This window comes from Pinus tabuliformis, chromosome J, assembly GCF_031772625.1.
Source record: "Pinus tabuliformis cultivar Carrire ecotype Pingquan chromosome J, CPIR1, whole genome shotgun sequence".
NCBI classification, from domain to species: Eukaryota; Viridiplantae; Streptophyta; class Pinopsida; order Pinales; family Pinaceae; genus Pinus; species Pinus tabuliformis.
Window position 1 is genome coordinate 1,276,556,345 of NC_142295.1, and position 72,089 is coordinate 1,276,628,433.

The following is a 72,089-nucleotide window of genomic DNA, read 5'->3' on the forward strand; positions in this document are numbered from 1 at the left end:
CGTTGCAGTGCAGGTAGCCAGTGTTGGCTTTGACATTCAACGCAGACAGCTAGTGGAGCCACTGAATTGATCCTGAATTGACTTGTTTTTGAGCAGTTTTTGGTGGAGAACTTCTGTGAATTGCTGTGGTTTGTTAGCCTTGTTCCTCTAGGGGTAGGAACAACATGTTTAGGGACTTTGGATCCCTTAGATTATGGACATTTCATGCTCAATGTTGTAAGGCACAAAAATGTCTATAACAATTGCCCCCTAAAGTATGAGGCCGTTTATCGGGTGAAATGCTTTATCAGGAGGATCCGAAGTTCATCCAATGCTGGGAGGAGACCTGTAGTAAGATACAATACAATACATTATTTTTCATATTGCTTTCATGATCTAGCTAAGGCGGGCATTCCCATGCTCAGCTTTATAAATTCATTTTTCTGTACATAGAACAGACAATCGTCTAGTGGTAGACTGATAATTTTGATGAAATTATCATCCTTTGGGTAGGATTATTATCTGCTGCAATGATGTACATGTCAATGTATTTACCTTTCCTGAATATATATCGCAGCCCAAATAGATGAAACTAGATCCGGAGTCTTCAAACTCGTTCGATCTTCACTCTAAGTACAAGTCGATCCATGTGAGAAATGTTCTGAAGTCGAACATGGAAAGACATCGCTTGATTACCGGTCAATGAGGTAAACCGTTAACAAGCGCGAGAGGAATCACCGATAATGATAATGACCCTCAAGGTACTGCAGTACAATTCACGTGGTGTGAATAAAGAACTTGGCGTCAAACACCACGCAAAATCTTTTGGTCGAAGGTCATTGATGTATACCTGTCGCCGGAAGTGAGAAACTTGCCATTGAGGCATGCAAGCTTCAAAGTACTGAAGGGGTTGTTCCTAGATCAACTTCTTGGATAATGAGCTGATGTCGACAAGAAGCGATCCGTCAAAGGAGGGCCTTAATGAATCCCACATCAATGACACGGAACGGAGCTAATGATTTTGATGGAGTCGAAAACGATCTGTGACATATGATTCAGGGTTGCGGTCATGAAAGGATGAAGGATAATGTGCGGCAGTGGATGGGACACGGTTGACTTTTCTGAACGACATCTCTTGAACATATGGCGATACTGATGCGATGGATCGGTAGCATTACCCCAAATATGGATGGTATGGCGAGACCATGGTGATGTGACCGGTGAATGAAACAACCCAACCCGATTGTGGTACGGAGGAAAAGTGTCATGTTCAAGAGCGACTTGCTACCATCAAAGTTTTCTTGAGTTTCTCCAAATTTTTCCCCAGTCATTGCTGACCAGTACCTCTTTATTTTTGTCAAGCTTGAGGAGGATAACATATGCTTTTTCTATAACTTGCCCTTCGAGCAAGCCCATCGCTATGTTTTAACGAGCCTAGCGATAGTGAAACTCGTTCTCGTCTAAAGACAAGTTTGTCGGTATTTAATGATTTTAACGAGTCTAACGACAAAGATAACTCAGTTCTTTTCATTTTTAGAGAGTCTGAAAAGATACATAAAGTTAACTCCAAAAGTCCTTTTTCGTCATCTAATCCCTTAGGTCTGAAAAAGTATAAAACAATACAGAAGGGATGAGTTTTCGATAGTTTTAACGAGCCAAATAAAACAAGCGCTCGATCTTTTTGTGCAATAATCCCTCAGGTCCAAAAATATTAAAATCTAGAGGAGGGATAACACTTCCTGTCCCTTTAACGAGCTGGAAGGCCAAGGACTCGGCAATCTTTTCATATTTTACGAGTCAGACGAAAAGAGATTAAAGAAGACTCGTCTTTTGAGGAACAAGAGATGAAACAGGTTAGCAGCTGATTCCAGGTACAGGTTGGAATTTTCCAATCCCGGCAGTGTCACAAGGATGGCTAGTGAAATCACTCTTCGCAGCTGTTCCTCAAAATGGGTAAACAATCATATGGAGGTGAACGATCGGCCAATGGAAAAGTGGAGGTGACGGTGCAAACACGACCAAGGCTTTAATGGCTGATGATATTACATTCACTGTGGTTATTTACCGGGATAGTTCATTTTTTAACGAGCTTAAACGCAGGTGGAAACATTTGCTCAATCTTATGTTTATTTTCTAACGAGCATGAACTATGTGCTAAAACTGCTCGGATCTTGCGTTTATTTTTTAACGAGCATGAACTATGTGCTAAAACTGCTCGATTCTATATGGTCAAATTTTTTATTTTTTACCACAACTAGCTTTGCCCTTTTCAAAGATAGTACTGTATCCTCAATTGCTGCATCAAACTAGTTAGAAATGAATAACATTTGAAAATGATATTAAAACCCAAATATTTCGCTTTGAACTACGTAAAAAACAATTAAAAAGTGTTTTTACCTCTCATTTTACCATTTCATTTGAACTTGGTTTGTTGGAGCTTTGGAGGTGCCTCTTCCCCCTTGATTTTCATCAGCTGATTCCGGGAGATTCTGCGGACGATTTTTGGCGCCGTCTGGACCAAGTAGGAGCTAAACCCTAGCTCTTTCTTTTCATGGTTTCCTTTTTCCATTCTGTGCCTGTTTTCCTGCTTCTATGAGCCCCTGGGGTTTTGCTAGGGTGCTCTTCCATCAGCGCAGTTGGTTCACTTGCAACTTGCGCTGAATGTCAAGCTGCATGAAGGCAGTTTGACCTTCAACATAGGTGGAACACTGGCTAGTTGCGTTGGGCACAGAAAAATAGTTTTGTTGCACAGTTTTTGATGAAAATTTTGCCAGTTTCTCATCAAATCCAGGATCTAACTCCTCTCATGTTTGTTTTTTAGAGATTATTGGAGCAAAATGACCCTTACATGGTGAGAACGAGAACATGAAGAAGAGGACATGATTGCCCTCCATGATCATGTCACAGTGAACGTGCTGCGGAACTGTGGTCTGCTGAAGTTCTTCCGTGTCTCTAGTATCAGAGCACAGATCTTCCTACTGCAGTATATGCTTGATACTTGCGATCCTATCAACCAAGTATTTCAGATTAGGGGCAAATATATCCCCTTGACCGTGGTAGACATTTACTTCTTGACTGGCTTGTCGAGGTGGGGTGCCCCCATTTCTTTGTCAGGTTCGGCCTGAATGAATGACTCTGTGAGAGATTATGTCCGCCAGTATTGCAGGGAAGGATCTCAGCCGAGTAGAGACGGCAAGTTCGTCATCCGTGAGATTGCTGACAGGTCTCTCAGGTCCATTCTGTATACTATTGGTAGGATGGCCGGTAGTGCATCTCTTCATGTTGCCAACAGATCCTATGTGAAGCACGCCTTGGAGTGCCTCCAACCGAAAATATTCAACTGGTGTGATGCAGTACTTCTTCAGATGAAAAGTCAGTTGCCCAAGGTAAAGGACGGGAAGCTGAAGAACCTTGGATTTGGTTCTATTTTGACTGCCTTTGCCTTGGAGAAGATACCACTGATGCAGCCTCAGTATATCGCACTCGACTTTCCTTCTCCTACCGAGCCACGCATGCAGAGATGGGTTGATCACATGTCTAGGCATGCTAGTCAATCTCAGATTTCTTTCACTGATACCTTCTTCAGGTGGTTCAAGCGTCAGGAGATGGTCTATTCCGAGTACCCATATGTCGGCATGGATTTCCGAGGTGATCCAGACTTGGTACTGCCGGATGGCAAACAGTGGGGCGCTATTGGTAAAATCTGCGACCATATCACTATTTACTGTTTTTATTTATAATGTCCTTGTGCTTTATTCTATCAAGACTTTAATCAAACTCATGTGTGCATGCAGATGTTGGTCCTATTCGTCCAGCAGTTCGCCCAAGAGCGCTAGTTGTTGCCCCAGCAGGAGAGACTGTTGGGAGGGTTATTCTTCGTGACCTTGATGTGGCTGAGACCCTTATAGCTGTGCAGGAGTAGGTTGAGAGCCTTACTCTCGGCATTCCCGATGTGAGGATCGATGAGTTACCTTTACAGTTGCAGCGGCATACTACTGGTGTGCCTAGACGATGGACTCGTCTCTTACGCATGATTGCACAGGCCGTGACGTGCTATCATGAGCATCACTAGGCTAGGGTGCCCCCTAGCATTTTGAGTTTTTGGGTCATGCGACCGATTTTTTTCTTGGTTACAGAACATTACGTATAAACGATAAATGACTTATATATATATATATATATATATATATATATATATATATATATATATATATATTTGATTTTCGGGGTTTATTCTGGTTGAGTTATATGATCCATATGTACAACATTGATGATGTGTCTCTTTTTATAAATGTCGCAAATGTCTATCTAACACATAGTTTGCTAATGAGTCGGTTAATTTGTTTAAGCTTCTGGAAATATGTTGGTATTGAATTAAATCAAATTGTCTTTCCAAAATCTTAACCCTTAGGAACATGCGATAAATAGCTGGGTTGCGGACAGACTATATACCATTGAGTTGTAGTATTACGAGTTGTGAGTCTAGCCTGACGATTAGTCGGCGTATACCATGGGTGATGGCATCAAAGAGTAGTTCTATCAACGCGCTATACTCAGCGATGTTATTCGTTGATTGCCTGATACATACACCTCTGAAACGTACTAACTCGCCGCTTGGATAAAAAATGGCCCAGGCTGCGGAGGACAGGTTCCGCGAATTACGACTCGCTCCGTCGGCATATCCAACACATGTCTCCAGAAGGTTTGACATCTGCAATAAATGTAAAAAGGTGGATTACTCGACCAAAACAATCACTTTAGCGGAAACAAAATACAACAAAAGCACACAGGTTACTATTTAAGCATAGTAACGCTTGAGGTACAACCCATTACGGGGTTGTGCCAGTGGAATTTTGTCATAATCCATTAACTAGTAGGCTCCTTTTCCTAACACTCGTTTAACAATATAGGGGCCCATCCATAAAGAATTAAATTTACCTGCTCCCAATTTATCGGATTTTTGATCATAAAGCAAGACCAAGTCACCTTCTGAGAAGACACGGGGTTTGACATTTTTGTCGAACTGTGCCTTGACTCGTTTCTTATGGGCATCATTAGCCAAAGCAGCATCACGACGGGTTTCATCCAATTGGATTAATTCCAAGAAACGGGCTTCTTCTTCTGAAGTTCCGGGGAGGAGATCAATTGCGAGTTTAAGAGACGAGATTTCACACTGGATTGGCAAGACTGCTTCCAGGCCATACACTAGTTGGAAAGGTGTGAACCCGGTCACATTCCTTACCGATGTTCGGTAAGCCCACAAGGCTGAGTACAGGATTAGGTTTCACCTTCTTTTGTGAAATCCGATCATCCTTTGCTACATACGCTTCAGGACCTTGTTTATCGCTTCAACTTGTCCGTTGGCTTGTGGATAATACGAGGTAGAGCTATCGTGAGATAGCCCTAGCTTGGCAGCTAATTCAACCATCATGTGATTGCGAAAATGCGATCCATGATCTGTAACTATAGCCTGTGGTACGCCGAACCTGGCGACTACATGATTGAAAAAGAAAAGGGTAGCTGTTTCACCAGTGTTATCTAATGTAGGCATCACCTCGGCCCATTTGGTAAAATAGTCAACGGCGACTATAATATACCCATGCCCCCCGGTCGAGGCGGGTTTACATGTCATGAAATCAATGCCCCATTTGGCGAAAGGCCCAACAACAACTACTGGCTGTAAAGGTGCAGGTGGTCTTCTGGTTTTGCTATCAACAATTTGACAAGCATGGCAACTTCTGACTGCGGTTATGCAATCTTTGAACATGGTTGGCTAGAAGTATCCTGCTCGTAAGATTTTATGTGTTGTAGCATATCCAGATTGTTGCCCTTCACACGCACCTGAATGACACTCATTCAGGGCTTTTTCGGCCTCCTCATGGGTGAGGCACCTCCTCAGAACTGTATTGATACGACGACGGTAAAGCGTATCACTGACGATCATGTAGTCTTTTGCTTGGTATCATATACGTTTCTGTTCTGAGTGAGAGGTGTTAGGCCTGAATTTTTGGGTTTGGACATAAATTATTATATCTCCATACCACTCATTGCTTGTAGATATCAGAAACAAACTTTCGTCCACGATTGATTCTTTGGATGTTTCATCGTTGGACGACGATGGGATATTGCACAATAATTCTGCAAAAACTAAAGCTTTCTTTGATTTGGATTTTACAAATACCAGATCAAACTCTTGAAGGATCGCTATCCATTTTGAATATTTTCCCCCCAGCAACTGTCGCGACAATATATAAGTCATGGGGTTGCAATCTGATAGAATGGTAGTTTTCCGAAAGAGGACATAATGTCGAAATCTTTGTATCGCTTGAACAACAGCGAGTGCTAGCTTTTCAACGTAAGAATATTTGATTTCTGTATCATTCAAGTTTTTACTTAAATAATATATAGGATGTTCAATTCCATCGACTTCTTGAACTAGAACCATCGCAATGGTCGTATCCGCTGCAGCCAGATACAAGTTAAAATCTCTTTGATAGTCCGGGGCATACATTAATGATGCTTTTACTAGAGAATCTTTCAGAGCGTTAAAGGAAGCTTGCGCCACCTGATCTTAGACAAAAGGTACATCCTTTTTTAAAAGACGGGTATAACCTTTAGCAAGTTTTGCGTAATTTGGAATGAACCTCCTCAGAAAGTTTGCTTTCTCTTGGAGTTTCTGAATCTGAAGCAAATTTGAAGGTGGAGGCAAATTAATGATTGCCTGAACCTTGCAAGGGTCGAAACGAATCCCATCCTTAGAGACTACAAAGCCAAGTAAACGACCAGAACTGACGCAAAATACACATTTGTGCAGATTGGGTCTTATCTTGTAGTGTCGGCAATGTAGACATATCGTTCTTAAATGCTGCGGATGATCAGTCCGCTTTCGCAAATGAGCCAGAAGGTCATCGAGGTATGGTTGAACGATGTTCTTGATGTCATGGAAGGCATAATTCATTGCCCTCTGAAACGTCGCCCCTGCGTTCTTTAAACCAAAGGGTAATTTTCGATAACTGAATGTGCCCCACGGACAAATGAATGCAGTCTTTGACTGGTCCTGTGGGCAGATATTTAGTTGATTATACCTGGAAAATCCATCCATAAATGAAAAGATTTCACATCTGGAGCATTCGTCAATTATCTGGTCGATGAAGGGTGTAGGGCAATTGTCTTTCGGACAAGCTTGGTTTACATCCCTATAATCGACACACACTCTAATTGTCCCTTATTTCTTCATAACAGGGACAATATTCGATACCCAATTAGTTAGAGGAACCGGGTAGATGAAACCAGCATGGAGAAGCTTTTCAACTTCTGCCTTAATGGCAACGGATTTCTTGGGGTGCACCTGCGGAAGCCGTTGTCTTCCTGGTTTGACATCAGGATACATCTTAATTTCGTGTTCAACGATACTTGAGTCAATGCCTGGCATTTCATCATATGACCAAGCAAAGACGTCTCTGAACTCGCGAAAAAGAGCGTTATATATTTCCAGTTCTGAATGAGAACAACCTTTGCCGACATAAATATTCTCTACAACATTTGTTTTAGTCGAGATATTTATGGCTATAGTCTCTTCAATATTGGATAAGTTTCGCTCGGAATCCAGCGTATTTAAGTTTTGCTCGGAATTCCAACATATTTCCAGAAACTTAAACACATTAACCGACTCATTAGCAAACTATGTGTTAGATAAACATTTGCGACATTTATAAAAAGAGACACATCATCAATGTTGTACATATGGATCATATAACTCAACCAGAATAAACCCCGAAAATCAAAATATATATATAAGCTGTTTATCGTTTATACGTAATGTTCTGTAACCAAGACAAAAATCGGTCGCATGACCCGAAAACTCAAAATGCTAGGGGGCACCCTATCCTAGTGATGCTCATGATAGCACGTCACGGCCTGTGCAATCATGCGTAAGAGACGAGTCCATCGTCTAGGCACACCAGTAGTATGCCGCTGCAACTGTAAAGGTAACTCGTCAATCCTCACATCGGTAATGCCGAGAGTAAGGGTCTCCGCCACATCAAGGTCATGAAGAATAACCCTCCCAGCAGTCTCTCCTGCTGGGGCAGCAACTGGCGCTCTTGGGCGAACTCCTAGACGAACAGGACCAATATCTGCATGCACACATGAGTTTGATTAAAGTCTTGATAGAATAAAGCACAAGGACATTATAAATAAAAACAGTAAACAGTGATATGGTCGAAGATTTTACCAATAGCGCCCCACTGTTCGCCATCCGGCAGTACCAAGTCCGGATCACCTCGGAAATCCATGCCGACATATGGGTACTCGGAATAGACCATCTCCTGATGCTCGAACCACCTGAAGAAGGTATCAGTGAAAGAAATCTGAGATTGACCGGCATGCCTAGACATGTGATCAACCCATCTCTGCATGCGTGGCTCGGTAGGAGAAGGAAAGTCGAGTGCGATATATTGAGGCTGCATCAGTGGTATCTTCTCCAAGGCAAAGGCAGTCAAAATAGAACCAAATACAAAGTTCTTCAGCTTCCCGTCCTTTACCTTGGTCAACTGAATTTTCATCTGAAGAAGTACTGCATCACACCAGTTGAATATTTTCGGTTGGAGGCACTCCAAGGCGTGTTGCACATAGGATCTGTTGGCAACATGAAGATATTCACTACCGGCCATCCTACCAATGGTATACAGAATGGACCTGAGAGACCTGTCAGCAATCTCACGGATGACGACCTTGCCGTCTCTACTCAGCTGAGATCCTTCCCTGCAATACTAGCGGACATAATCTCTCACAGAGTCATTCCCTCGGGCCGAACCTGACAAAGAAATGGAGGCACCCCGCCTCGACAAGCCAATCAAGAAGTAAATGTCTACCACGGTCAAGGGGATAGATTTACCCCTAATCTGAAATACTTGGTTGATAGGATCCCAAGCATCAAGCATATACTGCAGTAGGGAGATCTGTGCTCTCATACTAGAGATACGGAAGAACTTCAGCAGACCACAGTTCCGCAGCACGTTCACCGTGACAGGATCATGGAGGGCAATCATGTCCTCTTCTTCATGTTCTCGTTCTCGCCATGTAAGGTCCATTTTGCTCCAATAATCTCTGAAAAACAAACATGAGAGGAGTTAGATCGTGGATTTGATGAGAAACTGGCAAAATTTTCATCAAAAACTATGCAACAAAACTATTTTTTTGTGCCCAACGCAACTAGCCAGTGTTCCACCTGTGTTGAAGGTCAAACTACCTTCATGCAGCTTGACATTCAGTGCAGGTTTCGAGTGAACCAGCTGCACTGATGCCAGAGCGCCCTAACAAAACCCCAGGGGCTCAGAGAAGCAGGAAAACAGGCACAGAATGGAAAAAGGAAACCATGAAAAGAAAGAGCGAGGGTTTAGCTCCTACCTAGTCCAGATGGTGCCGAAAATCGTCCGCGGAATATCCCGGAATCAGCTGATGAAAATCAAAGGGGAAGAGGCACCTCCAAAGCTCCAACAAACCAAGTTCAAATGAAATGGTAAAATGAGAGGTAAAAACACTTTTTAATTGCTTTTTACGTAGTTCAAAGCGAAATATTAGGGTTTTAATCTCGTTTTCAAATGTTATTCATTTCTAACTAGTTTGATGCAGCAATTGAGGATACAGTACTATCTTTGAAAAGGGAAAAGTTAGTTGTGGTAAAAAATAAAAAATTTGACCATATAGAATCAAGCAGTTTTAGCACACAGTTCATGCTCGTTAAAAAATAAACACAAGATCCGAGCAGTTTTAGCACATAGTTCATGCTCGTTAAAAAATAAACATAAGATTGAGCAAATGTTTCCACCCGCGTTTAAGCTCGTTAAAAAATGAACTATCCCGGTAAATAACCACAGTGAATGTAATATCATCAGCCGTTAAAGCCTTGGTCGTGTTTGCACCGTCACCTCCACTTTTCCATTGGCCGATCGTTCACCCCCGTATGATTGTTTACCCATTTTGAGGAACAGCTGCAAAGCGTGATTTCACTAGCCATCCTTGTGACACTGCCGTGATTGGAAAATTCCAACCTGTACCTGGAATTAGCTGCTAACCCGTTTGATCACTCGTTCCTCAAAAGACGAGTCTTCTTTAAGCTCTTTTCATCTGACTCGTAAAATATGAAAGGATGCTTTGAGGAAGGGCTAAGATCTATCACAAAGGATCATCAAATCATTTGTGAATCCATTGTTCAGATCATAGACAAATCCAGTGATTGGATGAAAGCAGCAGCTTTCTACTTTGCATCTGAGAATAGCAGATGCAGTTCGAGTGTTGTTGTTGAGTCTATGAAACAAACAATGATGGAAACACAAATAGAATGACTAAACAGATTTCCCTAGTGGAGTTGCCAATTTGTTGTGGGGAAAAATGCCTATGCAGGACGATCCTATCCACCTAAGGTGTGACAGTGCCTTAGCAACAAACAGAGACAGCTATTCTAGTATTCTTCCTTTATGAATTAAGAATGAAGAGAGATGGATGGACTAACCGGTGTCTTCCGTTTGTCCCTCGATCCAGTTTCTCTTCTCTTTGAGAGTTCCCAGCTACTTGCCTTCTCGCTCGCCCAGCTTCAAGAGGTTTCTGCAAGATGACAAGAAGAGAACACTACACAAGACATGGATTCATATTCATAACTAGTTCAGGATTAGAAATAAACTAAATACACTAATGCAATCATACATCAAAGATACATCAGCATATAGGAGAAACCAAGATAGCTTTATTGATGAATAACAAGGTTCAGGAAGAGATACAACCCAGAGGGCTCCAATCCAGCATCTCCTTCCCAGCAAATGGAATTCCTATCTTCACCCCCTTCAAAGCATTAAGCACCCAATGATTCCAATCTCAAACCAACAACAATTCTTTGCAATAACAAAATTCCAGCCTCTAGATCTCATGGAGGAGAGATCCATATATAGATGTTTGGAGAGAGGATGAGTCAGCTTGAGATCTGACTAGTGTCCTCTCCCTCTGTCAGTTCTTGATTCCACTTGGAGGTTCTTGCTTCCACTTGGAGATTGGGAACCTCTTACTCATCACTAGTCGAATTCACTGAGGCAAGTGTCATTGAGGAAGATTCTGGAAGCTTCCTAGGTCTTGACACCTCTTGGAATGAACTTTCCATTTGTCAACTCTCGCTCAGCGCACCCTGGTAATGCTTCTACCTGCGTTGCAGTGCAGGTAGCCAATGTTGGCTTTGACATTCAGCGCAGACAGCTAGTCGAGCCACTGAATTGACTTGTTTTTGAGCAGTTTCTGGTGGAGAACTTCTGTGAATTGCGGTGGTTTGTTAGCCTTGTTCCTCTAGGGGTAGGAACAACATGTTTAGGGACTTTGGATCCCTTAGATTATGGACATTTCATGCTCAATTCTGTAAGGCGCAAAAATGTCTATAACAATGATGCGCCTATTATTTGGGAAATCGCAACTACAGTTGGAAGATAAATACAATGGATAGGATGACCCATGCATGCACCTCGCGAAATGGACCAAGGTCTACAGGGAAAACCACAGCCTGAATGGGTACGCTTATTCTACCATGCCCTGGACGTCATACCCATGAACTGGTATATTGAGACAGAACTCCAACATGGTATGTGTGAATGAGATGTCTTACGCAAAGGATTTTTTTAACATTCACATTTGAAGTTCGGTGTTCGGATACTATTGATGATGTGCTACAAGCAATAAAGGCCGTCATCTTCAAGATACCATAGGAGCCACTGGAAATGCTTCAACCAGTATGGGCAACACAGTTAAGCAGTGACTTAGAATGTTATAACATGCATGTGGAGGAGGATGATGACGACCCTTGAAATATTAATATTCTAGAAACCAAAGGCTGTCGCGAGGTTCAAGGAGCATCAATTGAGGATCCCGACATCACCGCGCTGCTAAAAATAAAGCAGGTAAAAATTGACATAGAAGCAGAGCCGAAGTATGCAACACTTGGGGACTGTTGGGACGATGCTATGGTAGATAAGGTCGTTGAGTTACTCCGCGAATACCAAGACTTGTGCCCGACCAAAATCACGGACTTAAAAGGGATCATTGGCGACTTAGGGATGATGAAGATCGCTCTGAAACCATACACGAAGCCATTTAAGCAGTGGCCTTACCACTTGAACCCAAAGTATAAAGAAAAGGTCCACGACGAATTAGACAAAATGCTCACAGCTAGAATTATTGAACCAATGGAAGAATCCGATTGGGTGAGTTGCATGGTAGTATAAGAGAAAAAACAGAAAGGAAAAATAAGAATATGCGTGGACCTCAGGAAGCTCAACGATTCTTGTGTTCATGATCCATTCCCGTCACCATTCACAGATCAAGTATTGGAGATTGTTGGTGTGCAGGAAGCTTACTCATTTATGGATGGCTTCTTAGGGTACCATCAGATCAAGATCACATCGGAGGATAGGAGAAAAACAACCTTCACAACAGAATGGGGCTGCTTTTAGTACATTGTTATGCCCTTTGGATTGAAGAAAATGCTAGCAATATTTTCACGCATAGTGGTGGCGGCGTTCAAAGAATACATCCACAAGTTCTTAGAGGTTTATCTAGACGATTTGGCTATCTTTGGATTAGTTAAACACCATGTAGAGAGCTTACGTTTGATGTTGGATACTTGCCGCCAACACTAGATTGTATTGAACAATAAAAAGTGTACTTTCCTCATTTGCTTTGGAAACCTACTAGGCCATGTGGTCTGCAAACAAGGCCTGATGGTGGACCCTGTGAAGATCACTGTTATTTTGAATTTGGAAGCATCGTGCACTGTCAAACAATTACATGCTACTTTGAGGCACACTGGCTACTATAGGAAGTTTATCAAGAGTTATGCCCAAGTAACTGCACGAATAGAAAAGCTATTGAAAAAATATGTGACATATTACTGGAATGATGATTGCATGAAGAGTTTGGATGTCCTAAAGGGGAAACTAGCCTCCGCACCCATTTTGGTCTTCCCGAAATGGGATGTGGAATTTCATGTACATGTTGATGCGTCATGTATCGCACTGGGAGCCGTACTCACATAGGAGGGCACAAAGGGTGTGGATCACTAGATAGTGTTTGCGAGTCGAAGATTGTCTCAAGTAGAAAAGAACTACTCTACCACTGAATGCAAGGGGTTGGTAATGGTGTATGCGCTCCAGAAATATCGACACTATTTACTTGTTGGACATTTCAAAATGTATACCGACCATTCCACATTGAAATACTTGGTGAACAAGCCTGTTTTGGGGGGAACATATGCAGATGGCTTTTAGTATTTCAAAAATATGATTTTGAGGTCATAATCAACCCGAGAAACTTAAATGCAGGACCAGACCACTCGTGACGAATTGAGATGGGCGAGGAACCAACAAATTTGGAGGATGGACTACCTGATGCACAAATATTTGTAGTACGTGTTGCGGATGGACACTTCGAAGATATAATCCATTTTCTAACAACAGGGACTGCACTAAAGGAGTACTCAATCCAACAGAAAAAGGAATTGGTGGTGTGCATGGTAGAATTTTCTGGCATCGCGGGGCACCTCTACAAGATGGGAAACGACGAGATTTTGCAAAGATATGTACTTGAATTTGAACATGGTCAGATCCTTGTGGAAGCACATGGGAGTGTTGTGGGAGGACACTATGCAGGACGCGTGACTACACAAAAGATTCTTCGCACAAGGCTATGGTGGCTGACCCTGCACCAAGATTTGAAAGTGCATTATAAGGCCTGCAATATATGTCAAAGGACGGGAAAACCATCTCGAAGGGATGAGATCCCACTAAATCCCCAAATGACACTACAGCCATTTGAGAAATGAGAAATCAACTTTGTGGGCCTAATAAAACCCCAAGGAAAGATGGGTGCGTGCTACATCATCACCGCGACGGAGTACCTGACACGATGGGTGGAAGCACAACCGGTCAAGGACTGCACGACTGCCATGACTGCAAAATTTTTGTTCGAAAATGTGTTGACACGATTTTTCTGCCCAAAAATCTTAATGAGCGATCACAGAACACATTTCTTGAGTGAAACCATCAGTGCGCTCACAGAAGAGTTCTAGGTTTATCACCAGAAATGTACACCATACCATCGATAAACTAATGGTATAGTAGAATCATTCAATAAAATACTGGAGAATGCGCTGACCAAAGTATGTAACGCACAGCGGGATGACTGGGACCTACGTGTACCCACTGTGTTATGGGCATACAGGACAACGTGTAAGAAATTGATGGGATAGACACCATTCTGATTCGTCTATGGTATGGAAGCAGTCATGCCAATGGAATACATCGTACCTATTCTGCGAATAGCAGTGCTCACAGGCATGACGGACTGCGAAGCTCTAGAAGAAAGGGTTGCGTAATTAGAAGAACTCGAGGAAGAAAGATTTCTAGTTGGATTTCACCATCAAGTACAAAAGAAGCGTGAAAAATCCCGGCACGACCGCCATATCAAGTTGCACACCTTCAAGGTAAACGACTCAGTGTTATTGTATGATAGCAAGTTTGAAATTTTTTTGAGAAAGTGCAGAATGCACTGGTTGGGACCATATGTGGTAAAAGAGGTCACGAATGGAGGCGTAGTATAGTTAGTCAAACTTAATGGGTAACCCTTCCCAGGAAAAGTAAATAGCAGTCGCCTGAAGCCCTACATGGGTGGGCCTACTATCTGATTAACTGACCGAAGCATAGTCTTCGCGACCTGAGGAGACAGACAAGGGCGTGGGACTATTAACACAAGCACCAGAATCCAGTACCAAAGAAGAGACACGAGTCAAATGCAGATGAGTCAGAAGCAGGAATGGAGCAAATCCAGTAGATGGCAAAACAGTGTGCTTCGGACCTTCACGCAGCACAGGCACAGTTATAGGGGCTTTGTGCCATGATTTCCGCACCAGCAGACTGACTCGGGATGAGTCACGATGATTGTGTTGGGGGCCTGTTAGGCATGGGATCCCTCGCAGTAGGTTTTGGATTTTGGTCAAAGATGTTGTAAAACTCCGTGAATTGTGGGCGCGAAGCCTGAAGTCTAGCATGAGTCATACAATTGTCCACCCTAAAATATTGTAATTTAATGTAAAGTTGTGTCAGCCAACCCATGGTCCACGGACCATGGGATTGTATAAATAAAGCGAGGCTCTAAGTGTAAATATAGCTAAGGATAGAGAGAATAGTGAAGGGCATGGTTGAGGGTTAGAGTTGAATCTGAAGTGTACTGGGTCATAGTAGTAGGAAGAGGCTCTGCAGCTGAGTGCGTAGAGGCCTAGTAGAGTCCACAGCTGAGTGCGCAGACCCCTGCAGTTGAGTGCATAGGGCGGAGTCGGGTCTGTACTTGGGATTGAAAGTTAATAAACAAAAGTTTACTTTGTGCATCTGTTCTTAAATTTGTATTTTGATGTTATGCATTACTTTTACTCTGTTTATTTACTGCACACAATTGATGAATACTTGTATGAATGCTTGTATATGAAAGTAATTTAAGTAATCAGCTAACAAAGCCTAATTAAGGAGGACTTGGGTAAATAACATGGGTTGCGTTGCGGCTAAAACTACATGAAAACAGTATCGCAGGGCGCGGGATGCCCGTTGGTTGGACCATGTAAAAATCACCCCATATCAGACATCCCCAGGGTGTGGAAACTTGGTTCTAGCACCCTCCCATACTACTTCGGGTGAGACCTCACTCCGCGCTCCACGGAGTGTTGCTGAAAGGGCCAGCAGTACTAGGATTTGCTTGGCTAAATCACTTCTGAACCTGGTTCAGGCCCCACTAAGCCAACAGCTATCATCTACACTTTCGTATGGAACATGGAAAATGTCCTCTTCCTCTTCTTGTGTCTTGGGACACAGTTCAGCAGATAACTTTACACCTATAGGAATAGGAACCTTCACCAGTTTACTATCCTAGATATTAAACCTCTGCAATATTGTCTCAACATACTTCCTCTGGTTTAACCAGAGCTTCCTCTTTGTTTGATCTCTTTTAATTTCCATGCCCAAAATATAGTTTGCAGCACCAATATCTTTCATGTCAAATTTGGAGGACAAATGGGTCTTCAAATCATAGATAATTTCTTTCTCATTTCCAACTAGCAACATATCATCCACATACAAGACCAGATAAATAACATGGTCACCAACTAATTTAAAATACACCTAGTGATCTTCTTTGCTTCTGGTGAAGCCAAGTCCCCATATAAATGTATCAAATTTCTGATACCACATCCTTGGTGACTGTTTTAACCCATACAAAGACTTCTTTAACATGCATAATAGTTCTTTCTTACCCTTCACCATAAAACATTTAGGTTTCTTCATGTAGATCTCCTCTTCCAGATCATTGTGAAGAGATTTTGTCTTCACATCAATCTATTCTACCTCAAAATTCAAAGCAGCAGCAACAAATAAAAGTAATATAATAGAAGTTACCTTGGCAATAGGAGAAAAAATATCACCAAAATCAATTCTCGGCACCTTGGAATAACCTTTTGCTACCAACTGTGCTTTGTATTTCTCCACCTTTCCTTCTACATTTGTATTCTTCTTGAACACCCATTTGCTACCAATGGGTTTCCTTCTAGCCAACAACTCCACCAGATCCCAAGCCTAATTTTTGTGCAAAGATGCCATTTCATCAACCATGGCCTCTTTCCAGAGTTTGCCATCCTCTGAATCTACCACTTCCTTCACAATTCTGGGATCATCGTCAGTAATAGATAAAGCAAAATTTGAACATAAAGTAGATGGACTATACCTTTCTGGCTGCCTTCTTTCTCGAACTAATCTTCTTACACCCGGAGTTTGTGGCTCTTCATCTTCTGATTCCTCCTCTGCTGTAGAGTCTGATTCTTCCTCCTTAATTCCAAACTCTATCTTCTCAGGTTCCTTTGGTTGGACTTCATGTTTAATAATATCTTTGACCTCTCTGAACACCACATCTCGGTTGTACGCAACCTTCCTTGTTACTAGTTTCCAAAGCTTATAACCCTTTAAACCATCCTTATACCCAATAAAGATGCACTTTTTAGATTTACTATCCAACTTAGTTCTTTTCTCCTTTGGAACATGTACATATGCATCACATCCAAATACCCTTAGATGTGAAAGAGAAGGTTTCCTACCAGTTCATACCTCTTGTGGAGTCTTATCTTCCAATGTTGATGAAGGTGATCTGTTGACCAGGTCACATGCAGTCTCCACCACCTCTGCCCAAAATTCTTGTCCTAACCCAACACCACTAAGCATGCTTCTTGCCCTTTCCATCAACATATTATTCATTCTTTCTGCAACTCCATTTTTCTGAGGTGTATATGGAGTAGTCTTCTGCCGTGCTATACCACACTTCTTATATAATTCTTCAAATTCCTTACTGTAAAAATCTCCACCATTATCTGTCCTCATCACCTTTATCTTATTCTTTGTCTAGTTTTCCACCAGAGCCTTAAATTCTTTAAACCTGTCAAAGACTTCATATTTCTTCTTAAGGAAATATATCGATGTATTCCTTGAGAAGTCATCTATAAATGATACATAGTACATAGACTTACCCATTGATGGAACCTTCACAGGTCCAAACACATCATTGTGCACAAGCTCTAATATATGTTTCTTCCTCTTACCACCAGAGGCAAAACTCACCCGATTCTACTTCCCATATACACAGTTTTCACAAAAATCAAAATGCAAAGAGCTATTAGTCATACCTTCTACCATACCTTTACCACAAAGCATTCGATGGCCCTTCTCTCCAATATGTCCAAGCCTTTGATGCCACAGCATGGTCTTCTCTCCAGAGACCACTAGATTTCCTGGTCCACTTTTAGGAACCACAGAACTATTGCACCCATCAATAACAGTGCTACCTTGTAGCTTGTATAGAGTTCCAATTCAAACTCCTAGCATCAATACCAGTGTTCCCCGAACCATTTTGCAGGTATCCTTCTCAAACACTGTTTTTACACCTGCATCATCCAGCTTGCTTATGAAAATTAGAGTTTTGGCCAATGCAGGAATATGCATAACACCCGAAAGTGTTCTAACCCTTCCACCTTGCAACTTCAACTTTACTTTTCCACGACCAATGATTCTAGACTTCCTGTCATCCCCAAGAAGACATCACCACCATCATATTTCTGATACTCGTAGAACCACTCTCTATGGGGAGTGAATTGAAAGGATGCACCTGAGTCAATCAACCATGCCTCATGATCTAAATGTGTACCTAAAGAAGCCAAGTACACATCCCCACCTTCATCTGAGGTCATTTTTTGCTCTGCAGAATGAGCATCATCATATCCATTTCCTTTTTCAGGAGTTTTAGATTTACAATCTCTTTTGTAGTGCCCTTCCTTTCTGCAATTCTAGCACACCACTTTTATAGGTTTTCCTGGAGATTTATATCTCCGTCTAGATTTAGATCTCCCAATCGATGAATTTTTTTGTTTCTGTTCTGGGACCGTCCTCGTATAGACAAGGCATCACCATTCTATCTCTCCACATTTTTCCATCTCATCTCCTCTATCAACAAGGATGAGGCTATTTCATCAAACTACAAGGAAATTGCATTGCTACCTATTGCAATAACTAGACTATCCCACGAATCTGGTGGAGAACACAACAAACCGATGCGCTTATCTTCATCTGAAATTTTAATATCAATAGATAATAACTGACTTACCACAGTATTAAATAAGTTCAAATGTTTTGTCACCGAGTCTCCATCTTTCATCCTTAAGTTATACAACTTTTTCTGTAGGAACAGTTTATTCACCAGAGACTTAGATTGGTATAAAGTCTCTAACTTGTCCCACAATGCCTTCATCATAGCTTCCCCTGATACATTCAGCAATATTGAATCTGAGACACACAATCGTATTGTGCTCTTAGCCTTCTGATCCAACTTCTTCCATTCTTCATCGGACACTCCCGTTGGTTTAGTACCTGGATCTACCGCGACTCACTAATATTTATCCACTAACAGATCCTCCATCTTGAGTTTCCATAACTCAAAAATCTGACCATTAAATTCTCGATATCTATCTTTCCACTACTTGCCATCCTCTTTCACCACCATAATCGATCCTACAGATAGCCCACTGAACAGGGTCTACCGCAGGCCTAAGCGAAACCCCTCAGCAACAAAGGCATCCCCTTGAAGCCAAAATAGCTCTGATACCAAATGTAAGTTTTAACCCCATGCAGAAATTACCTGCATATGAACTATAAAACACAGAAAATAACAATGTGAGAGAATTACACATAAAACACATATACACAGAGATTTTCCTCGGGATCCCAAAATCGGGACTACCAACTTGATTTTTCATTATATTCCTTTCAACGTTACAATAAGTATTTATACATGCCGAAGAATCCAATACCATGGATTGAAAACCATCGCATCAAAAACCATGTGCGAAAAATCATGCACAAAACCTTAGGTAGGTTTGCCCAACCTAATATAGGGTCCAAAAACAAAATTTTCGGGGGCGCTGCCCCAGACCCCAGAGAGTGGGATTACCTACACCCCTCAAACCCCCTGTGACCCCCCCAGTGATCTCATAATCACCCTACGAGTGACCTCAGTTAAGATTTATTAAACAAAAGGTATTACAGACTCATGTGATGGTGTGTGTTCTGTGTTATTGAAACAACGGATTGATCAGATTGCCAATACATAGACATTTTAAATGGAAAGACAACAGAGAAATGTAGTAAACAGACACAAAGACACAAGCAATTTTTAATAAGGAGTTCACCCTATTCTCCAGGGCTACGTCTCCGGTCCAGCTTCAGTGGTGGCCTTGTTTTATTATGTCTTTGAGTAGAGAAATTACAATATAGGGACTCAATATGAGTTCTCCTGAAGCAGATTTTGCTTGGCAGGGTGGTTCTTGGATTGCCCAAGCCACTTGGAGTACACAAACTCTTGTTCTCTTACTAGCTCTGTGACCCTCGGTCTATAGTAGAAAGAGCCAACTGTGATGCTCAATCCGGACAGATTCCTCTATGGGAAGGCTTGATTTTTCAAGCTCTTTGGTGCTCGATGCTGCCTGTGGTCAGCTCGGCCCTCTATCTCCTCTGCTTGGCTGTACTGCTCTCTATGCTTAGTCCTCCTCTCAGGGTTCACTATTCATTGTCTCTCTTGGTCACTTGGACTCTTCAATCTGAATCTCCCTTCTAGTCTCTAATCACCCATTTGACTGCCTCCATTCATGGCTTTAGTCATTCGATCCTCGGCCTGTTCGTTTCCTCTTCTTCCTGCGTCGATTCGCCTGTCGCCTGTGTGCTTGGAATTCCTTGTTCGGTGTCAGTATAATTCTCAAGAAGTAGCCACACGTCTCCATCAAAACTGTGCCAGCCAACATGCTGATTCATTGCTTCCTCCACCGTGGCGGTCAACGAATTCCAAACCCTCTTAAATCACGTCTTTATCCCCTGTCAATTCCACTCTGTCTATTGGGTGCAATATCAGCCATCCGATCTCGGCTCCTCCAGATCCAACGTCATTCACACGTCGAGCACGGTTGACTTGCTTGATCGATAACATGCGATCACGACGGTTTTTCTCTCTCCTCTGCTACCATGCATTGAACGCTGATTGTGATCGCTCCACTTTCTCCAAAACCTCTTACCATTCAAGGGCGTCCCGATCAAACCTCTGGTTTCCAGGCCGTGGGTCCCACCATCATACATTGGTGCTTTTTCCTTTTTCCGCCCGCGGTCCTCTGGCTCCTTGATGTGACTGAGTGCTTAAGCCCTACCATTTCAACCCTGTTTGCCTAAGAGCTAACGCACATTGAAAACCAGCTCCTTTTCCCATTCTGGGGCTCCCAGGGGCTATTTTTACCTCCTACGCAGTCTCCATGGGCCTCGGTTAGCGTGCTTTGACAGGGGTCCTCATCGTTCCACACTGGCTACCATGGCCACTGGTTCAGGGTGTTTTCGATTACTGTTTTTGATTCTTCAAGGATTTGTTCGACCTGTTTTAGTCACAGTTCTATGACAGTCATTTATGGATCCAATTCAGATCACCTAGCTACACAATCGACACAACAAAGGGGATGCTTCACCCCCCTTCTACCCCCCCCATTAACTACGTTGGCTAGTCATGGAAAGAATATAACACAACCCAACATAGTTAACTTCTCATACCAAGCTGGCGGTGCTTGCTTGAGGCCATACAAGGATTTCACAAGTCTGAATACTTTATGTTCATGTCCCTTCACAAAAATCCTTCTAGTTGGGACATAAAAACATTTTCTTTCAGATATCCATTCAAGAAAGAACTTTTTATGTCCATTTGATGGACTTTCCAACCATTTTGAGCTGCCAAGGCAAAGAGTGTCTAGATGGTATCCCATTTTGCTGTGGGAGCAAAAGTCTCCTCATAATCGACCCCTTCCTTCTATTCAAAAACTTTTTCCACAAGCCTGCCTTTGTGCTTGTCAAGTGAACCATCAGCTTTATACGTGTTCTTGTATACCCACTTGTAGCCAATTGGTTTGGTTCCCAATGGAGGATCAACCAACTTCCAAGTGCCATTATTTATCAAGGCATCATACTCCTTTTGCATCGCTTCTTTCCATTCATCATGAGAAGCGGCTTGTTTGATGGAATTTCGTTCAAAATTTGTAGAGAAATTCAGTTCACAATCATAAGAAACATCCATATCAATAGGTGAATCAAAGTCATCTACATCACCTCCATTTTGCCTAGTTTAATTTCTTGTTCATGTCTTTCCAACCTCATCATGATGAATGCTTTCAAGTGTCTTTGTCAGCCATTTTGGGGGACATTTCTGAAATGGTTTGGTTGCTCAGTTGACTGAGTTGGGATTGAATCAAGATTAAGTCTCCCAATTCTATAAAACACATCACTCAAAGTATCATCAGTGGCTAGAGCTTCAAGTGGGGGAGAGAGTGCTTCAAAAGAAGATTCCACAGATTGATGTAAGATTTTCCATGAATATGGCCATTTCACATGTGATTGTAAGAAGAAGGCAAAAGAGAATCTCAAGTAGAGTAATTATGGAGAATAATGGAAGCAATAGAAAAGGAGAAGTGGCCCTGCAAGGATGAACAAGCAAGCTCCTCCTCAAGGATCTGCAAGGCAGAAAGGGAAAGGACTAATGTCTCCAAAAAACTAAGGGTCAAATCCTAGAGAGGGAACCTTTGATATTAATAAAAATAGATCCCTAGATCCAAACAATAGCTTCAGTATCTTGAAACATTTTCCAGAAGAATGGGAATCCTAACTACTAAAATGATGATGGGGAAGGCCCCAAGCCCTGCTAAGCCCTCTTCTCATGTAGTGCTAGAATGGGTGACCTCCTAGAGGAAGCCTTTATGGGGACTCAAGGGGAGGATTTAGATTAAAAAATAGAAGAATTCCCCTCCCCCAAGGCCCTCAAAACTCGGGGTTGAGGGTTACCAAAAAGCCACGTAGTTGAAAAATCAGATGTGAATAGGGAAAAGGAAATAAATCATTCGTGAAGAAAAGTAGGGAGGAAGACAATTTGGTAGCTTCGGAATGACAAAACTTTATAAAAATAAAATAAGGAAATGGTTACCTAAATTGTAATCAATCCATCTAGAATGGTTGGTGGAAACTTCAATAAAAGCATCCCTGGCCCCCATTCCAAAGGCAGAAAATCATACAATATATAATAAAATTCCTCTTTTGGAATTGTAGCGGGTTAGGCTCTAACGAACAAATGTTTGAAGTTAGATCTATAATAAGAAGGGAAATGGTGGCCATCCTCCTACTCCATCAGACAAATATGGGGGAACAATAGACCCTCCAAAAGTTTTCAAAATTATGGAAGAATTTTGAGCTTAGAGTGATTGGATCACATGGGGCTTAGAGGGGGCTCTAAATTTGGTCTACATATATTTTCAAGTTTATTGACTCACATTCGGTGCCTCATTGGTTGGTGGTTCACTTGCTTCATATCCCATCAAACAGGGAATTTATTGTTGCTAATATATATGTTCCTATTCACCCCCACCGTGGGTGTGAATGTAGAGTCTTCCAATTAACAAGACCACTTTGGGCAGCTTGGCTCTCCACTTAGGGGGTCATGCATCAACCATAGCTCATTTGTACAATCCACTAAATTCACTCATGCCTAGAGCCTTCACCATTAATGAAATCTAGTACCATAGTGTTTGGTTTATGATGGTGTATGATGATTATAAGGTCATTCGACCTCAAGGATAATTGTGTTGATCTAATACTCCAGTGTGCAAAGATACTATTAACTCACTTGATTTCATGGAGAATCATAAGACTATTTTGGTTTCTAATTGAGCCATGGTGTGGGATAATTACAGTGTTGATCCTCCTCACAATTCTCTGGTAGCCAAGATTGATGCCTACAATTGGGATTTTTCTCTCTTCGTCTGCATGGAGGTTGGGGTTGGTCATCCACTAGTCATGGGGCAATTCATTAGTTGTAGAATTTATTTGGATGAACATAGGCTCCAATTCGGCACTCGGGCATGCCTTTTAGACTACTAGAAATTGGCTAATTAGTGGAGTTCTTAAATTGGGAGGCACGATGGGAATTTGAAGCAATTCCTTTGGGTTCTTAGGCCTAGTATGTTAGTGAAGAGAAGAAGCTTTGTGTCACTACTTTTGGGAGGTCATAGAGTTCATAAGAAGGTAGCTCGTCAGTCGCACTTGAAGCAAGGTAGAGGCTGAAGCCTACAGGGTGTCGAGGAAGGTGTGCATGTTGTGTGTAATTGTTGAATAGGGAAGGAGTACCTGTTGTGCGTAGCCAAGGCTCACGAGTGTTGGGGAAGGAGCTCCCACTGTGTGTGGTCAATGGGCCAAGGAGGGGTCCCTATTGTGCATTTCCATGGCTTGTGGCTTGTATCTCATGGCTTGTGGCTTATAGCTCGTGAATCTTGTCAACTTCTTTATGATCTCAAGTCTTCCAGGCTTAGTCAAGTAGTTTTCCATCCCTTATGTGTCTTCCAGTTATTTTACATAGGGTAGTTTAGTCATGCTAAGCACCTTTAATGCTATTTTTGTGGCTCCAGGCCAATGTTTTGGTTTCTATGTATCATTATACAAATCATTTTCACTCATGCTTATGGTGTTGACATAAATTTTACTCAAACCCGATATATGTAATATCAAGACTTTAAACTGGTGGTTTTGGGCTTGTTTCCATATTGGGCATCCCTTAACACCATGTACAACTGTTTATACTTATTTTTATCAGTAATTGAATGTCGAGCCTTACACAAAAAAATGTATATGTCCTTATTCAGTTGATATAAAAGATCAATTATTGAGTGTCTATGATAGACTTCTAAGTCTCCCCTTGAATTCAACATTGTATTATGGCATGGGATTTTAATAAAACCTTTCATCCTTGGGGAAAAAAAGGAGGATCCCACCTTTGAGATTAGTTTCAAGAAATTTTAGAGGATCTTATTACTTATATGGATCTAATAGATATCAACCCAATTGTTAACAAATTTACATGGAATAATGGTAGACCTAGCCCGGGGCATATTGCGTCCCACCTACGAATAATTTTAGTTTCATGTTCCTTTTTATCTAAAGACTTTCAGGTCTCCTCTCATATTCCTCCCTGGGTGAGTTCAAATCATTGACAAATTTCTCTTAAGTATTGAAAACAATAGATGATCAGTCATCTCCCTTCCACTTCTCTCTTCTTTGGATCTAAAGGGAAGACTTCTTGGATTTGGTAATGGAAACATGGAGTAGGTGGGAAATTGGTTATCTAATTACCTTTTGGGGAAAAAAATATCTAAAGTTAGTCATTATGCAAACAATAAAAACAAATATTGAAGACAGAAGGAAAAAATAAACATACATAAATCAAATATGGCAGAATCTAAAAGGAAAATAGAGCAAGGATCCATTGCAAAGGAGCCTTTTCAATACAAGCATGTAGAATTAGAGGCCCTCCATCATGTGCTAATATTAGAAGAGGAGCAATGGCGCCTTATATCTCGCAACTTATGGATGCTAACTAGAGATTGTAACACCAATTTCTTCCATAACCAAGATAAGGCATTGGTTTGGAGGAATAATATTAAATTTGTTAGCATGGATGGAGTGTAGATCAAGGACTTCAATGGGATCCAAAGGGCGTTTTTTGATTACTTCAATTCACTATAATTTTCCCAGCCTATACTTAATTCAGAGGTCACCTAGTACATGTTAGGCAAAAATTGAAATTGGTGTCTAAAGATGACAATTTAGGCCTATTGTGAAGCATTACAAAAGAGGAAAACCAAAAAAAGGAATTTTCTCTAATCCCGACCAAAGCTCTAGTTCCATATGGGTTTTTATCCCACTTTTATCAGGCATATTGGGATGTCATTAATTTTGATTTGATCTTTCTAGTGGATTACATGTTCAAGGATGATTGTATGGGAGGAGGGATTAATTTGTCCTTTATTGTCTTGATTCCCAAATAATTCAATCCAGCCTCCTTGCCAAGTATAGACTAATCCCTTTATGTAATGTTTCATATAAGATAATTTCTAAAATTTTAGCATAGAACATAAAACATTTTCTTCCCAATCCCATCTCTCAGAATCAAGGGGGATTCAAGGGCTAAAAGAACATAATAGATAATATCATCTTAGTCCAAGAACTAGTACATTCAAGCAATGTAAGGATGAATAAAGTATGTCCATAAAACTTGATATGGAAAATGAATTTGACTCTATCAATTGGGACCTTTTATTAAAATTTATACCTCAATTTGGATTTAATGGGAAATTTATAAAATGGGAAGAGGTTTGTATCTCCTCACATTTTATCTCCCCCTTGGTGAATGAACACTCCTCAAGATTTTTTAAAGCCTCAATAAGGCTTTGTCAAGGGTTCCCCTTCTCACCTTTCCTCTACATCTTGATGACATATTCATTAAGCGGGTGTCTTAAATATTAACACAGGAATGTAAACCTTCCATATATAAGATATGCCTCAGGAATCAAAAGTATAAATCACTCCCAATTTGCAAATGATACCTTCTTGTTTGGAGGAGCCTAATTAATTATTGCAAAGTGCTTCAAGTGGGTTCCAGATCAGTATCTATTCTCTTCTAGAGGTATTATTAATCATAAAAAATCACAGATATATTCTTGGAATATTATCCCCCTTCTTCATAAACATTTGTGTTATGAAACCAACTCACAAAAATATAGAAAAGAAAGATCAATGCCTTAGAATTCAGCCTCTTCGAGGGGGAAACCTCCTTTACATTACACAAATGAACAATTCTTGGATGATACAAATGAAAATACCTCCTTTATATATATAAGAGTCTAAGGGGACATAATACAATCAGAGCCGACATAACAATAATAATGTAAGGGCACAATAATAACAATAGTGGGCTTCTATGGGGCACAATAATAATAATATGGGGACTACATGGGCACAAAAATATAATAAGGGAGTTGTACTAATAACAATAAGGGGTTAAACTAGTGGTATAGGCACCTAACATGCCCCTCTCCTTGAAAAAGTGGTGTCCTCAACGCTCAAGTAGTTCTGGATGCTTCTATATACAATTCTTGTCCTCCCATGTGGAATCTTCAACGGGTATGTTCTTCCACTTGATGAGATACTCTAGAATTGATCTATTTCGTAGCTATCAATTTCTCAGTTCTGTGACTGCTTTAGGTTCCAATATGATTTTTCCTTCTTTGTGAAATTCTCACAACACTATTTGAACCGGGATCTTCTACAACTTTTGAAAGAGTTCCCACTCCTTTGGGCATATGGATATCTGTAAGACCTGATGTTTGGAGGAACACTTCCTGGAATCAAATTAATAGCATGATCATGATTACGAATAGGTGGGAGGCATTTTGGAGTCTCAAATACCTTGGAATGATTGTCCAAAACGTTTTGTAGATCTAGAGAAATAGATGATTTCAATGTGGGATCCTCTAGTGAACATAATTGTGCAATTATGCCCCATTGTTCTTTATTTAGAAGCTTTGTCATGCTGCTAGAGTTGATTATCTTTCCCGGTTTCCCTTCTATACCCCTCAATTCAACTTCCTTTTCTTCCCAAAAAAAAATCAAGAGAAGTTACTAAAAATTAAAAGCTATCGTACCCAAAGATTGTAGCCATTGGACTCCTAGTAAAACATCCATACCACCCATTGAAATGGAAAGAATTGGGATATTCAATACATATTCTCCAATGGATAGTTTGATATCATGGCATTTTCCAGAGAAATTTATGGTTCCTCCACTTGTAACCATCACTTGAAACTCTAGTGCTGGATATAGGAAGCAATTCAATTCATTGTCTATCTTACAATGAATAAAGTTATGGGCACTGCCCGAATCAATCAACACTATTACCTTTTTTATTCTTGATATGTCCTTCTACCTTGATAGTTTGAGTAGACGTAATTCTTGCAATGCATTACAAGATATGGTCAGATTTATTTCTTGATGCTCGATGTGATATTTCACTTCTTGAACATTTTTCTTCTTGATATGTTCTTCTATCTTGAGAGTTTGAGGAGTGGTAATTCTTTCCAATGCTTTACAAGATATGGTCAGATTCATTTCTTCTTTCTCTGGGGTTGGTTCCTGGTGTATGTCCTCTTCTTTTGATGTTTCTTGATCCTTTTCTTCCTCCTCTTCCTAATCTATGTAAAATAATTTCTTCTCAACACACTTATGACCTTTAGTGTATTTTCTATCACAATTGTAACAAAGCCATTTTTCTCTTTTTTCTTTCAATTGTTTTGGTGTAAACCTTGTAGGTTGTGGAAGGCTAGGAGAAAAAAATATTCCATAATTTTAGTTGTGAGTGGTGGGATTCCTTGTTTCCATATTTCGCTTTCAATTTTTCTTGGCAACCTAAATGCCTTCTCCAATGAATCAGGTTCCCAAAGACGAACCTCATGTTGAATGTTACCCTTTAAAGTCCCCATGAAGACATCAATCCTTTTCTTCTCTGGAATATCATTTACCCTTATATTCAATTTTTGAAAGTGCTCAATGTGCTTTTCCATTGAACCCTTTTGTTTGAGATTTATTAATTGGCTAAAGAATGTGTTTCTCCTTGTATCCTCATAATGTGCTATCATTTCCTCCGTGAAAATTGACCATGTAATAAGTGGTTTACAAGAACAAAGCCCTTTATACCATAAAAATCAATCCGGTTCTAAATATGAAGACACAATATGTACCTCTTGTAACAGTTGCGCCTCATGTACATCAAAATATTGCTCCATCTGTAGTATCCAATTTACTGGATCCTTGCCATCAAACTTCCTCATATTGCCTTTTCTTTATTTTAGGAGCTCAATATTGAAATTATTGTAACTCTATAATTTCAGATCTCCCAATTCTAAAATTATCACCTGTAGTAGTCCTCTGAGTCCTCTTTCTAACCCCACAAGTTTGATCAATATTGGATTCTATAAGGAAGAGTTATGTGAAAGCTCCCACAATGACCTGATTATAGACTGATTCAGTAGAGCGAACTTGTACGAAGTTCCATGTGTCACTATTTCAACCTTAGGAACTTCAACTGATACACAGAAAACTACAGTCCATCCTCTTTATGTAACTTCTTACAAAATTTCAATCTGATGCTCAACGAGAACGTTATGATAATTTTCCCGAGATCATCTATTTAGGATGTAATTCGGGAGCCCGCAAAAACCCTAAATTGCTTGGACTGTATCTCCTAAAATATATCGAAAAAAGATCTAAAATTTGGGCCCAAGTGTCACCGAGTTTTTGATTCAAATGGGTGATTTTTTTAGCTTCTAAAATGTCACATAAACACAGTTATAGTGAAAATTCCACGATGAACTGTTTGAGATGAAATTTTGGAGCTTGAAAAAACCTTAACTTCCTCAGATCATATCTCTGAAAATATAGCGAGACAAGATCGAAAATTTGGACCCGAGGTTCAAAATGATCTTGGCTCAAATGGGCTTTTATTTTTAGCTTCTAAAACCTTGTAGCGAAATAATTATAGCGAAAATTCCATGATGACCTATTTGGAGCAGCCAAACCCTAGAATCCAAAGATCTGATATCAAATGTTATGAAACCAGCTCACAAAAAGATAGAAAAGAAAGATCAACACCATATAATTCAACCTATTCAAGGGGGCAACCTCCTTTACATTACACAAATGAACAATTATTGGATGATACAAATAACAAGACCTCCTTTCTATATATAGGAGTCTAAGGGGACATAATATAACCAAAGCCGACATAACAATAATAATGTAAGGGCACAATAATAACAATAGTGGACTTCTATGCGGCACAATAATAACAATATGGGGACTAGATGGGCACAATAATATAATAAGGGGGTTGTACTAATAACAATAATGGTTTAAATTAGTAGTATAGGGACCTAATAATTTGTTTCTCCTTCTTACGTTCCATTCTACAACCTCTTGGAAATATTTTATATGCTTAGGGATTATTATCCACTTAAAATCCCAATCTTCCCAATCATGGTTAGGAATTATTGTGAAATTCAAGTCCAAGCTACAACAATGGGGAGTGATTTGGTTGAACTTACTTATGCATCAAGTTCTTATTTACATGGTATAATCAGTATTTCCTTTGTACCAGTTCATAGCTTTCCTATTGCCAACTAGGACTCGTTGCAAACTAGCTAAAATTATGAGGAAATTTTTATGGGAGGGTGGTAAGAAGAGCCACAAAAAGTTTCATCTCATCAAAGTGGCTTGGGGATCTGGGATCCTTCCCTTATGAATATTGCATTAGGTGACAATTTGGTGTGGAGATATATTTTAAATCATTCTTCCTGATGGAAATAAGTTTTGTATACATATATATATGGCCTCAAATTATTTTCATTTTACTCACCTATTGTATAATCCACGATCTACGCGTGAATTTTGATTTAATACAATATTCTCATTACGATTTAAAACTATGTAAATTAATTAGGGATAAGGTGTATTCTTAAGGAACTTATAATGTTATTAATTCAAACCCCCAATTAACCCTATATTCCATGTGATCAACATTCACATTTACACCCATCTTAGCCTGTCCCAGAAGTGTAAAAGAAAATTGGCCTTAAAAAAATCCATAATTTTAAAATTACCCATCAATTAACAAAGCTAAATTAAATTTTGGTTTTTCGAAAGAACGGTAATGTTTTTTAAACCTGCTAATATTATTTTAACATAATCCTAATATCCATGTTTTCCAACTAAATCCCTCACGATTCCTGGTCCAAAAGAAAGATTTAGTTGTACTCATTTATGGACGAGAAGAGATCAATTAATCATTTTTATTAATATTATATGTATTATATGTTTAATTTAATTGGTTTTTTTAGTATTATCATGTGATGGATTTACATTACATCAAGGTTACTTAACATAAAAATTTGAAACCCTCTACAATTTGATAGAAACCCTCATTTTAGTGAGTTGACAAAAAATCCATCTTGAACACTTATAGTGTCTAAGTGCTCACACATCTAAATACAATTTAGATTCAACTTCAGATCTGATCTCTGTAATATCAAGTTTTCGAATTTTGAATATGCCATTGATTAAGAGAATCACTCTCCATGGTTTAATCCATTTATTTCAAGGGTTTCATATGTCAATCTCCATATGCTTTCAGATCTACGATTTTTTTATTTTTATTTTTTACAGCCATGTCTCTTTGACCTAATTCCCGGATTGAGCTCTGGAAGAAGAAATATAATTCGCTAGTCAATGCAGAAGAATATAACCTTAAAAGAGAGGACAATCTAATAGAAATACAAAAAAAATAAAAGGGAAGATAATTTGCAGAAGAAGAGAAGAGAAGGGATGCAGACGACACAACAATTCTTTCGACAGGGGAACTCTACTACTCTCAATAAGAGGGTATGTTGAACTCATCCATTTTTCAAATAACTAATCTAAAAATTAGGCTATTCAGGTTATAGGTTTGTACATATGCTTTTTGTTCTTCCATATTTCCTTCACTTAAAATTTTAAAATATCGATTTAGCTGGCACCAAAAATAGTGAAATTTTCTATCAGGAGGTTTTCAATTAACTTAAAATTAGAGAGGGGGGACCCTCAAAATATGTTTTTTAATAGAAAATCAAGATCATATGAAATTTTGGGTTTGACATATCTTCTATAATTGTTTATGTTTTACAATTTCAAAAAATTCAAAAAAAAAAAGATTACGGGTGTTAGATACCTATACCAATAGGTTTCATATTTCATGATTGGCAAAGGAAGCTCCAAATATGATCTGCTTTGGTGATGCAAAGATCCCATATTTTCAAGAGAAGGTAATATGTGTACATAACCTGATATTGACTCAATTTTGGATGGGTGATCCAACAACTTAATCTGGATCATGGAAGTTTCAATTTCTTGTTGTAGAATAGAGAAAGAAGTCTGTCCAAACTGTTTAATCTTGGCAGACTAGTAGTTAGGTAGAGAATTAAGGTTCCCAACTGCTTAATCTGGGACCTTGGAAGCAATAAGGGCAGTTTTAGATAGAAAATCAAAAGAAAAGGCCAAAAGAAAAGAAAAGGCACATGAGGGTCTACAAGTCTAAGTGCACCCTCCATGAAGAAACAAAAAAATGCTAGGCAAGCTAATGGGTAGGTAGAGAAGGTTGCAAAAATGTCATTCCTTTCAATTGAATTTTGCTGGTCTAACATAAAGGAAACATCAGTGGATAGTGAAGTTCCTCTTCTCCATCATCTTGCAACAATACAAAGGAGCATGTCTAACTTCCTGTTTTCCCCCCTCACATTCATTGCTAACATCCCATTACTAGCTATGTTCATGGAAGAAAGTTAAGGTCTTATGGTGGTTCTAGTTTCTTTAAAAGCCACATTTCTTGTGTAAAATTCTTTTCATTTTGATCTACTCCCTAAACTAAGTTGATTCCATATAAAACTTAGTGTTTCTACTCCTTATCCACCTCTTCCACTCATATTAACTCCTAACTTCTTATTATCTAAATCCCCTATGTTCCCCTTTCCCCTACTATGATGAACACTATGGTGTATAAACCCCAAACAATGTATAGATATTCCCTCCCCCCTGGCATTATAGCCATATGTCCAAGGTCAGGGATTGAATTGACCTCTGGTCAGTTTAACAACCTAAGCCCTACCCCTCTTTTCCCTTCAGAAACCTTTGAAACCATTTACCCTCTTCATTTGCAAAAAACCTTGTAAAATAACCCACTATTACTCCTAACCCGCGCAATTTGCAATATAAACCAAAAACCCATTTTTCCGCCCTATCCTAAGTTTGTTGCCATGCGCATTTTTCCACAAAAATACTTTGAAATAACCCAAATTGTCGTTATATACCAAAGTCCGTCGGGCGCATATTTCAAAACAAATAATAATATTTTATTGGTCCCGCCTGACCGTATCGTCCGGCCACCTCTGCCTCCCGCCAGCCGTCGGATCTGGGCTTTCCCATCCGACGGCCCTTATCAATTTCGGAGCGGCCCCGATGTACTGCTGTTAGCTTCCGAAATTTGTCAGAGGGTGACGTCAGGCCTCTGCCACGCGTCACCCCCAAATTGTATCGGGCCGCCCTCTGACAATCCCGCTTCCGTATAAAGAGCGGTGCGATATCATACCGCTTACCACTTCCGGTTTTCCGCTGACCGGTCATGCCAGCGTCACGCCACCTCACCACCGCGTCAGCACCCCCGCCCGCCATCGCTCTGACATGTCCTCCACCTATGCAGTCCCCGTGGACCACTCACAGGCCGCCACGTCAGCCAATGACGTCATGCTGACGTCACCCGACCTTGACCCCACCTGATGACGTCATGCTGACGTCACCCGACCTTGACCCCACCTGATGACGTCATGCTGACGTCATCCAAAAAAAGCGCCAATAACCCGAAAAGTCCATATTTTAGCCAAATTTCGTGTTTTTTGTCACTTTTTCTAAATAGACTGTTGCTCACCTCTGCATGCAAATTACGACCGTTCGTCGCCAACCTGCAGAAATCAACCCGAGGACCGTTGGCACCTTCAAGCCCACCTGCATTTGTGACCATTTTCCGGCATTACACCAGGTATTTATCCGAATCATTCCCTTCCCGCTTGGTTGTGTCCATAATTGTCTGAAACTAAGTTAAAAAGAGTAAGGAAGCCTACATTTACCAGCAAATCCCCGGTAGCCAGCCTTCATTTCCAAGGGTTGAGTCGAAATTCACCTGCAGAGCCTCGTTTAGCCAAATTTTCACAAAATCTACAGTCAGTCCGCGCATTCGTGGACTTAAAACCTGAGCTGCACTAATTCACCGCGAAAACAGTGCTACTGGTCCCTGCATTCGCTCAATTAACTCTCATTGGAGCATTCGAACTATTCTTACCACAGTTTACTCCATTTTCCTTGGCAATTTGCCTCACTGCTGCAAAAATACCCCTCTGTATTGTTCTGCCCACTGTAACCAGTTCTAATACAAATCATAGTACTACTTAACCATGGATGCACCAGTAGCACCTGTGGCCCTGAATATTGCTCCATTGAATGCCCCTCAGAGAGAGTTGGAGTGGAAAGCATTAGCAGATCTAGATTATCAAATATCAGAGGAAATGCTAATGCATAGCAAGTACCACATTCACTTGCTAAATGAATTGAAGATTAAGCATGAGAGTGGAATGGATGTATTGGGCATTTGGGACTCTTTCCTCCCTATCTTCAAGCTCCCTCAGGTCAACCAGTTCCCTGACCTAATCCACCGATGTGCTGACTGCTATGACCCCACTCAAAGGGCTATGCTTGACCCTTCAGGCTCAGTTGTTTTTTATGTCACCCCTGAAGCCATCAGAGAGATGCTACACTTCAATACTGATAAGAAATTAGTTCCTTTATCACTGATAGATCTGATAAAGCAGGGAGCTAAGTTGACAGATGCTCAGGTCACCAAGATGAATCAATTGTACATTGACTCTGACACCGTGCAGTACCCTCCCATTTCTCATGTATACCTCAACCAATTGGGCAGAGACCTTGTAGACATGATTAGTCCCATATTGAGCTATAATTCAATAGAATTTCTTGATGAAACTGTGCTGGTGATGATGCTCATGTTTTCCCCTGGCAAGTCCCCAATCTGTTATGACTATGCCACTTACATATCTGATAAAATACATGAGCAATTGATGAACTTGGTAAGAGAAAGGGTGTTTAGATACACCTCCTATATCTACCACTTAATCTTATATTATCAGCATGAGAAATTTCCTTTTGTTGTGAAAAGAGTGGATGCACAAGGCAATCCAAGGTCAGTGGTTTATTGGTCCTCTGCCTTCGACTGCAGATCTTGTTCTCCATACACTTATTGTGAGTTTATAGACCTCTTCATCCACCCAACCATGGCTCTGATTCTGAGCTCACCTCCTCCAAGACTAACTGGTGAGATGCAGAGGATTCTTCAGTTGTCTAAGGTATACAACATTGGGGATTGGTACTATTACCAAAACCACACAGTTATCAGAATATATGGGTGTGAGTTGCCCCCATACAGATTACCCAAATATGTGCCTATGAGATTGTTTGCCCTCGAGTACTTCAGGCAATTTGGGAATGCTGATGTACTCCATTTTTCAGGCAAGGGCAAGAAAGCACAACTCAAAGTCAGAAACCAATTAGGCCATTTCATTTACAATAAAAGGGAGGAAGGTTGGCAAGAGGCAGATAGAATGCTAGAAGCCCTTGGCTTACAGACCAACTTCCTTTGGAAACCATACGACCCCAATCATTTTATAAGTTTAAGAAGGGTTAGATATAGGCTGTCCAGTTATGACCACTTAAGGTTGCCTCACATAGAAAAATATGCAAATCAACTAAAGTGGAGGGAAGGCACCTTAGAGGAGGCTGCCAGACAAGAAGAACTAGGTCAAAGAGCAGTAAAAAATCTCCAAAAGTTGGCTGACTTAGAGCTTTTTTCACAGGTATTTTCTCTTCCAGGCACTCAAGTGGGAGCAGCTGCCTCATCTTCTATAGCACATCAGCAAGCAGCCAAAGCTACTGATCAGGCTTCCAGCAAAGGCAAAGAGAAAGAGATGGAGCCAGAACAGCCACCTCCGATAGTAGAACAGCAAAAAGAGGGGCAGCCAATACAACAGCAAGAACAAACAGCGGAAGCCCCAATATCTACTGAGCAACAGGCTCAAGAGAATGTGCCTCCTAGGCAAGAAAAGACAGTGGAGGCCTCAGTGCTACAAACTCCACAAAAAGAAGAAAAGGGAAAAAAGAGGGATAGAGAGCAGGAGACTCCCCTCACCACCTCCACAACTCACGGGGAGAAAAGGCACAAAATGAATCCCCTCTCTGAGGAAGAAATTCCTATTGGGCATTCTTTGGGCATGGGCCCACTGAGTATGTAGGCATCTGCAAGTTCCTTTCAGCAAGAACAAGAAAGGACAGTTGGAGGAGAAGTCAGCTCCTCAAGCCACCAAAGGGGAGCTGAAACAGCCATCAAACAACAATTTATTGATATCAAAAAGAGGAATGAGCCCCTCAAGGTGCAGCTCTACAACCACTTATTAAAGATGGCTCCTACAAACCAGCAGAGATTAATGTCTGCATATGATGTCCATGAGGGCAAAATGGTAATGAGTCATTTCATGCCAACCATGTTGCAGCCACAGTCAGATGCAGACTACATAAGGACCAACCTTGAGGTCCTAGCAAAAGACATCCACCCTATGGATCAGATTGAATTGCACAAGCAAACGGGTGAGACAGTATATGCCACTCTTTTAGACAAAACATTGGTGAATTATAGGCTGGAAAATAGCCTAAATATCACAGCTGCCGAACTTGAGTTGGAGAAAGCACCCTCCCAGGCAAAAGACAACCGAATCAAAGCGTTGGAGAATATCATCATAGAGCTTGGGCATGATCCCAAGGACATCAAGGTTGTACAAGCGTTGTTGAAATAAAGAGATGCAGACATGGCAGCGTTAAGAAAAATGGTTAAGATCCCAGCAACTCTTCATCCTCAAATAGGAGAGGTTGCCCAGCTAAGGCATGACCAAGATGCAGCAAGCATGCTGATATCATTATACAAGCAGCTGATCCAGACAGAAGAGAAATTGGGAGAATCAGAGGCTGCACTACAGGCAGCCCTACAACAGAAGGAAGGAGGCCAAACATCTCAGCCCCCTCCACAAATAATCAACCTTGAGGAACCTCCTCAAACTACTGCTCCTCCTACAGAACAGACAGCTCAGACAGTGCCATCTACATCGGCACCAGCACCAACAACAGAGAAGGCTCCAAGCCTTGATATGCAGAAGCTGAAGAATGAAATTCAGTCTTTAGAAGCCCAAATGGCATAGTTAAATGAAGCCAGAAAGAATTTGGCTAAGCTCAATGAAAAATATGACAAGTCAAAGCAAAGCATAGCTGAAAAGTGAAGAGAAGTCAAGGCTCTTAAAGAGAAGATAAAGGAGTTGGAGAAAGAGCTCACCCTTGACAAAGTGGTGGCTGAGCTCATGACAGTTTTATGGGCCAACATTGGCCAATCAATCACAGATCAGTGGCAGTTTATAGAGACCATTCATGAGCAAATGGAGCTCATAGGCAAAGCACACAAGGAAGTGCAAAGATCAAGGGCATCTCTAGGCAATATGCCTGAGATAGCAAATAGAATGATTAACGTGCTAAATAATCGTACAGGTCCTCAGCTGGCAGCAATAGGGATCTCCAACAGAACTAAAACCATCTGGACAAGTTTTCAGCATTAAAAAGCAGAGGTCTCCCTGGCTTACTAAACAGTGCAGGGAAACTACTTTCACATGAGAACTATGCTAAAAGGGTCAATACATTTGCTACCAATCAGATCACTCAAGGATCAAGTACCTCAGAAGAAACAGGGCCAGCATCTGGGCAAAGTCTCTACAACAGAGTAGAGAACTTATTTTTCATTATGAATGAGATCAAACATTTGTTTGAAGTGCCTCCAAACTTCTACAAATATACAGAGGCAGATGAGACCCTAGATGCAATTTTGAGACATCAATTGCCCACACAGGAATGGTGGACCAAAATGATACAGTTAATACTGTGAACAAGAGCCTCTCATCAGGTTTTTTCATCCAAAAAATATAAGTTATCATGTACAGGAAAATTTGATGCATTCAGTATGAATGAAGAAGAAAGGACTGAGCCAACTCAGCAAACCAATTCGGCCACCAGAGCAGCACTAACATTTACAGATGGCAGGGCCGAGAAAGCTACAGCATGACAGAGGATAAAGACAAATCATTCATCATTTATGCAGAACGCTCAAACCGACTCAGTGGCCTCCAAAGGTCAAAAAGATTTCTGACATAATTAAAGAGCATTCATTTTGTATTTACAGCAGTAATAACTTCTTTATCTGCTATTTTGTAAAGTTGGTGAGCGTATTTAATTATCAGATGACTCAGCGGTTCAGATATTTTTGTAGAACCGATTGTATATATTCCCCCTCACATAAGCTTGCAGGGGTTGTTGTTACTTGTTCAGAAAGAGGAACTCAGCTGGATTTCGGGAAAAATAATACAAAGAAGCTTTGGAATCTTAGAGATTGTCTTTTCTGATGTATGCTGTGTTGGAACCATTGAATGCTGTGGAATTCTAGTTCTATAGTTTGATACAATAAGTTTCTCTATCTCTTTCTGTGTTAAATTTTTGTTTATTTCGTTTCTCATACATGTGATCTAACCTCGACAAGAAAGTAGAAGAATAACTCAGGATTTGTCCATGGAGACACCCTGAATTCAATCTTTCCTTGTTATAAATATTTTCCTCAGGTTTATCTGTTAAATTGGAATTCTTAAATGCTCCAAATTACTATAAATCTTTAACAGTTTCTGTGCAGTAATTCTTAGATTCTACTGAATAGAATCTGCTCTTTTCAACTTGCAGTCAGACTATGTATAAGTTTCCATTTCACTCTGTTTCATTTATAAACCAAAAATTGTATCATGAATAGCTGTCTAGCTCTGCAGTAAATCTTTCTCCATCACAGACATCAGGACCTACTCAATTTCTGACTCCATATGCCCAATGGACTAAAAAATCCCTCAAACATTTCATGCCCTTCTCAAAACAACAGTTCACAACCAAAACCTTAAAAACAAAAGCTGAATTCACAACTAGCCTAAAATCTTCACAAACAGAGCTAAAACCTAAAGAGAGAGCCCTCTCTGATTATAGGTAGGCTAGGACCTATAATCCAAACCTTGGTTAGTGGTTACCCCGACTGTATTCCCTTGGGAGTCAAAGGGAACAACCTGGGTGTTAACAACGAGACCCAAAATAGAGAAATTTCATTCATAAAGCTTTCAAGAATTTTAAAATTCAATAGGAGTAACCCTGAAAGCTTGTTTTTTAAACTGGTTTAGGCCCCAAATAGATTTTTTGTTACATGTTATCACTTAAAACTTATGTTCATGTTTATTTTTTTCATTTACAAAATGTTGAAAATAAAAACAATTTCGGCGGTCCCAAAATAACAGATTTTCATTCACAAGGTTTCAAATAACTTAAATTCTATGTAGCTCACGACTTGTTCTTGTCTTTAAAACCAACATTTTGTTGTTTTGGGAACTATGTTCTTCTGCAAAAACCTACCAAACAAGCAAGAACTCCATCGGGGATTCAAAAAACTTTCTAACTGTACCTACGTGATTCCCTACCAAATTTGGGGAATTTTTGGGATTTTGGAGGGAACTCCTAGATTATTCCATGCAAAAACCTTATTTGTAATGTTAAAAAATGGGAAAAATACAATAATGATTACTTCTCCATTTTAATAATGATTTGGCACATATTGGCATATTTAGGTATGGTTTTTTTATTCAGAGATGTACTTGTTGCAACTAATTTTGTGTAGTATGGTCAAAGGCTTGGAAACACTACAAAAAATATTGAAATCTCTATGACAAGATCAAGGCTAGGTGGATGGAATGGGGTGATTTTCCTCCCATCAATGGTGAATGTGATGTTAATGAAGAAACTGTTTTCAAAGGTAATTTTTGACTTAAGAAAATATTAAGATCTGGCAAGTTGCAAAATCATAATAAAAATGATGTTATCTTACCTCAAGTCATGATTCATGACTCATGAGTCTTGTAAATGGGGGGAATGGACTTTTTTGCTACTATAAAGGAACTGTAACATTCTTCTTCTAGAAAGACTATAAGTGAAAATGATCATATAAATAATGCAAGAACAATGATGATCATGCCAAGCCTAATGGGTGAAAAGTGATACATCGAAATTAGTCGAGGTGATAAGAAAATACGTGAGAATAGAATATATTCCAGACACCACAAATGACCTTAGTGAGATTTATGATGCTTATGATGAAATATTTTTTCCACTATTCATGGTTGTAATGATTGAAACGTGTGAAAATGATAGCAGTAATAGAACTCAACTCATATTGAATCCTCAACCATTTATGAGAAGGAATGTTTATCATAAGATAACAAGCTCGTGCTTGGGATAGTGGTTGGGATATTGAATTTTGGAAAGGCAGGTGTAATAAAATAAAACAACTTAAGAACTAGTAAATAATTGATATGTAGGTATATGCAGTATGTATGTATATGTATATGTATATGTATGTATACATGTAATGTACCTATGTATGTAACCCACTTCCCTTGGAAAGGAAAGTGAAATCAAATAAAGAAACTAAAGAACTAGTAAAAAATGATATTTATGCAGTAAATTAGTTCTATTTCATGAGCCACCATCTAACCAACCAATGAAATGATTGGGGGTATTCTCTAGTGGTTCTAAATTAAACATGATTAAAAGCAATGATAGATCAAGACTTTCAATGGAGATTCTAGATATGTTGATGTTCCTCTCTCTTAGTTAACCTCATGCTCTAAATGAGGTAGATTGGAATGTTATTTATGATGTATGGAAACAAATGAAAACTAGAAAGACTTTGCCATTTGGAAAATAGATTGAAATTTTCAATAATGTAAGTCCAAATATTTTTGAAGATCATCTAATGAATGACACAAACATTTTCTTAAATTTTTTTATTGAACACTCTTGCAACGATATAAAGGAATATCGTAAGGATCCTTGGATTCCATATATACTCTCTACCCTCGAAATACCTTGGGGTTCCCCTAATTGACAAATCATTAAGGAAATCAACCTGGGAGGGCCTCGTCAACAAGTTGCACAAGAAACTATCTAGATGGACATTCAGATCTGTCAACCTTGTTGGTTGTCTCATATTGGTCAATTTTTTTCTTCAAGCCATGCCTCTCTACCTTTTCTCAGCTCGTGTTGCTCCAAAATTTGTCACAACCCCATACGTAGCCTCCAAAGGAGCTTCCTTTGGATGGGCTCAAAAACAAAGAAAAAATGGGCCTTAGTGGGGTGGGACCAGATTTGCAAACCAAAGAAATAAGTGGGCTTGGCCTCAGAGATCTTGATCTCTTAGGGAAATCCCTTAGGGAATAAACCTAGTGGAGATGGTTGGATAACCCCAACATGCCTTGGGGAAAGCTCTTACTAGAAAAATATGCTCCTAATTACACCCACAAAGATCTCATTAGGCTCTCAAGGCAAGTCCATGGCTCGGCCATGTGGAACCAGGCATAGAGAAACAAAGATGTAATTCGAGGGTACGGTTTCTTGGAGATTTTTAATGGGGAAAATGCCGATTTTTGGGAGGACACCTAGCAACAGCTTCTAATCCTCACCAAATATCATCATTCCTATCTCCAAAGAGCCGTGCAAGAAAAGGGTAAATTTTAGGTAGCCCATTCTTGGAGGCCTATCACTCCTAGAAGTCGATGGAGAGAATGGTTGAATAAGCAGGATTATCTTCCCTTACCCGAAAATTTGGAATGGAATTATTTTGAAGATCTCCTCAAAGAGCATCAAATCTAAGTGGACCACAGGGATGATAGGTTAATATGGGGAAAAAATTCTGCAGGACTCTTTAACCTCAAGGAGGGTTATGTCTATATCACCAATCATGATCAGATGTAACAACATCAAAGATGGAGCACTCTCTGGGGAAGACAGAAATGGCCCAAAATCAACCTCTTCCTTTGGCTTGGTATGCATGGAAAAATCTTCACATGGACAATCTCTAGCGAAGAGACTTCACAGGTCCCTCCAGATGCTCTTTTTGTGAAATGTAGGAAGAGACTATTAATCATCTTTTGAAAACCTATGACTACACCAATAAGCTATGGGGTTGGGGGGATGAAATTTTCAGGACAATAAATAGGGATAGAGACTCAATTGATATCACCCTGGACAATTGGTGTTCGATCATATCCCCTCACCTTGTAGTTAACTAGGCGTAGAACCTCCTACCAGGGGAAATTTTCTAGGTAATTTGGAAGGAGCACAATGAAATAATACTAAATAACATGAAAAAACTAGTACACAACCTCCTTACAATGATCAGGTAGACTATTCATGAAACTGTATCCATATCCAATCTCCCCTTCGTGCAAGCCCCCCCCCCCCACCCGCCCCCCCATGTTTTCAACCTTCACATCTTGCATCTTTTAGATCTTCAGAACCTTTCCTCAGTTACTCCTACCCCCCACCCTCCTCCCTTGGAGATCTAGGATTTTGGTCTCTCCTGGAAGGAAATGTGATTAAACTGAATTATGATGGAGTCACTAGAGGAAACCCAGGAACTGCAGGTTTTGATGGTGTGTTTAGAAACCACAAGGGGGGGACTCTATGGGTCTATTATAGGAAATTAGGAATATCCACCAACAATGCGATGGAGCTTCAATCCATGGATCATGGTCTAGCCATTGCAAAAGAGAATCACTTCACACCCCTAACTGTGGGAGGAGACTCAACGTTGGAAACTCAATATTCTTGTAAGCTTCAACATGGATCCATAGCCAGTAAGGTAATTGACAATTGGAGGCCGACCAAAACACTTCACCACATTCAGCAACACATCAGTGTCTTTAGTGGGCTCCACTTTCATGTGGTGAGAAGGAAAGTGAATGGCATGGAAAACATGCTCACCAACAAAGTATAATTGGGCAGGGAAACATAGCAATCCCTTACATCGAGGGACTGCAAGGAAGGCCCCCTCTATCGCGAGTGTGATGTAATCAATTTCAAGGACAATGAGGGAAACAACATTAATGATCCCTCCACGAGCTTGCAAATCTCCCCAGTTCAACTCATACATTCCCCCTAAGTATGTATGATGAACTCTACTCCAATAATCAAATCTCATAATTTTTCCATCGTTCCTTGGATCTCAATCATGTGTTAGGTTTGCAAGAATCACCTTCTCGACCAAGGTACTAACAAAATCCCTCGATCTACTACAGGAATCGATTACATGGCCCTAGAAAAATTTCATAGTTTAATTTCTGCTACCTTTCTCCTCGCCATGCTCATCCCCCGATCATCCTCTCAATACCGCATGCCTAATGTTATCCACCATCATTCCTATGCCCCTCACTCTTAGGGTCTCTCTATTGTTCCTTCATGCACCCCTAGTTTCTTCTCTCTACATAACTCCTCCTGCAATATTCCCGACTCTCTATTTATCAGCATCACGAGTGCCCCTTGCTCTAGAAAATCCCATTCTACCAGTCATCACTAAGGGTGTAATATGGAGTGTTGGAATCACGCCAACATGTGCCTGAGGACCATGGTTGTGGTGGCTACCAGGCAGGCTACCCTGAACTACAAACACATTGTCCCTCAAGTTACCCATGAGAATATTTCCAAGATGGAGAATCAAGTCAGGGTCATTCAACGTAGAAAAAGGAGTCGTGATATTGATGCTCAGTTTGAATGGATTCCCAACCCGAGGTTCACCAAGGCCAATGAAAAATTATATAGCCGCACTATCGGGCTTTCTTGGAAAATGAAGGCAACTATGGCTTGGATCTCGAGGAAAACATCCAAGACAACAAAACCATAGATCATAATTTGGATAAGTGCAACGACAAGTTCATAGAGTATGTGCAAACTGTCCACCATATGTGATTCGTCACCAGAGACTCCACGCACTATCGCTTGCTCAAGCGGTGGATGGTGTCTTCATAGCTAGGACATGAGAACTTGCCAATGATGAAGTGGGAGATGGGAGGTGCCTTGCCTAACCATCCGACCACTAAGGGCACTCTTGCTAGAGGCACTCCAAAGATGCCCATAACATTGGAAGAGGACCTCATGAGCTTACTAGTATTATGTGGTCTGAGTCCATAATCTTGGCTAGCCCTATGGGCTAGTTATTTTTATTTTGTGTCCAAAATTGGAGAAATCAAGTTATGTGTAAGAGTCATAGAGACCTCATCGATTGCCTAACAGTCACCAATTTTTCCATTGTCTCTAGTTTTAATAAAGAACATGTCTCTCATTTTGTAATTGAATTGGTCAATTTGAGTCAGTCTAGAGCTATGATGAATTACATGGTAGATCAATGCAGAAAGCCCAGGAAGACACTCTACCGCCATTGGTCAATTCTGGAATTTGATAAACTAAACATGCTGGAAGGTAATTGTAATCTTCATATTTATATAATATAATGCAAATCTTTCCTTATTTACTAGTTTTATTGAAAGTTTAGAATATTTTGATATAAACACGATCTAAGTTTTTCAAGATGTAGAGATTTAGAAAGGTGCTACTTTATTTATGATTTTTTTAATGAAGGGTTTATTCCTTTCATCCTTGAAGGGTTAGATGAATATACACCCTTCCAAACGAAATTAATATCATCCCTTCAAATTTGATCACTGCATGTGAAGAGTCACCTTTATATGTGTATATATTATACAAATTTAGTTTAATTATCAATTTCTCTGGTTAAAAAAAACAAATATTTAAGAAAATATAACAAATATAAAATATATGTGAAATATTTAAGAAGATATAACAAATATAAAATCTATGTAAAGGAATTTTCCAAAACATTATTAATTTATAATTTTGAAATAAAAGTAAAGGAGATTACATTATATATAACTAAATTAATCAAATTTAATCTAATAATTTTAAAATTTTGCAATAAAATAATAATAACCACTAATATTTTAGATTAATTTAAAATTTATATATAATAATTTTAATAAATGTTAATTTAAAAACAAAAATAAGAATCCATACTTTGAACTTAATTTCAATTTCTTTTCAAATCATTTGATAAGATTGCTTTTACGTTTTCTTAATTTTTATATATTTATTTTTATATCATTTGATAAGGTTGCTTTTACCTTTTGATATTTAAATTTTATTCTTTTTATCTTATATGATTGGGTAGTGTTTATTTTTATTGATCTAAAAATATAGTGAGTATTATTATTTTTATTAAAATATATTATATTAAATATTATTATATTATTATTTTAATAATAATAAAATGATGTTTAATTTAATATTATATATATATTATTTAAAATGATTATATAATGCTAAATTAAAAATATACAATAAGTAATTAAATATATACTTATCTATAATAAAATTTCAAAAATCATATATATATCACTCATCTTAACAATCATGGAATTTTAATTTTGGGATGAAAAATCTGAGCATTGTCATGAAATCGAGTCTCAAGAGTGTGATTGGCTGTCTAATTAGAGCTTCAGGGGATGTTTCTATTGATTGTAGTAGTGATATTTATTTTCTTGCATCCTCTCTTATTCACCTAGATCTAGAAAGTGATGAGATTCTAGCATGGCCAAAGAATGTTGTGTCTGGTGAATACACAACTAAGTTTGGCTATTCTTGAAATATGGAATTAGATTTCGTAGGTGGATGGTAGTGGTGGTGGTAGTTTTTGTGGAAACACATCGGACCACTAAAATCCAAAAACAATCTCTAGCTCGCCCTTAAATACAAGCTTTTAACTTCGAAAAATTACCAAAAGCGGGGATGGTCTGGCCCAAAAAGATGTATCCTATTTAAAGTTCGAGCTTAAACAACCTCACAAAACTTTATTTCATGCAGTTATATAGTTCATGTTTGGGCGATAATCAAAATTATTTTTAAACATATTTCTTCAAACTAGAATAAGGACACTTTATTGGATTGTGTCAAAGATTGGGTGGATGACGTCTCGGATAGAGAGAAACTTGTTCTTCCTACTGCTTTTGTGAAATCTATCTCGGGCTCGTAATCAATCTATCTTCCAAGATTATTATATTCCTATTGAGGTTTTGATCGCAATCATTTGAGGGCATCAGTACAAATTTCAAAGAACACTCTTAAAAGAAAGAAAGAAAAAAAGAGTCTCAATCATGCCTCCTCTTCTCCCAGACATTCCTTGGGCCTTCTTCGATGGTGCTAGTCAGGGATTTCTTCCCAGATGTTGTGTGGGTGTTCTCATATAGTTTCATCAGAACCACCATATGTTGATTGGCTACTCCCCTACACTAGGAAAGAACACAAAAGTAGAGTTTACAACCCTATGGATCTTGTTATATGTGGTAATTTTTTTTTTAAATTAAGAAGTTACAAATTATGGGAGATTTGAAATTGGCGATAAATCTAGTTGAAATAAAGGAAAGCATTGTTGTATGGAACACATTTTTTTTGCATATTAGCAAGGAATTAGGGAAGCTAGATTGGTATTCAATCAAGCATATTTTCCAAGAGCTAAGCATGAAAACAAACATCTTATATAAAGAAACTTTACAACTTCCATCAAGTTCCTTTGGCATTTATGAGGTATTACATGGATAGGAGACCATATCTAAGGAATTTCATCTAGAGCAACTGTATGAATTACTGAATTGATATATGTTTCTTTATAGAACTTCTCATTTAAATGATGAATGTAATGATTTGATTAGTAATTTTGAATTGATTTGACAATGAATATTTCCTATTTTTGGAAATATAAGTTGTTTATGGAAATATATATATATATATATATATATATATATATATATATATATATATATATATATAAATATATAGATGCAAGATAAAGAAAGTTGGAAGACCATAGAGAAGAAAAAGAAAGCTACATCACCAATCTCACCAAGAAAGATGAGGAGCCAAACAATTAGAAAGTAAGAAAATTATAGGTCCGATATACCAATTTGGTCTCAGTGGATGTTAACCATCATCATCATCATCATAATCATCATATATATATATATATATATATATATATATATATATATATATATATATATATATATATATATAGATATAGTAACTATCTACCACACATTCAATAGGAATCGCAGATAATATCTCATAAACTAATCCTTCACATCGTTACCTTGGAACGATGCAAGGAGGGGACTTATGGGAGGATGAGAGGGAGTTAATAAATTAGTCATCACATCCACTTAACATATTAGTATAGAAGAAAAATTGATCTGGTCCCCTCCTTCCTTCAAACAAAAACTAGTGGCATGAGGTCGAGAAAAAACAATCCAAGGTGGCACAAATTTTAACTAATAAGTTGTCTCCCTTTGTAAACTTATGCTTCTCTTCCAACATTTGAGAACTAGGGTTCTTACCTTCCCTCATCTTCAGTGATTCCAATATTTCTCAAGCAGGATATTGGCTTCAACCTTTATTGCTTTCTTGTTTCCTTCATTCATTATTATTCAAAATAGATATTTCTCCTCCAACTTTTAGGAGAGGTGTCCACTATACTCCCCAGAGTAAACTTAATCCATTTCATTTTATTGAATAAATAGTACAATAGATCAATTATATAGCTATCTCATTTTATTTAAATAACTAGTATAACCATATCAAATTAAATTACTAAATATTGATAGGTATCAAACCATTTATCTCACAATACATCTCATATTGTTAAGATTAAAAAAATCATAAAAATTAACTAAATTATAACTTTATTGTGTCGGGAGGTACATTCTACAACTCAATATGAGGGAGATATGTAGTTCGTTGTTAATATTACAACTTAGTATGAACAAGAGATTTGGTAAATATATTTCACTCACTTTTTTTCATAAATAAAATACTTGTATATACATGTTGAGTAACTTAATTTCATATAAACATTAGAGAGATCAACTACAATAACAAAAAAAAAAAAAAAAACTTATATTTTAATTTTGAGTGTGATGAATATTTATAATCCTTATAGTTTTTAAATATTTCAATATAAAGCTTAAATAAATTGTTTGAATAGAGAGAGAGAGAGAGAGAGAGAGAGAGAGAGAGAGAGAGAGAGAGAGAGAGAGGGTAAAAAATATTAATTATTTCATGAAATGAAATTGATGTGGCATTTAAAAAATATTATTAAAAAAATCAATATGGGTTATAAATAAAGTATTTCAACATGCAATATTAAGCAATATTGATATATTTTTTTAAAATTATATTAATCACCATAAATATTTTAATATAAACAATATGGCTCATAAATAAAATATTTCAATGCTCACATTAAGTATAATATATTAAAATCAACTATTTATATATTATGTGTGATTAAGAAAATTATAATTATTGTTGGGACGTGGAATTGGCACCTTTTTGTACTGATTTTCCCTATCTTTTGTAATTATTTTGACTCTCAAAGTCATGCCTTGCCACTCTGAGAGCTATCATTGGCTAAGGAATGATTCCTTTTTGTATGGCATCCTTATTATCTAGTTTTTCTTATAATTTGACACAAAAACTAACTTGTTTAAACTATTTTATTAATGAATTTACAAAGGATTGTTTTGAGTTTTGTGGCTTGTTGAGATGTTATTACAGGACAACATTTTCCCTAGATTTTCCTCACCAAGGATTGAAAAGAAGCTCAATTGTCATTGTTGACACACATCGACCTTATTTTGGATACTCTCCTATGTTTAGTAATGGAATTTGATTTGGAAAAACACCCGATCAAAGCCAACTCGACTATTGAAAGGAGAAAATTGTGGAAAACACAGTTGACTCAGTTTAAATAGTTAATATTCCCAAATGATAAATCATTGTAATTTCGAAAATTTGTTACAGTTTTGTTTCAATTAGGATTTTTTTATTATCATACAATTATTATATACTTTTGATTTAGATCACATGAGAATTGAAATATTCTCATGATGATCTTACTTATTGAAAACATGTTTGTACTCTGAAATTATAAAAGAATGTACTCCCATCCCAGGAACGCATAGATAGGTTCGGAAGGGGAGTAATAGCATTGTAATCATGTATTGCAAATTTTCATTGATGTAAATCTCTACCATCTGTGGCTCCATATATTTCTCATGATTGGCCTACATGTTGTGCAAATCACCAGCCCCTGTTAAGGAGGAAGGCCCCTCCTTCTTAGAAAGGATCACTTGTTATAGATGTATTATAGTTCAATATCATTTTGGGATTCAACTGCGTTAAGTAAGTCATTCATGTATGACCATTTCCATGAGAGTCAGTCGTAACTGACTAATTTCTCATTATTTTTGAATAGTTCAGTTAGCACTCATTGCATCAGGTGATGCTCACAAGGGTGAAGAAGTGGGATTGAAACTAGTGAAATAAATCACATAGCATCAATCATCACTTCTGGGGCTTGCACCTACTAACTAGGACTTCCTGGGAGGTCACCCATCCCAGATTGCCTCTAGATCAAGTGCGCTTAACCGTGGATATTTCCCCACAATAAATCCCACTTAACTTGCCACCCAATTTGCAAAACCTTAGCAAGTATTGTGCCTCGTGAATCATTCAAGTAGAGATCCCTTCACTCTTTTTGAATTTAAGTATTAGGGGGTTTACTCAGTGCATTATATTAGATATCAATTCAACTATATTAAGTAAGTCATTCACGTATGACCATTTCCATGAGAGGTAGTTGTAACTGACTAATTTATCATGATTTTTGAATAGTTCACTTGGCACTCATTTCATCAGGTGATGCTCACAGCGGTGAAGAAGTGGGATTGAAACTAGTGAAATGAATCAGATAGCATCAATCATCACTTCCGGGGCTTGCACCTGGTAACCGGGACTTCCTTGGAGGTCACCCATCCCAGATCGCCTCTGGCTCAAGTGTGCTTAACTGTGGATTTTTCTCCACAGTGAAGCCCACTTAGCTTGCTACTCCATTTGCAAAACCTTAGCAAGTATTGTGCCTCATGAACCATTCAAGTAGAGATCCCTTCACTCTTTTTGAATTTAAGTATTAGGGGGTTTATGCAGTGCATTATATTATATATCAATTCAACTGCGTTAAGTCATTCAAGTATGACCATTTCCATGAGAGGTAGTTGTAACTGACTAATTTCTCATGATTTTTGAATAGTTAGCACTCATTGCATCAGGTGATGCTCATAGGGGTGAAGAAGTGGGATTGAAACTAGTGATTCATGTGTGATTTATTGTTAGTGTTACAGATCTTGTCCATGCATTGAGTAGTTGCAAAATTATAACTTCTAGTATTATGTAAAAACATAGGTCTTGTCCCGGTCCCTTCATTAGTCTGATAGTTATTTGATTTTTATTATAGTTCTTTGGCTTGTTCATTTTATTGAATGAGAGTTTCATCAATTGTCTAAGTGTTGAGTGGCTTTCAGGAGTGATGTTTCTTTTTAATAAGAGTGATTGTGTGGTTGAGAGTGATTTTTTCCACAATTGAGTGTCTTTTATTTCTGCAAGTGAGAGAAAGGTTTGAGGTGTGATAGAAACAATGCTTTAAATGCCGAGAGTGATGTTACAATGATTGGTTTTGATTTCATTAATGTTAGTCTCCATTTATTCCTACATATAATTTTCATGATAGCGTTGAAACAAAAAACCTACCCGGATTGACAATTTATGTTAGTGGATCGGATGTTCTAATTAAAAAGATAAATTGATCCACCCAACAATCATATCGCATTTTTTTCACTGTTCTTTTTCATTGAAAATAGTGTGGAGGAATCATTGCTCATCACGTTAGAGAAATCACAGCAATCTGTCCCCTAAACAACAAATGAATAGATAAAGAAAACACTAAAAAAAACCATTCTTTACTTCTCGTGACCCTGAACTTGATTTTTTACATGGGAATGAGAACAGGCATGCCTAGAATCAACATAATCCTCTAAATCTAACAATCTATATCATGTTAAGTGCTACTTGCCACTCTCTGTCATTCAATTGTCAATGAAGGGAATCTTAAAATTTTGCATGGGAAATGTATGTAGGGAAATAAGAATATGTGGTGGAACAAAGGGATGGGCACACTAATGGATTCAATGTTAGCAAGACCAATATTATTAGAGGTTTTATTTTTTATTGTGGGATTTTTTTTATTAATGATTTTTTTTTATTAAATTATTTAAGAATATATATATACTATATAAATTTATATTAAATTATAGCAATTAAATTTACTTCAGTTGGTTGGGAAAAATGATCGTTATCATTTATATTTAGGTTAAATTTTTATAAGTGATATATCAAGTTTATATTGAATATGTTGTTATACAAACTTGAGCCTATTACCATAACTAACTGGAGAATAAAATGTTTCATTACATTGGGGAAAAAAACATATGAAAATGTTTTAGATCTATACTAATTTTGAGTTCTTACACAAAATAAATTTATATCAAAAATTAAAATGAAAATAAATCTCTTTATTTAAAGGAATGGATAAAAAAATTTACTCTAATGTGATTTTTTTTATCTATAGTTATATGATAGTGATATAAATAAATCAAATGTGATATTTTAAAAAAATTTATATAAACTATTTCATTTTTATAATACATATGTTGAACAGTACATTAGGTGAAAAAATTGTGAATAGATATATGAAGGAAAATGAACGATTAGAATAGGAAGTGATCTTAGAATATGAATCCTAAAGGTTATCCCTCTTCATGTTATATAATTATGTTTACATTAATACAAAAATTATTTTTGGGAGTTATTCCTTGGCGTGACATGGTATTAGAGCCATAGGTCCTAAATTTAGGCACTTCTTCCCTCCTCAGTAAGTCCTTTTCCATTATTTCCATATGATCAATCTTTCCATATCTCAAGTCCACCTTTCAATCTTTCCATGTCCTAACAACTTTTCTCATTCTTGCCATATCTCCAGTCTACCTATCAATTATGCCATATCCTATCAATTATGAGGTTAGCATGTCTCTCAACATGTTCATTCTCCATGCACTTAATTTGTCTAAGGTTCCTCCATTTGAGTGGTATTCTAAGAGTTTTGAAATAGTATTATAGGAGGGTGAGCACAAGGCTTCACATATCCCCCATGTACGTATTACAGTGTCCATCACTCTTAATGAGCCTAATTCTCTTGGGGCTCATGTATGCATCATTTTGATGTCGGAATTGAAGGAACCTAACATCCTCGATAGATTCTTTCTCACACTGGAATCAATGATCTTAGCCAGTCCCACATAATGTAGAAAAATATCTGAAGGCACCTTGATGTCTCTATGTTGTAGTGGTTAGCACTTTGGACTTTGAATCCAATGACCTAGGTTTGTGCACCATAGTGGGCTCCATTAGTGTTTTGTGTCTTTTAAGCTTAAGATAATCATTGATATTTTTTTAAAGAAAGTAGAGTCAGCACCAAGGAATATGAGATGCATGTTATAGTTTCAAATGAACTCTCAACATGGAAATAGAAGGTTATATTTTTGACAAATCAAAGTCAAAGAATATTTGAGAAAGAGGGGACATTCACAATATGTTGAAGTTGTGAAGAGTGCCATTCAAGAGCATAAATCTATAATAAACAAATAAGTATCAAATCTTTATGTTGGTAATTACCTTGGGCTTGGTGTTTCAATGTTCTATAAGCTCATGTTTGGATTTTGAATTAGATCTTTTTGGCTATTGATGATTTCTACAGAACAAGAAAATTAGTTCTAATATTTATTAAAGGCATTTGATTTGGACAGATATACTCATGTATGGGTATTTTTTAAGGTTTCCAAGAAACCTTTCCTATTAAACATTTGAAGAAACAAAGATTACTATTGCAACATTTTTTTGTGCGCTCTAAGTTCATCTCGAAGGTGCATTCTATCATCTATATAGTTGGATTAGTGTTGAGTGGCAAAGAGAGCTACGAAGAATGATCCAGAAATGTTAGGAACGCTAATATTTAATGACTTATAAAAGGAATATGTGAAGGAGAAGGTGACAATGTACTTGTCAAGCCCACATCAAATGAGGAGCTAGCCATTTACGAGAAAAACTACAACAAGGTCTATACCTTAATTATTGCTTCTATAAATTCCTGGATGTGGGTGGAAATGGCGGAAGTTGAGGTGGTGACCAACTGGGTTGGCATGTGGAGAGGGCACATGGTCTCCCACAGGGCGGCACAGAGATTCAAATATGGCATTAACCATAGCCATAAATGTGCCTTGAATGAACACTGCCGCCACTCTAATAACCGACCTCAACCTCGGCTCAAAGCAACGATTGGCTCTTTTGAAAATACCACTGCTACTCCTGCCATTCCTCCTCTGCAACCTTAGCCCCTGCAATGTCTCTTCCCTCATGCAGTGGTGGTGCCCAGTTCCCACCCAACCACTAGAAGATGCTGCAATCTTTATTGCTGCATCAATTTTGGTTCGGGCATCCATTTCACCCACAGCTTGAATTTTCAAATTCGCATCCCCTTAGCCTTGGTAGCTCATCCCTCTACTAAATTGCCTGTTAGCCACAATACAACGCTACAACCCATTGTACCTAATTTGGACCAAAACTCGCCTCCAACTGTAGAAAGCATGGTGCGCCATAGGATGTGCAGCCGCAGAGGTGGGAACCAAGGAAGCTCGAGTCACTCCAGGCGCTCGCCTGCTTCAGAGACCACCTCCTCTCTGGTTGAGCACAACACTAGCCACTACCCCAATACTTGTAGTGGCAGAGGTCATTTCCACTCGGGGGCCTCTGCTATGCCTCCCTCCACCTCCAGCCCTTCTCCCAAAAGCACTCCACCAGCTCCTCAAATACACTCCCAGAACGCTCAATTTACCTTTCGCTCTACCCTGAACTAGCCCCTCATCACTGCAACCATTACCATTAGTTTTCATGAGGAGAAGCAAAATTCGAAGGCATAAGACTCTGAGGTTGGCGATCGAATCACAGCAACTGAGGGACATAGAGCAATGGGTGAGCGCCACACTGAAGCAATGAGCCTCTTAAGCATTGCAGCGGGAGGACACACCACTATGGGGAGTAGCCAACCCAAGGCCAAAACAGAATTGGCATAGTCGAGTCTTCAGGGTGAAGGGGAACGAAGCACAGAGCTGCCAACTAGACGCGTAGGGAAGGAAGTGGAAATGGCTCCGCATATGAATTGGGTCATCGATGAATACTACTGCATCATCGAGGAAGAGCAACCAGAGCTGCAGATGGGCAACATGGAGACTACGCCACTGGGAAGTGGCGCCATGGACGAATATAGATGCTTCATTGTGGAGGAATAGACTTCATCACTGCCACCTCGATGCCATGTGCTCACCACCTAGATTGCCACCTTGCGGACATTCAACATGCCACGCACCTACCTAGTAGACTGCCACTCAGCCGCCACGTGTCTCAGGTTCATTGGGACTTGTTCTTCAGTTTCTGTTTTTTAATGGTTTTTTTGGGGAACACTACAATTTTAGGCTCTTCAGTTGGGTTTTCCTTTTTAGTCTCTTCAGATACAATGATGCAAAACTTGTTAATTCACTGGTTTCCCCTGCGTGGGCAGCAAGATCATATTTTTGAGAAACTTCGGTTAAGAACTGGTTTCCCTTCTGGGCAGTTCAATTCTAGCTTTTTGCTGGTTGATGCCTTTCTTCTGGCATAGCTAAGTACAGGCTTCAACCTCTGTGTATGATAGTTTTCTTACCTTAATAGAATTAGCATAACTTAGGAAAAAAATAAATTATTGCTTCTATAAATGAAGAGGTGAGTCATCATATTATTATAATTATAAATGCTTATGATACATTGAAAATTTCATATTTATATGATTCATACTCATAAATAGAAGTGGTTTAGTTGATGATTAAACTATTAACCTTCAGTTGAAAGATAATGACCCCTTGTCCCTAGCCTCAAATACTAGAGTCATGATGGATGATGTACAAGCCACTACAATTAAAATGGGAATTCATCTCATAGCTTTCTTCAAGGCCCTCTATCCTACATGCTCTCACTATCTTGAATCATTACAAGCTAGTTCCTAACTCAAGGACATTACTTTTTACACTCTTATGAGGAAGTTTGCATGACAAGAGAAATATTTTGTTGGAAATACTAAGAGGGAGGTGAATCGATATTTCCTATCAATTATTGTTTTTAATATTTTAGAGAATTAATTATCTTTAAGATTTCATCAACATAAACAATAAACAACACCATTCAATAATGCATAATAATCAAGACAGTAGACACAGATATTATTAGTTGGAAAACCCCCTCCAAGTCAAAATCCACCAAAATCTTCTTAATATTTGTCTTCAAAAATATTTACATCAAGTTTCCAGCTCCGACTCAAAGAGACTCAAACACCCTATTTATCAACTGCAACTTCGAGGGTGCTCCAATGAGCTAGATCACAAGCTCCAAACTAATGGATGTTCCAACACCCTATGTACAATTTGTAGCTGAACAGATGTTCCAATGCCCTGTACAAGCTCCAACCTACCCTAGCACCACCTTGTTTCCCTGAAGTGTTCTCGGGCACCAACATAAAGGTGACTCTAGTCAACTGCCTTGCACCACCCTACCACCCCAATTAGTTAGTGGACCATGTTTCACAATTTTCAGATCAGATCCCCCTAGGCTTAAAATCAATCTAAATAAGTTGTAATGAAATTTATGTTGTTTGATCCGTATGTATATCATTGTCATGTCCTGGAAGCCTCACTAATTAATTCTTCTCAATCTAACCACTATACAATCTTACCTCAAACACAATCATGCCTCTACTCAATCACAATGACAAATCAAGCCACTGCATAAACTGCATATCAAACCCTAGATACCACATCATCTGACTACCATACAATATTTCCAAGACAAACTCTGCCAGGTATCACTGTGTTATGTCAATAAAGTAATATCATAACATCAAACCACACAATTTCCTTAAAGTACAGTTATCATGAAGAAGTTGTCATGCATAAGGAACATTGTCAAGTAACAAAAGACACTTTAATGTCACAATTCTACCAAGTTCAAATCATAAAGTGTATTTTCATGCCATAAGGTCACGCTGCCATGAAGTGTATTGAGTGGGCCTAATGGTTAAGAGAATGTGTTTCCTCCTAAGAGGTCATAACTTCAAAACAAGAGGGGCATAGAGTATGTATTCCTTCATAGACTTAGCAGACAAATCGTTGGATGGAGGTGGGTCCCTTGTCCCACAAATAAGGGGGTCTCATACACCAATTTGGTGTTTGGCTTGGCTGTGACCTTAAAATTGCATAATAATAATAACAATCAATAGAGTCACTTTTCAAAAATCATCAAGAGTACCATCATGTCTCACCAAGACTTATTGTATAGATTTTCAATCACAATCACATCTTCAAATTATTCACACAATACTTTTTAAAATTATCACAAAGGTTATCAAGGTAAGATCATTGATACTGTCACAAATTCACTAAATAGGAGATCATTATCACATCACTGTGTTCATTGACATATGAGAGGAATATTTCCTTACTAAATCTCTGCTATATTGTTAAAAATATCATATGTATAGATCATTTCTATGTATACGATGTAGTTAATAAAATATCAATCTCATAAATCAGTCGAATGTTACTTGCAACAATTGTTACTATTATGCAAAAAAAAATAGGAAACCACTCATTAGCTTTGTGCATTTAATCTATAGAGTCCTGTTGTAGTGGCTATAACCATCCTCCAAAATTATGGCTTAGCTTCCATCCCTTCTAACATTCACAGCAGCTTGCCTTGCTTCGTCAAGTTCATAAGCTTCAGTGTCTTTCTTGCACAAAGGTAGCCTATTGATCATAGCTTGATCTATTCCCCTCACAGGCTATTCACCAAACTTGGTCTAGCTGCAGGCTGAGAAGCTTCCCCAATAAAATTGTGCATTTCTAGAGGAAAACCAGCCTTCCCTCCAGGAATTGTGCAAACTTGTATGGTAGCCTACTCAGCTCTAATATTTTGCAATTCTTCCAGTCAACACTCTGAGCGAGAATTATGCAATTTTCCCCAGCAAGGCTACTCAATCCAAAATTTGCGTAAATCTAGGTAGCAGCCAGCTGCTCTGCCCAGAAACTATGCAAATCTCCTGGGAAGTCAGCCCAGCTCCCAACCAAAAATGCGCATTTCATTCAAGAAATTAAGCAGTCTCTTGCATGTGCAGTTGAGTTGACCAGTTCCCTTCGGGACCGAGAAAAACTTACTTGCATGTGTAGGCTGCATCTCCCAAGGCAACGTGCAAAGGCATCCCTTGTTTTAGGGATCTAGGTTTCGCAGTTGGAGTTTACATTCAAGGATCATTTTAGAAACCTCCCGCCAAGTGTCGCTTTCCCTAGATTTGTGGCATGTGCGTCACAACCTCGATGTTATCGAAACTCATCAGTTGGAAGTTGCAGAGCTCATTCCTCACATCAACCTTATAGATCTAACATCCTACATCACATCTAGGAGTAGTTGGCACATTCAACTCAACTGTTTTGGGGTAAGCCCGCTTCCCGTGACTTGTGTTGCATTTCTGTCGCTTTGTGTTTACGCTTGCATGAGTATTTTTTTCTTGATTTCTTTGAATGCCTATTGTAATTTACATGTATATTAGCTTTTCCTAGCACCATTTTAGTTTCTGTCAATAGCTCATTGTTGTCCCATGCATGAAACTATTTTTCTTGAATGGTCACTGATTCAGTGACTCGCCTCACGCACATGCATGTTGTTCTATTTTTTGAATCTACCATTCACCATTTTCATGCATGATCATTCAATTATGCTTACACTTAGTATCAGCATGCATTCATGCTCACATTTACTTTCAGTTGCCTATCGGTGAGTCTAGGAAACCTTAGCCTAGACTCTGCCTCACCAAGAACCTAACCAAGACATCATTGCATAATCATGAGAGGGAAGGCTCTACCTTCCTCTCCAGAAATGCACATTTCTTCCCAGCAGTTTTTCCCCAAGCCTACTTTGCACAATGCAATCACTGTGCCTGTAGCCATTTCCAGATGAGATTGTGCACTACACAATCCCAACAGTCAATAGCCAGACTGGACTGTGAATTGCGCAGTTTCAGTAGTTAGTCAATCTCTCAGCAGCCTAGACTATGTCTTGTGCAGTCTTGGCAGTCGGTCTCCCCACCTCCCATCCGAAATTGCGTAGCCTTCATGATCATTCGCATATGTATGTTTCCAGTTAGTTCTCAAGTTCCTTTTGGTTTTCGACTCATAGATTGCTTGCCATGAGTGTTTCCATATCTCTAGGTATTGTAGGTGTTCATCTTCCTCTCAACAGTGCAGGTACAATGGTTTCCAAGAGAGAAGAGTCAAAGACACCATCCAAAGCACACCTGAAGATGAAATCGACCAGATGTCTATGAGCTTGCCTTCTCACAAAGATATCAGGTTGTTCATAGACAAGGACATCAAGATATGACATCAACAACATCACTGTAAGAAGCATCATGCACAACAGCTAAAGGAAGCATAACGAACACAACGAATGCATCAAATTCAGTGAACACAATGAACGCATCAAATGCACCAGATGCAATGAATGCAAGGGGAATGATGTTGACAACATAGAGGCAGAACAAATTTGCAAGCTCAAGGAGATCCACTGATGATGAAAGAAACTTTGGATTCTCAAGCTATGAGGTGAAGGCGTGACATGAAGATCTCATGAAGACAGGGAATGGAACAAAGAAGGAGTTGCATGTGCTGAAGCAGCAACTCAAGGAAGAACATGAAGCTGCACAGATAGATGAATGAGTTGCAGCAGTATCGGGAACAACAGTGGGCGCAACATGCACTCATGGATGAAACTATGCCCATACAAGTTAAATATCCATCCCATTAGCTAACACGGAGCATACATGGTGAGAAGTGTTGGTTATCGCATGAAAGGGATTTAGCAGCATGTATGTCATTGTGCACACTCATGCACCCCAATTCATTCAGCACACTCACTATGGCAAAGACAAGAAGCAATTCCAACTGAAGTTGAACATGTACTTCAGCAAGTTGATGCGCATGACCACCACCACACACTTGAAGGTCAACACAGACATTATGCATCAATTTTTTTTCGGTTTAGCCGCACCTAAGAATACCATGTGCATATTAACAGATGATTTGGATGAAGGGGCCGAACCAATGCACCAGTTACAATGGAGGCAAGAGTTTGATTCAACAAGATGTCACCATGAGGTGCATGCACACCATCACGAATGACCAAGCTTGGCATCATCTCATCACCTTCACCATCACGAGCATGGCAAAGAGTTGGTCTCATCACAATAGACCAAGAGTTAGTTATATCTTGCATGGCTTGATCAAGCCATGTTATCTCACATGAGTACATATGCGTTGTAATGTTGAGTCATGTCAAGTGTAAGTCAAGTGTCAATAGTTGGATGTAACAGTCATAGAGTAGGTGAAAAGTCATGAGGGTAGTTGAACTGTCATAAAGGGGAATGTCAAGAGTCACCCCACCCTTTGCTATAAATAGTCCCTCATAACTCATTGTAAGGGCTTTTGGTTAGCCAAGCTTCTTATAAGACTATCTTGGAAAGAGCTTGGACAGTATTGTAATGCACCTTAGCTTCTCCACTACACAGAGATAGTTCGTCTCTTTGGAGGAGCAAGTGGATGTGACTGTAATGTTCCACTTCTGGGGCTAGTAGGTTTACATGGATGTATTGTATAATTGGAACTTACACTTCTTTATATAATAAGATCCAACACCTTTTCACACATGTATTATATCTGTTGTAAGACTTATCTTTAACACTTGTAATTCATGTTTCTTTAACATGTGTTCTACATATGAACTGATTCATTTGTTGTAATTCATAATATATTAATGGAAATGTGTTGTATATGCTGTTAATGTTGTCTCATTCGTGTCGAATTCTCTGCCAGACATCAGACAGACCTTTCACATGAAACTTGTTGTAACAATTGTTTCACTCATTCATACTGATTCGTGAGTGTTGTACATGTTATCTTACCTTCTAAGTTGTGACTATCGCATCCGAGTGGACTGATCCTCGTAAGCTATGTATGTCCTATGTGTTTTGTGTTCCTATCCATGTTGGGACTGATCCATTTCAATATGGAACTCACTTTCATCCTCATCTCAACCCACCTGTGTCGGAACCTCTCATGCACGTTCCTTGACTCACTGCAACGGTCACACCCTTTCTACTGATAGAGTTATCTTACTTGCCTCTACTAGACATCGCTGTCAAGGCATTACTATATGACCCACTGCTGGGACTCCTACACCAAATGGTCTAAGGTCTAATTGGGACTTCTTACCGAGGAGATCCCCATACATGTTGGTGGGTCCACCACCATCAACAAGTCTCAAAATTGCATTATATTGACATCCTTTTTGTCCATATTTACCTCCTTTTTCCTACCACCATCATCTAAATAAATGCAACAAACATAAGGTTTTGACAAGGTAAACATTCATATGTCCTCTTTTTTCATATTTTGTCAACATTCCTTATTGTTCTATTAAAGTGTACATGAAGCTGTAGAATTAATCTGAATTTGCAGCTAAGCCATAGGTCTACATCCCCTTCCATTTTTAACAAGGTTTGAGTGCATCACCTTAGCAAAGGAGTATATGGGTAGATAGAGAATCATAATCTCATGGATTTCTTCCTATTTACTCGAACTAATTCATCAGGAGCTCCACACTATAACATGGTCAACCATGGAGGTAAACAACAGGATAGCGTGCTGGAACAAGTTGGAATTTTAAGAGATTTCATCAATTTGCTTTTTCAATAGAAAATCAACAAATAATCAATATGGTATAGTTTTGATCAGGATTATAGTGAAGTCTTGTAGGATTAAATTTCTCGTATTCTTAAAAATAACTCTTTAAAAACATTGTAATCTCTGTATAATGGGTGTGCCACCATATGTAGTTTGAGCATCTTATAGAACTCTTTTTCGCTTAATGAAAAGTTCGTATTTCATATATTTTATGTGTTGTTAACCTAAGGTGACTGATTGCCCCGTGGAGGGCCCCTGCGCGTAGATCGGGTCTCTGATTCATAGTAATTAGGTTTTCCTTTTCAATTTTTATTTCGTAGATTTAATTCATGGATGTTGTATTTGATGTTTTCAAGATGCAATTCAATGAAGATCATGACTAGGATCACTTGATTGATTTCTTTATCATACATTTCGTTTTCTTAATACCTAGCATAAACTCAGTAAATTCGTTTCATTCATTTGCCTAGCACAACTTAGTGATTTCATAGTTTAGTAATTTCCTTTCTATTTTGATTTTTGCATTGAAATAAAGTTGCAGTACATAAGAGTGGCAATCTTTCTCAGCTTCTGAATTCAAGCACATTTCATTTCCAAATTAATACATTAGGATTTTCTTTATTTCATTTCATGCTTTCATATTTAGCTTTGTTTAGCTATAGCATAAAATTCCAAAAACAATTGAGAAGTTGAAAGGAATATTAACATAACACATTTATTGAAAAGAGTTAAAATCATTATCCAATCATTCTAGAAACTTGATTCAATCAGAACTAATTCTAGCGATAATATTTAGGATAATCAATTAACAATAAAATATTAGGAATAACATCCTAGTATAGATAATAACATCACCTCAATGTTTATTTTAGATTTTGATGGTAACTTAGAAAACGATAACATAATCACCTTAACGACATAAAATACTTCTAGCACATACAATGCACTTGCACTTCATCAGTTTACCTTCCATGGCTGATAATTTATGCTTACAATTTAAGAACATTAAATTGACTAAACATTTTGGCATCATTGTCGGGGAAGTTAAAATAGAAGTAAAAAAAAAATCAAATAAAAACATGATATGTGTAAGGAAAGAGACTCTATAGGTAGATTTGTTGTATGAGAAAGAAGCTTAATTCTCACAACTCCGCTTACTCCACCACAACTTTTAAGTTCCACACCACCCACTCAAACTCGAATTCCATCCATAGGCCAACCAAAACTTCCTGAAGTATTAAGATCTGAAATCCAATCCAAAACTTCACCTACTTCATCTACTGAGGCTATAAGAAAAGTAGAAGAAGATCCTACATCCCTAACTATAGCAGTAATTTTTCTATCCTCCCATGATGAAAAAATTCTAGGAGAAGAATTATAAATTCCCAGTGAGGAAGAGGAACAACAAACTTATCTTGATTATCCATTGATAGAAGAGACAAATAATGAAGAATCCATCATGGTTGAAGAAGGAGATGGAGAGGTACACAATGCCAATGGTGAACAACCTAGGATTGGAGGAGGAGGTAGAGGTAGAGGAGGAGGCAGAGATGGAGGCAAAGGAAGAGGTAGAGGTGTAGGAGATCAAGACCCTTTTGGATTTCATATCTTTTATAAGGATACAACCCTCACAATGAAGAATATTCCACCTTCTATTCTTCCTAATTTCCATGGAAAAATAAGTGAAGACCCATAGACATTTCTCTTTGAATTTGAAGTATTATGCAGATCATATGATTATCTACATGATGGTCAAAAATTAAAATTGTTCCCTGCTACCTTAAAGGATTCAACATTGAAATGGTTCATGAGTCTAGGAACGAATACTATGAGGACACTGGCACAAATGAAGAAAGCATTCTTACATAAATATAAGGACTACTATATGCCTCACAACATTAGGTACGAAGTCTTAAAAATGACACAGAAATAAGATGAGAATCTTGAATATTTAGTTGAGGATTTGTTTATAATCTTAAAAGGGAAAAAATGGATAGTCTTGATGAGAAAATTTTGAAAGCCCTCCTACTCAATTCTATTAGAGATGAGTGGATTGATCTCCTTAACTTGACAAGAAAAGGAGATATTTCACAATTACCATTTGCATATATTTTTTATGTATGTTTACATATCTCAAGGGGTAAAGCGGGAGTTGGAAAAAGTCCTAGGGATCCTCTCTCATCAAGAATCAATAAATCTATAGCTGGGTCAGTCAGTAGGGAAAAATTAGGAAGCTTTCTTGATACTTTTAAGACGACTATTTTAGGGACTCTTAGTGAACAAATTGAGTCCCATAAAATACAAAACAAATAAAAGGCCGAAAATGTTGTATTATCCATCTTTTGTTCCAGGTGTAGAAAGAAGCAAGCTCTGAGAGAATTTCCTTTAGACATAAAACCCATAGAAACTTATGCCATATGTGCAGATAACCATGATACTAAAGAATGTCCTTCTCTATAGGTCTTAAGGTTGTATTTAATGATGAAGGAATACCATAACAAGTAGAACCTCTTTGGTTTATTTCCAAAATACCATGGCAGAACTCTCAAGCAAATCAACCACAAGGCTTTAAATCACAACAATTTTCTCAGTCTTCACAAAGTAATTGGAATCCATCTTGGTAGCGTTGGTCTCAGCCACATACAAAATCTTGGAACCAAGGATGGAAAAATCCTTATGGGGCTTATGCTCAATATAAACAATATTCACCATCCTATCCTAATTTCCCACCACAATTCTTATCTCAATCTAATAAAATCACTCAACCTAATCAAATTCCTCAAGATAATAAATTACCTCAAGTTCAAATCCAAAATCAAAATCCATATCTCTCCCTATCCTTTGCACAGAAACCAAATCAATTTCCCACTCAACCACTTTTGAATCCAAATAATAAAATGTCACAACCTATTTACAATATGGAAGGGCAGAATCCTCTAACCTATGTAATAACTCCACTAGATCTAAATAATGTTCAATTATGATCTAGTAGATTATTACAAAGAAAACCCCTTGTTGTCATTCATGAAGCAAGGACAAATCTTCAAAAATATAAAATCAATCTAAAAAAATATAAATCTCTCTTCCTCATAAAGAAAATAACCAAACAGGGAATGCTCCTATAGTTTCACATGATACTCCTATTATAGAACAACCCTCAGTATCCATTAAACCACCTTTTCCTGAACAGTTGAAAATTTATGGAGTAGAAAAAAAAATTACATTGCCTAATTATAATATGTTGGATGAATTAAGAAATGTTTGTATAAAAATCCCTTTTTGCAAGATATAAAAGAAATACCATTTTTTTGCATAAACAATCAAGGAATTGAGTACTCAAAGATCAGGAAGAAAAAGAAAATACATAAAAAGAATTCAATTAGTTGGGAAAATTGCAGACATCATGATGGGGAAAGCACCAATACAAAAATATCTAGATCCAGGGAGACCCATTGTGAAAATTCACATCAATGGAATTGAAATAGCAAACAAACTAATTGATCTAGGAGCTTCCATAAACATAATGAGTAAAAAAATCATGGATTCACTAAGGCTTCCTAATCTTCAATACACACCAACATTGTTGCAATTAGCAGATAGGTTTGTAATTAAACCTGATGGTGTGTTAGAAGATGTTTATGTATCCTTAGATTCTTCAAAATGTCCTGCCAACTTCATGATTTTAACACCCAAGAATAATTTAGGAGGACATCCATTAATCCTAGGAAGACCTTGGTTAGCTACAGTTGATGCTTTCATCGGTTGTAGATCAAGTGAGATGTTTATCTCAGATGGGATTTCTAAAAAGAAATTTACATTGTATCCACCTGCAAAAACAACAATAGAAATAGAGAGTGAGGAATGGATAGATGATGATGGTGTTTACAACCTGTTTTCACTTCTGAACAAGTGAAGAGGACCAAAATTTTAAATCTAATGGAAAATAATGAACCCTCCTTACATTATGATCGTAGTTGAATCAAATATCTATCATCTAGACAAATGTATTTACACTTTATGAAAAAATTTGGAAATTCTTCAATAGAAATGTTTTCCACGCAAAACTTTGAACAGTAATGAAAACCTGGAAGAATTACAGAAAAATCAACTCATAGAAATTTTACAAAAACACTCTTCTGCTTATGCATGGGAATACATTGATATGAGAGAAATCAATTCTAAAGCTTGCATGCACCATATATACATTGAACAAAGTGCGAGACCAGTTAGATAGCCACAAAGAAGAATGAATCCAAATCTGAAAGAAATTGTTAAGGAGGACTTACAAAAACTGTTGAATATAAACTTCATCTATCCAATATTAGATATTCAGTGGGTTTCACCCCTAGTAATCATTCATAAGAAAAATGGGAAATGGAGAGTATGTATCAATTACAGGGAATTGAATAAGGCAACATTAAAATACCACTTTCCACTTCCTTTCATAGATCAAGTTTTAGATACATTAGCATGGAAAAAGCATTTTTCATTTTTGGACGGTTGTAGTGGATACAATCATATTCAGGTAGCACCTGAGGATCAAGATAAAACCACATTTACCTGTCCATGGGGAACTTATTCTTACCGAGTAATTCCTTTTAGATTATGCAATGCTCAAGCAACATTGCAAAGAGGAGTCCTCAGAATTTTCTCTGATCTTATTTATGATTGTGTGGAAGTATATATGGATGATTTCACAGTTTACGGAGATCATTTTGAAGAGGCACTTGAAAATTTATAAAATTTTCTAATAAGATGTAAAGAAACAAATCTTTTGTTAAGTCATGAGAAATTTTTTATGATGTTTAATGAAGGAATTGTTTTAGGTCACCATATTTCAGGAGATGGAATTAAGGTAGACTCATCTAAAGTAGAGGTCATTTCTAAATTATCAGTACCAAATTGTCAATGAGATGTTAGGAGTTTTCTTGGTTTTACTGGATATTATATAAGATTCATATAAAACTTCACAAAATTTGCATCTCCACTCTTCAAACTACTTACCAAAGACTATGAATTCAGTTGGGATTATGATTGTCAAAATGATTTTGAAACTTTGAGAAAGAAAATCTTTGAAGCACCTATTTTAAAAGGACCTAATTGGAAATTTCCTTTCCATATATCAACCAATGCTTTAGACATAGCCTTAGGAGCTTTATTAGGAAAAAAACACCTTACTCCTCATGAAATCTATTATACCAGAAAAAAATTAACTCCATCGGAGCTAAATTATACTATAACTGAGAATGAGTTTTTAGTTGTAGTTCATGTCATTAATAGATTCAGAAATTATATAACTGGCTATGAAACTTGCATTCACACAGACCATTATGACATTAGATATCTAATGAATAGACTGATCACTAATAGTAGAATAACTAGATGGCTCTCACTATTGCAACAATTCAACATCACCATTCTAGATTGACCCAAAAAACAAAATACAATTGCCTACTTTTTATCTAGAATTCAAAATTAGAACAATGATAAACATGTGGAGGATAAATTTCCTCATGAATATCTTTTTGCAGTATCTACTAAATCATCTTGGTATGCAGATATTGCTAATTATTTAGCTACACGGAAATTACCATTTCATTTGTCTCCTAGATAAAAAAAGAGGATAATTCAAAAAAAAACATCTTACTCATGGATAAATGAATAATTGTATAAAACAGGACCAGATCTTGTCATCAGAAGATTTGTTCTAGAAGACGAGATACCGGAAATACTTAAAGCATGGCATGATGAACCATGTGGAGGACATTTCTCTAACAGAAGAACTACTTATAAGATCATTCTCTAAGGATATTATTTTCCTTTCGTTTTCAAGGATACAAAGGAATATGTTAGGAGATGTAACAGTTTTCAAATAATGGGGAAACCTACTCTTTCAAATGAAATGCCACTACAACCTCAAGTACTCATTGAGCATTTTGAGAAATGAGCGCTAGATTTTGTTGGTCTAATAAATCCACCTTCAAAACAAAAAAGGTATATTCTAGTATGTACTCATTATGTCACTAAATGGGTAGAAGCTAAAGCACTTCCTTTTGTTATTGAAAACATTGTAGTTTCATTTCCATTTTAGGATATTTTCACAAGTTTTGGTGTCCCAAAAGAAATTGTAACAAATCACGAAACACAGTTTACATCCAAAGTAGTGCAGAAGCTCATGGAATAGTACAAAATCAAGTATCGGAAATCTACTCCATACCATCCACCAGCCAATGGATAAGTTGAGTCTACAAACAAGGTTATTGAAGCAATTCTCACCAAGATTGTACACTGACATAGGGAGGACTGGGCAGAAAAGCTTCTAGAAGCTTTGTGGGCTTATAGAACTACATGGAGAAGCACTACAGAACATACTTCCTATGAACTTGTTTACGGGAAGCAAGTCTTACTTTGAATAGAGTTCCATATTCAAACCTATAAAACAACAGCCCAGTTGGATCTTGAGTTATCAGAATCATAAAACCAAAGGATGGGACAACTCAATGAGCTTGATGAAATAAGATAAGATGCCTTCCAAAAGACCATCCTAGTTCAACAAGAAAGATTTAGATGGCATGACAAATATATCAAAGAAAGAAAATTTCATCCAGGAGATTAGGCATTACTGTTTGAGTCAAAGTTCAAGAACTTCCAAGGAAAATTCCTTGTCTTGGACCTTACGAAGTTGAAAAAGTATTTTACAATGGTGCAATTAGAGTCAGGATTATTGACGAAGATAAAATTCCTCTTTAGTGAAGGAACATTGACTTAGAATTTATCAGAAGCCATTGACAAAAGGGGAATTTGTCAAAATTTTCCAAGATAACTCAAAATTGAAGATGGTTGAGAGGAATTCTTCTTCTTTTCCACCTTAGAAATTTTATTTTTCTTTATTTCATATATATATAAAATAATGTATAAACATGAAAACCAAATAATGTATAAAAAATAATGTATAAACATGAAAACCAACAAGTTTTTGGCATGCTTATACATAAAATTTAAAGTGAAACCCAACTCCTTTTGGCACCTTAAATTTTCTCCTAATCATCTAGACAAATCCGTTTTTCTAAACATCCCTTTCTTGAAAGAAAAAAAATTAACTACAAAATTAGTGACTTTCTACAGCTCTATTGACTTTCTGCAGCTCTGACAAAGATTCTGTAGCCAATCTGACAGGCACACTTAGTGGCTCAGATTGAAGAAATGATTGACTCCTTTCATGTGCAAAGTACCTACAGATGACATCAAAGGACAAATAAAGGTTAGAAAATAAATATAAGGTATGTAACACTTTAATTTTACAATAGGGGTTAATATATTGTATATATGAATTACGTGGACATAACATTACTGAAAAACTAAAATCATTGCAGTTCATGGATGATAGTCGCTTGTCAAATCCATTATAATATGCCAACATTTTAACTCCTATGTCATACTCATTTCAGATTCATCGATTTGATCACCAAACCATTGAATTAAATGCTTTCAAATGGCTAACTCAACCCCATGAACCTCCATTATACTTTCCGTCCTCTCATTCTTTCAATTCATACAGTCTCCCCATCCTAGAGAGAAATCCTACCGATTATTTTTCCTATCAAGTAAAATAGTTCTGGAGATGAAACATCTCTCACCATGGGCGTTATTGTTCGAACGAAGCCAACAAGAAGGAAATTTTTGGAAGGATACCCCTAGACTAGAGCATTGTTATAGAAAGTTCAGTCGTTAGATTTCATAGAAAATTTTGATGGTTTCCACAGTGAGGTGACAAAAACCTTTGCATGATCTTTTGATGGTGTAGAAGTCAAAATAGGCAATGTCAAGTTTGTAGTGACAGAGTCCCTGATTGCAGAAGCCACCAAATTGCACAAAGCTAGAGAAAAGTGGTTCAGGAATAGAGGAATCGAAGGGGAAGACTGGAAAATTTTCTTAAAAAACCCAAGCATGGATACTACTGTCTTTAGAAAAGGAATTCCTAGCTCTGCCCTCAAAAGTAAGTGGAGAAATTTGCTCCTTATCCTTCATAAATTTGTTACTTGTGAAGGCTGATTTGGGTGTATGTTTTTCTATCACATTAGACTATTGATGAATTTCCTTGAAAAACATCAAACGAATCTTCCATACTTTTTGTTTAATAGCCTTAAGAAAATGTCAGTATGTATTCAGAAGAAAATCTAGTTTATAGACAACAAAATGTACCATCATGGGTTAGTAAAAATTTTGATCGAGTTTCATCTTCAAAGAATATGTGATAATTGGAAGATTTTATACTAAGAAATCACTTTGAAGAGAAAACCCATGAACAACCAAGTGGTAGCAGAACCCTAAGGGGAAGAAAGAGAAAAATTGAGACAGCAATAGAACAAGAACCACAACATCAACAATATTTGTGAGAGCATGATCTACCAATTATAGAAATTTTGCAAAAAATGAACACATAAAGTATTAAAAGAAAGAAATCTAGCAAGAAAACAATGGTTTTACCCCAAATAAACATCCTAGCTCAAAAATGAAATTTCAAAAGTTAAAGAAAAGAAGATTCAAAGGATATTGACCACAGGTTTCAGAAGAAGCATCAGATTGAACACGGTAAAAGAGGCAACCTCAAAATTTGCAGAGCATATTGATCTTGAGTCAATGTAGAAATCTAAAGATCTCAAGAACTCTCCAAGAGTATCATTGAAACTGTCACCAAGCGTATAACCACCTCCCTTCATTTCACCTCCAAGGAGTCGAGTACAAAGCCTAGGTATTGATCCTGTACAGCAATAAATCTATGATTACATAGAATCATTAGAGAGAAGGGAAGTAGCAACCAAAGGATCAATTCAGAGCCTGGAAGAAGAAACCAACTAGTTTAATGAGCCACAAGAACCTCCAGTATCTAATGTCTTCAGACAAGAAATATTTCAGCTGGGGACATTAAACAAGAACATTAAAACTTAAAATCAAACTCTGAAGGCACAAAAAGGAATTCAAATTGCCAAAAGTGGTAACCTCATACTCCACTTAAGTCTATGGTATAAAAATAATAAGACATTGAAGAAATAAAACAAGGCCATGAAAAGAGAAATGTTAACCTGAAATATAAGATCCTTATGAGGAATCCAAGGATGGTAGTAACTGCTAAGAAGAAGAAGAAAGTGAAACTTGGATGTGTTGGCAAAGGTATCTAAAGACATAAAGAAAAATGACAATTTTGCGTTGTATGAGGACATACAAAACCTCCAGTGTCGGAGAATGTAGAGTCCCAGAACTTCTTTATCTTGACATCGTTTCTGTCCATATTTACCTCCTTTTCCAACCGCTATCATCCAAATGTATGCAACAAACATAAGGTTTTGACAAGGTAAACATTCAGATGTCCTTTTCTTCATATTTTGTCAATATGCCTTATTTTTCTATTAAGGTTTACATGCAGCTACAGGATTGAACTGATTCTGCAGTTAATCCACAAATTTGCAGCCACTTCCATTGTTAATAGGGTTCGAGTGTGTCAGATCAGCAAAGGAGTATATGGGTAGATAGAGAATGATCCTCTCATGGATTTCTTCTATTTGCTCAAACTAATTCATCAGGATATCCACACTATAACATGGTCAACCATGGTGGTCAACAACAGGATAGCGCACTGGAACAGAGTCTAAATTTTAAGAGTTTTCATCGATTTTCTTTTTCAATAGAAAATTGACAAACAAGTGATATGATCTAGTTTTGTTAAGGACTATAGTGAAGTCCTGTAGGCTTAAATTTCTCGTATTGCTAAAAATAACTCTATAAAAACACGAGCAACTCTGCGTAATGGGTGTGCCATCTTATGTATTTTGAGCATCCTGTAGAACTCTTTTTCACTTAATGCAAAGTTCTTATTTCATATATTTTATGTGTTTTTGATCTAAGGCGACTGACTGCCCTTTGGAGGGACCCTACGCGTAGACCAGGTCTCTCATTCATAGTAGTTAGATTTTCCTTTCAATTGTTATTTCATATATTTAATTCATGGATGCCCTGTTTTCATGTTTTTAAGATGTAGTTCAATAAAGATCGTGACTAGGATCACTTGATTGATTTTTGTATCGTTCATTTCATTTTCTTAATAACTAGCATAAACTCAATAATTTCATTTCATTCATTTTCCTACCACAGCTTAGTAATTTCGTTTCTATTTTTCTTTTTGCATTGAAATAAAGTTGCAATAGATAAGAGTGGCAGTCTTTCTCATCTTCTGAATTCAAGCACATTTTATTTCCAAATTGATAAATTAGGATTTTCTTTATGTCATTTCATGCTTTCATAGTTTTCTTTGTTTAGATGCAGCATAAAGATCCAAAAAAAATTGATAAGTTGAAAGGAAGATTAATATAACACATCTATTGAAAAGAGTTAAAATCATTATCCAATCATTCTAAAAACTCAATTCAATCAGAACTAATTCTAGAGATAACATTTAGGATAATCAATTAACAATAAAATCTTAGGAATAACATCCCAGTATAGATAATAACATCACATCAACATTAATTCTAGAGTTTGATATTAACTTAGATAATAATAACATAATCACCTTAATGACATAAAATACTTCTAGCACATACAGTGCACTTGCGCTTCATCAGTTTACCTACCTTGGTGAATAATTTATGCTTACAATTTAAGAACATTAATATGACTAAAAATAATCCTTAAAGTTGTTCACTAAAGTATAATTGTGCTATTTTAGAAATACGTAATACGCCACCCTTCCAGATCTCCATAGTTGTAGATGAATTCAAACTCATAGTTGTTCTTAGTTTTAAATATTCAACATTATTATTGGACTTTCATTACTATTAGATATTTATCTAACACCCTCCTCCCTTATCTACCCAAGTAACTATCCAACCATGGTAAACATGAGATGGTATGCCACTATGATTGCATTCAACCTCCTATGTGACCTTAAGGAAGTGGAATCAATAGAAACATCACACACAATCATCCAACATTAGCTTCAGATTCCTAAGGAGACATGTAATTCACTCAAACAACCTATACCTAGGTCCCACTGATGTTATGGACATCTTAGGCCTCAGTTGATCTCACGTTATAGGCAAGGGAGCGACCAAAAACCCAAATTCACTCTCACAGGCTTGCCTGCCAGTGACCACAGACCAAAATTGCCAGTTCTATTGCAGCAACCCTCTAATTTAAGCCAATTGTTCAGGCCCAGAGCCCAGGTCACTTCCCAAAATGGAGTGATAGCTTAAAATCAATAGAAGTACAGGGAAACAGTGATTCAAAAGTAATAAGTTGAACAAGACCTTAACTTGACCCCTACTAGCCATGACAGACATTTCATCTAACATATCATCAAAAAATAACATATAGGTGTAAACAACAGAATTAAGTGTAGGGATCTCATACTCATCTGAGAATCGTTATGAACCATTGTTCCCTCATGTCATTTGTTTCATTATCATCTATTAGGTCATAGACACATTATCCCTTCATATACAAGTAAAAACATGTTGAGGGCCACACATAGTTTCCTTCATAAAACATACATATAACTAGCATAATAGGAACAAAGATATCATAAACATATCAATCATAAAATCCACATATGCATTTGTACATTTACACATGAAAATTAGGGGAATCAATTTCTCATTAATTAATGCAATAAACCAACCAGAGATGGGGCTACCACGTTCCAACTCACCCAAAATTAGCTGAGCCAAGTCTGTCTTCAGCGAATCACCCCCATGCCATATTCCAAGCATCAATGTGGGACTCATAGAACACACCAGAAACACCAACAAACATGAATACCACCAAAGCTTTTCTCTTACATTGTGAGGAATTAGAGTGCCTCCCAGTCTCTTTGGATTTATTGCAATCCACAGTCCAATCCAAGGATCACTAGGCCCTAGACAAATACATACTCTCCATGATTTACTATATGTCCCATTCCTAGACAACTAGGCCCAACAGAAAGAAGATCCACCTCTTCACTTTACCATATATCCTATCATTCACCAACAAGTATTCCCAGGCCCACAGAGACACATAATCTAGCTTTCCTGCAACCCACAGTCTGTGTGAAGGGTTACTAAGCTAGTGGCTTTAC